The sequence below is a fragment of the Pseudorca crassidens genome, chromosome 6, assembly GCF_039906515.1.
Source record: "Pseudorca crassidens isolate mPseCra1 chromosome 6, mPseCra1.hap1, whole genome shotgun sequence".
Classification (NCBI taxonomy): Eukaryota; Metazoa; Chordata; class Mammalia; order Artiodactyla; family Delphinidae; genus Pseudorca; species Pseudorca crassidens.
The window spans coordinates 128,548,070-128,617,901 of NC_090301.1; positions in this window are offsets into that span (position 1 = coordinate 128,548,070).

Consider the following 69,832-nt stretch of genomic DNA (forward strand, 5'->3'; position numbering starts at 1 on the left):
CCCTAACAGAACGAAGACCTTAGCAAGACCTAGTAGGCAATGCCTCTTACGACGACTACCACTGCAAAGTGAGCAATTGTGCTCTTTGCTCAGTTTGGACCTCACCTCGACATCCTGCTTAACCTAGAGAGGGGGCAATTGTGAACTCCCGGAAAGAACGCTGAGCAGAGTGTTCACCTCAATGCAGGTGGCTTTTCGTAACCGAATCAAAGTTGCGCAGCACACGAGACTGGTTAGGACTGCCTTCGGTAGCGTTTGGCAAGCTGTGGCAACGTAGGTTTCCAAGGCAGAGGACAGCGTGTCGCCTTGGACTCTGCACGCCAGGAAATGTTAACAAGGGCCTACACGGATGCCTGTTTCTCAGCAGGTCGGGAGGAGACGTGTGGTCTTGCGTGCAGTTGCATGGCAAACAGTGCGGAGGCCAGAGTTCTGTGAGAGCCGACAGCTCTCCTCGCTCTCCATTTAAGCCCGAAGACGGTGGAGAACTCACGGAAACCGCGGCAGGCAAGACCTGTCCGGCGGCCATTTCGCCACTACACTGAGGCCAAGGGTCGCCTTGCGGTTTCCCAGGACGAACGTGGGCTGCAGTATTAGCTCTCCTCCAGAGTTGCAAGAGCCCTGCTTCTCAGGCTAAAATACTCGCTTCCTACCCGGGCGTAGGGGCAGAGGAGAGATGCTGGGCAATAGCAGGGTCTTGCAAGCAGCCCCTGAGAAACCGGGATCCAAGCTTCCAAAGGGAAACGCCTGCTTCTGTATGCAGGGTCACCTAGCCCTGTTAGCAGCAAACCTAAGTCCCTGCAGTACTGGCGCTGCAAAGGTTGACCATTGCCAAACAATGGGAACTTCGCTGAATAAATAGTTCTTTCAAGGCTTCTAAGTGTGGCTGGTTCCTTAACACAGGGAAGGCCTCAGCCAGGCGTAGTTGGCAATTCCTCTTACGACGACTACCAGTGTAACGTGAGGAATTGTGCTCTTTGCTCAGGTTGGTCCTCACTACGACTTCCTGCTTAACCTAGAGAGGCGGCAAGTGTGAGCTTCCGGAAAGAACGCTGAGCAGAGTGTTCACCTCAATGCAGGTGGCTTTTCCTCACTGAATGCAAGTGGCCCAGCACATGAGACGGGCTCGGACTGCCTTCGTGAGCGTTGGCATGCTGGGGCAACGTAGGTTTCCAAGGAAGAGGACAGCGTGTCGCCTTGGAGTCTACATGCCAAGAAGTGTTACGAAGGGCCTGCATGGCGGCCTGTTTCTCAGCAGGCCGGGAGGAGACGTGCGGTCTTGCGTTCAGCTGCATGGCAAAAGGTGCGGAGACCAGAGTTCTTTGAGAGCCGACAGCTCTCCTCGCTCTCCATTTAAGCCCGAAGACGGTGGAGAACTCACGGAAACCGCGGCAGGCAAGACCTGTCCGGCGGCCATTTCGCCACTACACTGAGGCCAAGGGTCGCCTTGCGGTTTCCCAGGACGAACGTGGGCTGCAGGATTAGCTCTCCTCCAGAGTTGCAAGAGCCCTGCTTCTCAGGCTAAAATACTCGCTTCCTACCCGGGCGTAGGGGCAGAGGAGAGATGCTGGGCAATAGCAGGGTCTTGCAAGCAGCCCCTGAGAAACCGGGATCCAAGCTTCCAAAGGAAAAAGCTTGCTTCTGTATGCAGGGTCACCTAGCCTAGTTAGCAGCAAACCTAAGTCCCTGCTGTATTGGCCCTGCGAAGGGAGACCGTCGCAAGACACTGGGAACTTCGCTGAATAAAGTTTCCTTTACAGGCGTCTAAGTGTGGCGACTTCCCTAACAGAACGAAGACCTTAGCAAGGCCTAGTAGGCAATGCCTCTTACGACGACTACCACTGCAAAGTGAGCAATTGTGCTCTTTGCTCAGTTTGGACCTCACCTCGACATCCTGCTTAACCTAGAGAGGGGGCAATTGTGAGCTCCCGGAAAGAACGCTGAGCAGAGTGTTCACCTCAATGCAGGTGGCTTTTCGTAACCGAATCAAAGTTGCGCAGCACACGAGACTGGTTAGGACTGCCTTCGGTAGCGTTTGGCAAGCTGTGGCAACGTAGGTTTCCAAGGCAGAGGACAGCGTGTCGCCTTGGACTCTGCACGCCAGGAAATGTTAACAAGGGCCTACACGGATGCCTGTTTCTCAGCAGGTCGGGAGGAGACGTGTGGTCTTGCGTGCAGTTGCATGGCAAACAGTGCGGAGGCCAGAGTTCTGTGAGAGCCGACAGCTCTCCTCGCTCTCCATTTAAGCCCGAAGACGGTGGAGAACTCACGGAAACCGCGGCAGGCAAGACCTGTCCGGCGGCCATTTCGCCACTACACTGAGGCCAAGGGTCGCCTTGCGGTTTCCCAGGACGAACGTGGGCTGCAGGATTAGCTCTCCTCCAGAGTTGCAAGAGCCCTGCTTCTCGGGCTAAAATACTCACTTCCTACCCGGGCGTAGGGGCAGAGGAGAGATGCTGGGCAATAGCAGGGTCTTGCAAGCAGCCCCTGAGAAACCGGGATCCAAGCTTCCAAAGGGAAACGCCTGCTTCTGTATGCAGGGTCACCTAGCCCTGTTAGCAGCAAACCTAAGTCCCTGCAGTACTGGCACTGCAAAGGTTGACCATCGCCAAACAATGGGAACTTCGCTGAATAAATTGTTCTTTCAAGGCCTCTAAGTGTGGCTGGTTCCTTAACACAGGGAAGGCCTCAGCCAGGCGTAGTTGGCAATTCCTCTTACGACGACTACCAGTGTAACGTGAGGAATTGTGCTCTTTGCTCAGGTTGGTCCTCACTACGACTTCCTGCTTAACCTAGAGAGGCGGCAAGTGTGAGCTTCCGGAAAGAACGCTGAGCAGAGTGTTCACCTCAATGCAGGTGGCTTTTCCTCACTGAATGCAAGTGGCCCAGCACATGAGACGGGCTCGGACTGCCTTCGTGAGCGTTGGCATGCTGGGGCAACGTAGGTTTCCAAGGAAGAGGACAGCGTGTCGCCTTGGAGTCTACATGCCAAGAAGTGTTACGAAGGGCCTGCATGGCGGCCTGTTTCTCAGCAGGCCGGGAGGAGACGTGCGGTCTTGCATTCAGCTGCATGGCAAAAGGTGCGGAGACCAGAGTTCTTTGAGAGCCGACAGCTCTCCTCGCTCTCCATTTAAGCCCGAAGACGGTGGAGAACTCACGGAAACCGCGGCAGGCAAGACCTGTCCGGCGGCCATTTCGCCACTACACTGAGGCCAAGGGTCGCCTTGCGGTTTCCCAGGACGAACGTGGGCTGCAGGATTAGCTCTCCTCCAGAGTTGCAAGAGCCCTGCTTCTCAGGCTAAAATACTCGCTTCCTACCCGGGCGTAGGGGCAGAGGAGAGATGCTGGGCAATAGCAGGGTCTTGCAAGCAGCCCCTGAGAAACCGGGATCCAAGCTTCCAAAGGAAAAAGCTTGCTTCTGTATGCAGGGTCACCTAGCCTAGTTAGCAGCAAACCTAAGTCCCTGCTGTATTGGCCCTGCGAAGGGAGACCGTCGCAAGACACTGGGAACTTCGCTGAATAAAGTTTCCTTTACAGGCGTCTAAGTGTGGCGACTTCCCTAACAGAACGAAGACCTTAGCAAGGCCTAGTAGGCAATGCCTCTTACGACGACTACCACTGCAAAGTGAGCAATTGTGCTCTTTGCTCAGTTTGGACCTCACCTTGACATCCTGCTTAACCTAGAGAGGGGGCAATTGTGAACTCCCGGAAAGAACGCTGAGCAGAGTGTTCACCTCAATGCAGGTGGCTTTTCGTAACCGAATCAAAGTTGGGCAGCACACGAGACTGGTTAGGACTGCCTTCGGTAGCGTTTGGCAAGCTGTGGCAATGTAGGTTTCCAAGGCAGAGGACAGCGTGTCGCCTTGGACTCTGCACGCCAGGAAATGTTAACAAGGGCCTACACGGATGCCTGTTTCTCAGCAGGTCGGGAGGAGACGTGTGGTCTTGCGTGCAGTTGCATGGCAAACAGTGCGGAGGCCAGAGTTCTGTGAGAGCCGACAGCTCTCCTCGCTCTCCATTTAAGCCCGAAGACGGTGGAGAACTCACGGAAACCGCAGCAGGCAAGACCTGTCCGGCGGCCATTTCGCCACTACACTGAGGCCAAGGGTCGCCTTGCGGTTTCCCAGGACGAACGTGGGCTTCAGGATTAGCTCTCCGCCAGAGTTGCAAGAGCCCTGCTTCTCAGGCTAAAATACTCGCTTCCTACCCGGGCGTAGGGGCAGAGGAGAGATGCTGGGCAATAGCAGGGTCTTGCAAGCAGCCCCTGAGAAACCGGGATCCAAGCTTCCAAAGGGAAACGCCTGCTTCTGTATGCAGGGTCACCTAGCCCTGTTAGCAGCAAACCTAAGTCCCTGCAGTACTGGCGCTGCAAAGGTTGACCATCGCCAAACAATGGGAACTTAGCTGAATAAATTGTTCTTTCAAGGCCTCTAAGTGTGGCTGTTTCCTTAACACAGGGAAGGCCTCAGCCAGGCGTAGTTGGCAATTCCTCTTACGACGACTACCAGTGTAACGTGAGGAATTGTGCTCTTTGCTCAGGTTGGTCCTCACTACGACTTCCTGCTTAACCTAGAGAGGCGGCAAGTGTGAGCTCCCGGAAAGAACGCTGAGCAGAGTGTTCACCTCAATGCAGGTGGCTTTTCCTCACTGAATGCAAGTGGCCCAGCACATGAGACGGGCTCGGACTGCCTTCGTGAGCGTTGGCATGCTGGGGCAACGTAGGTTTCCAAGGAAGAGGACAGCGTGTTGCCTTGGAGTCTACATGCCAAGAAGTGTTACGAAGGGCCTGCACGGCGGCCTGTTTCTCAGCAATCCGGGAGGAGACGTGCGGTCTTGCGTTCAGCTGCATGGCAAACAGTGCGGAGACCAGAGTTCTGTGAGAGCCGACAGCTCTCCTCGCTCTCCATTTAAGCCCGAAGACGGTGGAGAACTCACGGAAACCGCGGCAGGCAAGACCTGTCCGGCGGCCATTTCGCCACTACACTGAGGCCAAGGGTCGCCTTGCGGTTTCCCAGGACGAACGTGGGCTGCAGGATTAGCTCTCCTCCAGAGTTGCAAGAGACCTGCTTCTCAGGCTAAAATACTCGCTTCCTACCCGGGCGTAGGGGCAGAGGAGAGATGCTGGGCAATAGCAGGGTCTTGCAAGCAGCCCCTGAGAAACCGGGATCCAAGCTTCCAAAGGGAAAAGCCTGCTTCTGTATGCAGGGTCACCTAGCCTAGTTAGCAGCAAACCTAAGTCCCTGCTGTATTGGCCCTGCGAAGGGAGACCGTCGCAAGACACTGGGAACTTCGCTGAATAAAGTTTCCTTTACAGGCGTCTAAGTGTGGCGACTTCCCTAACAGAACGAAGACCTTAGCAAGGCCTAGTAGGCAATGCCTCTTACGACGACTACCACTGCAAAGTGAGCAATTGTGCTCTTTGCTCAGTTTGGACCTCACCTCGACATCCTGCTTAACCTAGAGAGGGGGCAATTGTGAACTCCCGGAAAGAACGCTGAGCAGAGTGTTCACCTCAATGCAGGTGGCTTTTCGTAACCGAATCAAAGTTGCGCAGCACACGAGACTGGTTAGGACTGCCTTCGGTAGCGTTTGGCAAGCTGTGGCAACGTAGGTTTCCAAGGCAGAGGACAGCGTGTCGCCTTGGACTCTGCACGCCAGGAAATGTTAACAAGGGCCTACACGGATGCCTGTTTCTCAGCAGGTCGGGAGGAGACGTGTGGTCTTGCGTGCAGTTGCATGGCAAACAGTGTGGAGGCCAGAGTTCTGTGAGAGCCGACAGCTCTCCTCGCTCTCCATTTAAGCCCGAAGACGGTGGAGAACTCACGGAAACCGCGGCAGGCAAGACCTGTCCGGCGGCCATTTCGCCACTACACTGAGGCCAAGGGTCGCCTTGCGGTTTCCCAGGACGAACGTGGGCTGCAGGATTAGCTCTCCTCCAGAGTTGCAAGAGCCCTGCTTCTCAGGCTAAAATACTCGCTTCCTACCCGGGCGTAGGGGCAGAGGAGAGATGCTGGGCAATAGCAGGGTCTTGCAAGCAGCCCCTGAGAAACCGGGATCCAAGCTTCCAAAGGGAAACGCCTGCTTCTGTATGCAGGGTCACCTAGCCCTGTTAGCAGCAAACCTAAGTCCCTGCAGTACTGGCGCTGCAAAGGTTGACCATCGCCAAACAATGGGAACTTCGCTGAATAAATTGTTCTTTCAAGGCCTCTAAGTGTGGCTGGTTCCTTAACACAGGGAAGGCCTCAGCCAGGCGTAGTTGGCAATTCCTCTTACGACGACTACCAGTGTAACGTGAGGAATTGTGCTCTTTGCTCAGGTTGGTCCTCACTACGACTTCCTGCTTAACCTAGAGAGGCGGCAAGTGTGAGCTCCCGGAAAGAACGCTGAGCAGAGTGTTCACCTCAATGCAGGTGGCTTTTCCTCACTGAATGCAAGTGGCCCAGCACATGAGACGGGCTCGGACTGCCTTCGTGAGCGTTGGCATGCTGGGGCAACGTAGGTTTCCAAGGAAGAGGACAGCGTGTCGCCTTGGAGTCTACATGCCAAGAAGTGTTACGAAGGGCCTGCACGGCGGCCTGTTTCTCAGCAGGCCGGGAGGAGACGTGCGGTCTTGCGTTCAGCTGCATGGCAAAAGGTGCGGAGACCAGAGTTCTGTGAGAGCCGACAGCTCTCCTCGCTCTCCATTTAAGCCCAAAGACGGTGGAGAACTCACGGAAACCGCGGCAGGCAAGACCTTCTCGGCGGCCATTTCGCCACTACACTGAGGCCAAGGGTCGCCTTGCGGTTTCCCAGGACGAACGTGGGCTGCAGGATTAGCTCTCCTCCAGAGTTGCAAGAGCCCTGCTTCTCAGGCTAAAATACTCGCTTCCTACCCGGGCGTAGGGGCAGAGGAGAGATGCTGGGCAATAGCAGGGTCTTGCAAGCAGCCCCTGAGAAACCGGGATCCAAGCTTCCAAAGGGAAAAGCCTGCTTCTGTATGCAGGGTCACCTAGCCTAGTTAGCAGCAAACCTAAGTCCCTGCTGTATTGGCCCTGCGAAGGGAGACCGTCGCAAGACACTGGGAACTTCGCTGAATAAAGTTTCCTTTACAGGCGTCTAAGTGTGGCGACTTCCCTAACAGAACGAAGACCTTAGCAAGGCCTAGTAGGCAATGCCTCTTACGACGACTACCACTGCAAAGTGAGCAATTGTGCTCTTTGCTCAGTTTGGACCTCACCTCGACATCCTGCTTAACCTAGAGAGGGGGCAATTGTGAGCTCCCGGAAAGAACGCTGAGCAGAGTGTTCACCTCAATGCAGGTGGCTTTTTGTAACCGAATCAAAGTTGCGCAGCACACGAGACTGGTTAGGACTGCCTTCGGTAGCGTTTGGCAAGCTGTGGCAACGTAGGTTTCCAAGGCAGAGGACAGCGTGTCGCCTTGGACTCTGCACGCCAGGAAATGTTAACAAGGGCCTACACGGATGCCTGTTTCTCAGCAGGTCGGGAGGAGACGTGTGGTCTTGCGTGCAGTTGCATGGCAAACAGTGCGGAGGCCAGAGTTCTGTGAGAGCCGACAGCTCTCCTCGCTCTCCATTTAAGCCCGAAGACGCTGGAGAACTCACGGAAACCGCGGCAGGCAAGACCTGTCCGGCGGCCATTTCGCCACTACACTGAGGCCAAGGGTCGCCTTGCGGTTTCCCAGGACGAACGTGGGCTGCAGGATTAGCTCTCCTCCAGAGTTGCAAGAGCCCTGCTTCTCAGGCTAAAATACTCGCTTCCTACCCGGGCGTAGGGGCAGAGGAGAGATGCTGGGCAATAGCAGGGTCTTGCAAGCAGCCCCTGAGAAACCGGGATCCAAGCTTCCAAAGGGAAACGCCTGCTTCTGTATGCAGGGTCACCTAGCCCTGTTAGCAGCAAACCTAAGTCCCTGCAGTACTGGCGCTGCAAAGGTTGACCATCGCCAAACAATGGGAACTTCGCTGAATAAATTGTTCTTTCAAGGCCTCTAAGTGTGGCTGGTTCCTTAACACAGGGAAGGCCTCAGCCAGGCGTAGTTGGCAATTCCTCTTACGACGACTACCAGTGTAACGTGAGGAATTGTGCTCTTTGCTCAGGTTGGTCCTCACTACGACTTCCTGCTTAACCTAGAGAGGAAGCAAGTGTGAGCTCCCGGAAAGAACGCTGAGCAGAGTGTTCACCTCAATGCAGGTGACTTTTCCTCACTGAATGCAAGTGGCCCAGCACATGAGACGGGCTCGGACTGCCTTCGTGAGCGTTGGCATGCTGGGGCAACGTAGGTTTCCAAGGAAGAGGACAGCGTGTCGCCTTGGAGTCTACATGCCAAGAAGTGTTACGAAGGGCCTGCACGGCGGCCTGTTTCTCAGCAGGCCGGGAGGAGACGTGTGGTCTTGCGTTCAGCTGCATGGCAAACAGTGCGGAGGCCAGAGTTCTGTGAGAGCCGACAGCTCTCCTCGCTCTCCATTTAAGCCCGAAGACGGTGGAGAACTCACGGAAACCGCGGCAGGCAAGACCTGTCCGGCGGCCATTTCGCCACTACACTGAGGCCAAGGGTCGCCTTGCGGTTTCCCAGGACGAACGTGGGCTGCAGGATTAGCTCTCCGCCAGAGTTGCAAGAGCCCTGCTTCTCAGGCTAAAATACTCGCTTCCTACCCGGGCGTAGGGGCAGAGGAGAGATGCTGGGCAATAGCAGGGTCTTGCAAGCAGCCCCTGAGAAACCGGGATCCAAGCTTCCAAAGGGAAACGCCTGCTTCTGTATGCAGGGTCACCTAGCCCTGTTAGCAGCAAACCTAAGTCCCTGCAGTACTGGCGCTGCAAAGGTTGACCATCGCCAAACAATGGGAACTTCGCTGAATAAACTGTTCTTTCAAGGCCTCTAAGTGTGGCTGGTTCCTTAACACAGGGAAGGCCTCAGCCAGGCGTAGTTGGCAATTCCTCTTACGACGACTACCAGTGTAACGTGAGGAATTGTGCTCTTTGCTCAGGTTGGTCCTCACTATGACTTCCAGCTTAACCTATAGAGGCGGCAAGTGTGAGCTCCCGGAAAGAACGCTGAGCAGAGTGTTCACCTCAATGCAGGTGGCTTTTCCTCACTGAATGCAAGTGGCCCAGCACATGAGACGGGCTCGGACTGCCTTCGTGAGCGTTGGCATGCTGGGGCAACGTAGGTTTCCAAGGAAGAGGACAGCGTGTCGCCTTGGAGTCTACATGCCAAGAAGTGTTACGAAGGGCCTGCACGGCGGCCTGTTTCTCAGCAGGCCGGGAGGAGACGTGCGGTCTTGCGTTCAGCTGCATGGCAAACAGTGCGGAGACCAGAGTTCTGTGAGAGCCGACAGCTCTCCTCACTCTCCATTTAAGCCCGAAGACGGTGGAGAACTCACGGAAACCGCGGCAGGCAAGACCTGTCCGGCGGCCATTTCGCCACTACACTGAGGCCAAGGGTCGCCTTGCGGTTTCCCAGGACGAACGTGGGCTGCAGGATTAGCTCTCCTCCAGAGTTGCAAGAGCCCTGCTTCTCAGGCTAAAATACTCGCTTCCTACCCGGGCGTAGGGGCAGAGGAGAGATGCTGGGCAATAGCAGGGTCTTGCAAGCAGCCCCTGAGAAACCGGGATCCAAGCTTCCAAAGGGAAAAGCTTGCTTCTGTATGCAGGGTCACCTAGCCTAGTTAGCAGCAAACCTAAGTCCCTGCTGTATTGGCCCTGCGAAGGGAGACCGTCGCAAGACACTGGGAACTTCGCTGAATAAAGTTTCCTTTACAGGCGTCTAAGTGTGGCGACTTCCCTAACAGAACGAAGACCTTAGCAAGGCCTAGTAGGCAATGCCTCTTACGACGACTACCACTGCAAAGTGAGCAATTGTGCTCTTTGCTCAGTTTGGACCTCACCTCGACATCCTGCTTAACCTAGAGAGGGGGCAATTGTGAACTCCCGGAAAGAACGCTGAGCAGAGTGTTCACCTCAATGCAGGTGGCTTTTCGTAACCGAATCAAAGTTGGGCAGCACACGAGACTGGTTAGGACTGCCTTCGGTAGCGTTTGGCAAGCTGTGGCAACGTAGGTTTCCAAGGCAGAGGACAGCGTGTCGCCTTGGACTCTGCACGCCAGGAAGTTAACAAGGGCCTACACGGATGCCTGTTTCTCAGCAGGTCGGGAGGAGACGTGTGGTCTTGCGTGCAGTTGCATGGCAAACAGTGCGGAGGCCAGAGTTCTGTGAGAGCCGACAGCTCTCCTCGCTCTCCATTTAAGCCCGAAGACGGTGGAGAACTCACGGAAACCGCAGCAGGCAAGACCTGTCCGGCGGCCATTTCGCCACTACACTGAGGCCAAGGGTCGCCTTGCGGTTTCCCAGGACGAACGTGGGCTGCAGGATTAGCTCTCCGCCAGAGTTGCAAGAGCCCTGCTTCTCAGGCTAAAATACTCGCTTCCTACCCGGGCGTAGGGGCAGAGGAGAGATGCTGGGCAATAGCAGGGTCTTGCAAGCAGCCCCTGAGAAACCGGGATCCAAGCTTCCAAAGGGAAACGCCTGCTTCTGTATGCAGGGTCACCTAGCCCTGTTAGCAGCAAACCTAAGTCCCTGCAGTACTGGCGCTGCAAAGGTTGACCATCGCCAAACAATGGGAACTTCGCTGAATAAATTGTTCTTTCAAGGCCTCTAAGTGTGGCTGTTTCCTTAACACAGGGAAGGCCTCAGCCAGGCGTAGTTGGCAATTCCTCTTACGACGACTACCAGTGTAACGTGAGGAATTGTGCTCTTTGCTCAGGTTGGTCCTCACTACGACTTCCTGCTTAACCTAGAGAGGCGGCAAGTGTGAGCTCCCGGAAAGAACGCTGAGCAGAGTGTTCACCTCAATGCAGGTGGCTTTTCCTCACTGAATGCAAGTGGCCCAGCACATGAGACGGGCTCGGACTGCCTTCGTGAGCGTTGGCATGCTGGGGCAACGTAGGTTTCCAAGGAAGAGGACAGCGTGTTGCCTTGGAGTCTACATGCCAAGAAGTGTTACGAAGGGCCTGCACGGCGGCCTGTTTCTCAGCAATCCGGGAGGAGACGTGCGGTCTTGCGTTCAGCTGCATGGCAAACAGTGCGGAGACCAGAGTTCTGTGAGAGCCGACAGCTCTCCTCGCTCTCCATTTAAGCCCGAAGACGGTGGAGAACTCACGGAAACCGCGGCAGGCAAGACCTGTCCGGCGGCCATTTCGCCACTACACTGAGGCCAAGGGTCGCCTTGCGGTTTCCCAGGACGAACGTGGGCTGCAGGATTAGCTCTCCTCCAGAGTTGCAAGAGACCTGCTTCTCAGGCTAAAATACTCGCTTCCTACCCGGGCGTAGGGGCAGAGGAGAGATGCTGGGCAATAGCAGGGTCTTGCAAGCAGCCCCTGAGAAACCGGGATCCAAGCTTCCAAAGGGAAAAGCCTGCTTCTGTATGCAGGGTCACCTAGCCTAGTTAGCAGCAAACCTAAGTCCCTGCTGTATTGGCCCTGCGAAGGGAGACCGTCGCAAGACACTGGGAACTTCGCTGAATAAAGTTTCCTTTACAGGCGTCTAAGTGTGGCGACTTCCCTAACAGAACGAAGACCTTAGCAAGGCCTAGTAGGCAATGCCTCTTACGACGACTACCACTGCAAAGTGAGCAATTGTGCTCTTTGCTCAGTTTGGACCTCACCTCGACATCCTGCTTAACCTAGAGAGGGGGCAATTGTGAACTCCCGGAAAGAACGCTGAGCAGAGTGTTCACCTCAATGCAGGTGGCTTTTCGTAACCGAATCAAAGTTGCGCAGCACACGAGACTGGTTAGGACTGCCTTCGGTAGCGTTTGGCAAGCTGTGGCAACGTAGGTTTCCAAGGCAGAGGACAGCGTGTCGCCTTGGACTCTGCACGCCAGGAAATGTTAACAAGGGCCTACACGGATGCCTGTTTCTCAGCAGGCCGGGAGGAGACGTGTGGTCTTGCGTTCAGCTGCATGGCAAACAGTGCGGAGACCAGAGTTCTGTGAGCCGACAGCTTTCCTCGCTCTCCATTTAAGCCCGAAGACGGTGGAGAACTCACGGAAACCGCGGCAGGCAAGACCTGTCCGGCGGCCATTTCGCCACTACACTGAGGCCAAGGGTCGCCTTGCGGTTTCCCAGGACGAACGTGGGCTGCAGGATTAGCTCTCCTCCAGAGTTGCAAGAGCCCTGCTTCTCAGGCTAAAATACTCGCTTCCTACCCGGGCGTAGGGGCAGAGGAGAGATGCTGGGCAATAGCAGGGTCTTGCAAGCAGCCCCTGAGAAACCGGGATCCAAGCTTCCAAAGGGAAACGCCTGCTTCTGTATGCAGGGTCACCTAGCCCTGTTAGCAGCAAACCTAAGTCCCTGCAGTACTGGCGCTGCAAAGGTTGACCATCGCCAAACAATGGGAACTTCGCTGAATAAATTGTTCTTTCAAGGCCTCTAAGTGTGGCTGGTTCCTTAACACAGGGAAGGCCTCAGCCAGGCGTAGTTGGCAATTCCTCTTACGACGACTACCAGTGTAACGTGAGGAATTGTGCTCTTTGCTCAGGTTGGTCCTCACTACGACTTCCTGCTTAACCTAGAGAGGCGGCAAGTGTGAGCTCCCGGAAAGAACGCTGAGCAGAGTGTTCACCTCAATGCAGGTGGCTTTTCCTCACTGAATGCAAGTGGCCCAGCACATGAGACGGGCTCGGACTGCCTTCGTGAGCGTTGGCATGCTGGGGCAACGTAGGTTTCCAAGGAAGAGGACAGCGTGTCGCCTTGGAGTCTACATGCCAAGAAGTGTTACGAAGGGCCTGCACGGCGGCCTGTTTCTCAGCAGGCCGGGAGGAGACGTGCGGTCTTGCGTTCAGCTGCATGGCAAAAGGTGCGGAGACCAGAGTTCTGTGAGAGCCGACAGCTCTCCTCGCTCTCCATTTAAGCCCAAAGACGGTGGAGAACTCACGGAAACCGCGGCAGGCAAGACCTTCTCGGCGGCCATTTCGCCACTACACTGAGGCCAAGGGTCGCCTTGCGGTTTCCCAGGACGAACGTGGGCTGCAGGATTAGCTCTCCTCCAGAGTTGCAAGAGCCCTGCTTCTCAGGCTAAAATACTCGCTTCCTACCCGGGCGTAGGGGCAGAGGAGAGATGCTGGGCAATAGCAGGGTCTTGCAAGCAGCCCCTGAGAAACCGGGATCCAAGCTTCCAAAGGGAAAAGCCTGCTTCTGTATGCAGGGTCACCTAGCCTAGTTAGCAGCAAACCTAAGTCCCTGCTGTATTGGCCCTGCGAAGGGAGACCGTCGCAAGACACTGGGAACTTCGCTGAATAAAGTTTCCTTTACAGGCGTCTAAGTGTGGCGACTTCCCTAACAGAACGAAGACCTTAGCAAGGCCTAGTAGGCAATGCCTCTTACGACGACTACCACTGCAAAGTGAGCAATTGTGCTCTTTGCTCAGTTTGGACCTCACCTCGACATCCTGCTTAACCTAGAGAGGGGGCAATTGTGAGCTCCCGGAAAGAACGCTGAGCAGAGTGTTCACCTCAATGCAGGTGGCTTTTTGTAACCGAATCAAAGTTGCGCAGCACACGAGACTGGTTAGGACTGCCTTCGGTAGCGTTTGGCAAGCTGTGGCAACGTAGGTTTCCAAGGCAGAGGACAGCGTGTCGCCTTGGACTCTGCACGCCAGGAAATGTTAACAAGGGCCTACACGGATGCCTGTTTCTCAGCAGGTCGGGAGGAGACGTGTGGTCTTGCGTGCAGTTGCATGGCAAACAGTGCGGAGGCCAGAGTTCTGTGAGAGCCGACAGCTCTCCTCGCTCTCCATTTAAGCCCGAAGACGCTGGAGAACTCACGGAAACCGCGGCAGGCAAGACCTGTCCGGCGGCCATTTCGCCACTACACTGAGGCCAAGGGTCGCCTTGCGGTTTCCCAGGACGAACGTGGGCTGCAGGATTACCTCTCCTCCAGAGTTGCAAGAGCCCTGCTTCTCAGGCTAAAATACTCGCTTCCTACCCGGGCGTAGGGGCAGAGGAGAGATGCTGGGCAATAGCAGGGTCTTGCAAGCAGCCCCTGAGAAACCGGGATCCAAGCTTCCAAAGGGAAACGCCTGCTTCTGTATGCAGGGTCACCTAGCCCTGTTAGCAGCAAACCTAAGTCCCTGCAGTACTGGCGCTGCAAAGGTTGACCATCGCCAAACAATGGGAACTTCGCTGAATAAATTGTTCTTTCAAGGCCTCTAAGTGTGGCTGGTTCCTTAACACAGGGAAGGCCTCAGCCAGGCGTAGTTGGCAATTCCTCTTACGACGACTACCAGTGTAACGTGAGGAATTGTGCTCTTTGCTCAGGTTGGTCCTCACTACGACTTCCTGCTTAACCTAGAGAGGAAGCAAGTGTGAGCTCCCGGAAAGAACGCTGAGCAGAGTGTTCACCTCAATGCAGGTGACTTTTCCTCACTGAATGCAAGTGGCCCAGCACATGAGACGGGCTCGGACTGCCTTCGTGAGCGTTGGCATGCTGGGGCAACGTAGGTTTCCAAGGAAGAGGACAGCGTGTCGCCTTGGAGTCTACATGCCAAGAAGTGTTACGAAGGGCCTGCACGGCGGCCTGTTTCTCAGCAGGCCGGGAGGAGACGTGTGGTCTTGCGTTCAGCTGCATGGCAAACAGTGCGGAGGCCAGAGTTCTGTGAGAGCCGACAGCTCTCCTCGCTCTCCATTTAAGCCCGAAGACGGTGGAGAACTCACGGAAACCGCGGCAGGCAAGACCTGTCCGGCGGCCATTTCGCCACTACACTGAGGCCAAGGGTCGCCTTGCGGTTTCCCAGGACGAACGTGGGCTGCAGGATTAGCTCTCCGCCAGAGTTGCAAGAGCCCTGCTTCTCAGGCTAAAATACTCGCTTCCTACCCGGGCGTAGGGGCAGAGGAGAGATGCTGGGCAATAGCAGGGTCTTGCAAGCAGCCCCTGAGAAACCGGGATCCAAGCTTCCAAAGGGAAACGCCTGCTTCTGTATGCAGGGTCACCTAGCCCTGTTAGCAGCAAACCTAAGTCCCTGCAGTACTGGCGCTGCAAAGGTTGACCATCGCCAAACAATGGGAACTTCGCTGAATAAACTGTTCTTTCAAGGCCTCTAAGTGTGGCTGGTTCCTTAACACAGGGAAGGCCTCAGCCAGGCGTAGTTGGCAATTCCTCTTACGACGACTACCAGTGTAACGTGAGGAATTGTGCTCTTTGCTCAGGTTGGTCCTCACTATGACTTCCAGCTTAACCTATAGAGGCGGCAAGTGTGAGCTCCCGGAAAGAACGCTGAGCAGAGTGTTCACCTCAATGCAGGTGGCTTTTCCTCACTGAATGCAAGTGGCCCAGCACATGAGACGGGCTCGGACTGCCTTCGTGAGCGTTGGCATGCTGGGGCAACGTAGGTTTCCAAGGAAGAGGACAGCGTGTCGCCTTGGAGTCTACATGCCAAGAAGTGTTACGAAGGGCCTGCACGGCGGCCTGTTTCTCAGCAGGCCGGGAGGAGACGTGCGGTCTTGCGTTCAGCTGCATGGCAAACAGTGCGGAGACCAGAGTTCTGTGAGAGCCGACAGCTCTCCTCACTCTCCATTTAAGCCCGAAGACGGTGGAGAACTCACGGAAACCGCGGCAGGCAAGACCTGTCCGGCGGCCATTTCGCCACTACACTGAGGCCAAGGGTCGCCTTGCGGTTTCCCAGGACGAACGTGGGCTGCAGGATTAGCTCTCCTCCAGAGTTGCAAGAGCCCTGCTTCTCAGGCTAAAATACTCGCTTCCTACCCGGGCGTAGGGGCAGAGGAGAGATGCTGGGCAATAGCAGGGTCTTGCAAGCAGCCCCTGAGAAACCGGGATCCAAGCTTCCAAAGGGAAAAGCTTGCTTCTGTATGCAGGGTCACCTAGCCTAGTTAGCAGCAAACCTAAGTCCCTGCTGTATTGGCCCTGCGAAGGGAGACCGTCGCAAGACACTGGGAACTTCGCTGAATAAAGTTTCCTTTACAGGCGTCTAAGTGTGGCGACTTCCCTAACAGAACGAAGACCTTAGCAAGGCCTAGTAGGCAATGCCTCTTACGACGACTACCACTGCAAAGTGAGCAATTGTGCTCTTTGCTCAGTTTGGACCTCACCTCGACATCCTGCTTAACCTAGAGAGGGGGCAATTGTGAACTCCCGGAAAGAACGCTGAGCAGAGTGTTCACCTCAATGCAGGTGGCTTTTCGTAACCGAATCAAAGTTGGGCAGCACACGAGACTGGTTAGGACTGCCTTCGGTAGCGTTTGGCAAGCTGTGGCAACGTAGGTTTCCAAGGCAGAGGACAGCGTGTCGCCTTGGACTCTGCACGCCAGGAAGTTAACAAGGGCCTACACGGATGCCTGTTTCTCAGCAGGTCGGGAGGAGACGTGTGGTCTTGCGTGCAGTTGCATGGCAAACAGTGCGGAGGCCAGAGTTCTGTGAGAGCCGACAGCTCTCCTCGCTCTCCATTTAAGCCCGAAGACGGTGGAGAACTCACGGAAACCGCAGCAGGCAAGACCTGTCCGGCGGCCATTTCGCCACTACACTGAGGCCAAGGGTCGCCTTGCGGTTTCCCAGGACGAACGTGGGCTGCAGGATTAGCTCTCCGCCAGAGTTGCAAGAGCCCTGCTTCTCAGGCTAAAATACTCGCTTCCTACCCGGGCGTAGGGGCAGAGGAGAGATGCTGGGCAATAGCAGGGTCTTGCAAGCAGCCCCTGAGAAACCGGGATCCAAGCTTCCAAAGGGAAACGCCTGCTTCTGTATGCAGGGTCACCTAGCCCTGTTAGCAGCAAACCTAAGTCCCTGCAGTACTGGCGCTGCAAAGGTTGACCATCGCCAAACAATGGGAACTTCGCTGAATAAATTGTTCTTTCAAGGCCTCTAAGTGTGGCTGTTTCCTTAACACAGGGAAGGCCTCAGCCAGGCGTAGTTGGCAATTCCTCTTACGACGACTACCAGTGTAACGTGAGGAATTGTGCTCTTTGCTCAGGTTGGTCCTCACTACGACTTCCTGCTTAACCTAGAGAGGCGGCAAGTGTGAGCTCCCGGAAAGAACGCTGAGCAGAGTGTTCACCTCAATGCAGGTGGCTTTTCCTCACTGAATGCAAGTGGCCCAGCACATGAGACGGGCTCGGACTGCCTTCGTGAGCGTTGGCATGCTGGGGCAACGTAGGTTTCCAAGGAAGAGGACAGCGTGTTGCCTTGGAGTCTACATGCCAAGAAGTGTTACGAAGGGCCTGCACGGCGGCCTGTTTCTCAGCAATCCGGGAGGAGACGTGCGGTCTTGCGTTCAGCTGCATGGTAAACAGTGCGGAGACCAGAGTTCTGTGAGAGCCGACAGCTCTCCTCGCTCTCCATTTAAGCCCGAAGACGGTGGAGAACTCACGGAAACCGCGGCAGGCAAGACCTGTCCGGCGGCCATTTCGCCACTACACTGAGGCCAAGGGTCGCCTTGCGGTTTCCCAGGACGAACGTGGGCTGCAGGATTAGCTCTCCTCCAGAGTTGCAAGAGCCCTGCTTCTCAGGCTAAAATACTCGCTTCCTACCCAGGCGTAGGGGCAGAGGAGAGATGCTGGGCAATAGCAGGGTCTTGCAAGCAGCCCCTGAGAAACCGGGATCCAAGCTTCCAAAGGGAAAAGCCTGCTTCTGTATGCAGGGTCACCTAGCCTAGTTAGCAGCAAACCTAAGTCCCTGCTGTATTGGCCCTGCGAAGGGAGACCGTCGCAAGACACTGGGAACTTCGCTGAATAAAGTTTCCTTTACAGGCGTCTAAGTGTGGCGACTTCCCTAACAGAACGAAGACCTTAGCAAGGCCTAGTAGGCAATGCCTCTTACGACGACTACCACTGCAAAGTGAGCAATTGTGCTCTTTGCTCAGTTTGGACCTCACCTCGACATCCTGCTTAACCTAGAGAGGGGGCAATTGTGAACTCCCGGAAAGAACGCTGAGCAGAGTGTTCACCTCAATGCAGGTGGCTTTTCGTAACCGAATCAAAGTTGCGCAGCACACGAGACTGGTTAGGACTGCCTTCGGTAGCGTTTGGCAAGCTGTGGCAACGTAGGTTTCCAAGGCAGAGGACAGCGTGTCGCCTTGGACTCTGCACGCCAGGAAATGTTAACAAGGGCCTACACGGATGCCTGTTTCTCAGCAGGTCGGGAGGAGACGTGTGGTCTTGCGTGCAGTTGCATGGCAAACAGTGTGGAGGCCAGAGTTCTGTGAGCCGACAGCTCTCCTCGCTCTCCATTTAAGCCCGAAGACGGTGGAGAACTCACGGAAACCGCGGCAGGCAAGACCTGTCCGGCGGCCATTTCGCCACTACACTGAGGCCAAGGGTCGCCTTGCGGTTTCCCAGGACGAACGTGGGCTGCAGGATTAGCTCTCCTCCAGAGTTGCAAGAGCCCTGTTTCTCAGGCTAAAATACTCGCTTCCTACCCGGGCGTAGGGGCAGAGGAGAGATGCTGGGCAATAGCAGGGTCTTGCAAGCAGCCCCTGAGAAACCGGGATCCAAGCTTCCAAAGGGAAACGCCTGCTTCTGTATGCAGGGTCACCTAGCCCTGTTAGCAGCAAACCTAAGTCCCTGCAGTACTGGCGCTGCAAAGGTTGACCATCGCCAAACAATGGGAACTTCGCTGAATAAATTGTTCTTTCAAGGCCTCTAAGTGTGGCTGGTTCCTTAACACAGGGAAGGCCTCAGCCAGGCGTAGTTGGCAATTCCTCTTACGACGACTACCAGTGTAACGTGAGGAATTGTGCTCTTTGCTCAGGTTGGTCCTCACTACGACTTCCTGCTTAACCTAGAGAGGCAGCAAGTGTGAGCTCCCGGAAAGAACGCTCAGCAGAGTGTTCAGCTCAATGCAGGTGACTTTTCCTCACTGAATGCAAGTGGCCCAGCACATGAGACGGGCTCGGACTGCCTTCGTGAGTGTTGGCATTCTGGGGCAACTTAGGTTTCCAAGGAAGAGGACAGCGTGTCGCCTTGGAGTCTACATGCCAAGAAGTGTTACGAAGGGCCTGCACGGCGGCCTGATTCTCAGCAGGCCGGGAGGAGACGTGCGGTCTTGCGTTCAGCTGCATGGCAAACAGTGCGGAGGCCAGAGTTCTGTGAGAGCCGACAGCTCTCCTCGCTCTCCATTTAAGCCCGAAGACGGTGGAGAACTCACGGAAACCGCGGCAGGCAAGACCTGTCCGGCGGCCATTTCGCCACTACACTGAGGCCAAGGGTCGCCTTGCGGTTTCCCAGGACGAACGTGGGATGCAGGATTAGCTCTCCTCCAGAGTTGCAAGAGCCCTGCTTCTCAGGCTAAAATACTCGCTTCCTACCCGGGCGTAGGGGCAGAGGAGAGATGCTGGGCAATAGCAGGGTCTTGCAAGCAGCCCCTGAGAAACCGGGATCCAAGCTTCCAAAGGGAAACACCTGCTTCTGTATGCAGGGTCACCTAGCCCTGTTAGCAGCAAACCTAAGTCCCTGCAGTACTGGCGCTGCAAAGGTTGACCATCGCCAAACAATGGGAACTTCGCTGAATAAATTGTTCTTTCAAGGCCTCTAAGTGTGGCTGGTTCCTTAACACAGGGAAGACCTCAGCCAGGCGTAGTTGGCAATTCCTCTTACGACGACTACCAGTGTAACGTGAGGAATTGTGCTCTTTGCTCAGGTTGGTCCTCACTACGACTTCCTGCTTAACCTAGAGAGGCGGCAAGTGTGAGCTCCCGGAAAGAACGCTGAGCAGAGTGTTCACCTCAATGCAGGTGGCTTTTCCTCACTGAATGCAAGTGGCCCAGCACATGAGACGGGCTCGGACTGCCTTCGTGAGCGTTGGCATGCTGGGGCAACGTAGGTTTCCAAGGAAGAGGACAGCGTGTCGCCTTGGAGTCTACATGCCAAGAAGTGTTACGAAGGGCCTGCACGGCGGCCTGTTTCTCAGCAGGCCGGGAGGAGACGTGCGGACTTGCGTTCAGCTGCATGGCAAACAGTGCGGAGGCCAGAGTTCTGTGAGAGCCGACAGCTCTCCTCGCTCTCCATTTAAGCCCGAAGACGGTGGAGAACTCACGGAAACTGCGGCAGGCAAGACCTGTCCGGCGGCCATTTCGCCACTACACTGAGGCCAAGGGTCGCCTTGCGGTTTCCCAGGACGAACGTGGGCTGCAGGATTAGCTCTCCTCCAGAGTTGCAAGAGCCCTGCTTCTCAGGCTAAAATACTCGCTTCCTACCCGGGCGTAGGGGCAGAGGAGAGATGCTGGGCAATAGCAGGGTCTTGCAAGCAGCCCCTGAGAAACCGGGATCCAACCTTCCAAAGGGAAAAGCCTGCTACTGTATGCAGGGTCACCTAGCCTAGTTAGCAGCAAACCTAAGTCCATGCTGTATTGGCCCTGCGAAGGGAGACCGTCGCAAGACACTGGGAACTTCGCTGAATAAAGTTTCCTTTACAGGCGTCTAAGTGTGGCGACTTCCCTAACAGAACGAAGACCTTAGCAAGGCCTAGTAGGCAATGCCTCTTACGACGACTACCACTGCAAAGTGAGCAATTGTGCTCTTTGCTCAGTTTGGACCTCACCTCGACATCCTGCTTAACCTAGAGAGGCGGCAAGTGTGAGCTCCCGGAAAGAACGCTGAGCAGAGTGTTCACCTCAATGCAGGTGGCTTTTCCTCACTGAATGCAAGTGGCCCAGCACATGAGACGGGCTCGGACTGCCTTCGTGAGCGTTGGCATGCTGGGGCAACGTAGGTTTCCAAGGAAGAGGACAGCGTGTCGCCTTGGAGTCTACATGCCAAGAAGTGTTACGAAGGGCCTGCACGGCGGCCTGTTTCTCAGCAGGCCGGGAGGAGACGTGCGGACTTGCGTTCAGCTGCATGGCAAACAGTGCGGAGGCCAGAGTTCTGTGAGAGCCGACAGCTCTCCTCGCTCTCCATTTAAGCCCGAAGACGGTGGAGAACTCACGGAAACCGCGGCAGGCAAGACCTGTCCGGCGGCCATTTCGCCACTACACTGAGGCCAAGGGTCGCCTTGCGGTTTCCCAGGACGAACGTGGGCTGCAGGATTAGCTCTCCTCCAGAGTTGCAAGAGCCCTGCTTCTCAGGCTAAAATACTCGCTTCCTACCCGGGCGTAGGGGCAGAGGAGAGATGCTGGGCAATAGCAGGGTCTTGCAAGCAGCCCCTGAGAAACCGGGATCCAACCTTCCAAAGGGAAAAGCCTGCTACTGTATGCAGGGTCACCTAGCCTAGTTAGCAGCAAACCTAAGTCCATGCTGTATTGGCCCTGCGAAGGGAGACCGTCGCAAGACACTGGGAACTTCGCTGAATAAAGTTTCCTTTACAGGCGTCTAAGTGTGGCGACTTCCCTAACAGAACGAAGACCTTAGCAAGGCCTAGTAGGCAATGCCTCTTACGACGACTACCACTGCAAAGTGAGCAATTGTGCTCTTTGCTCAGTTTGGACCTCACCTCGACATCCTGCTTAACCTAGAGAGGGGGCAATTGTGAGCTCCCGGAAAGAACGCTGAGCAGAGTGTTCACCTCAATGCAGGTGGCTTTTCGTAACCGAATCAAAGTTGCGCAGCACACGAGACTGGTTAGGACTGCCTTCGGTAGCGTTTGGCAAGCTGTGGCAACGTAGGTTTCCAAGGCAGAGGACAGCGTGTCGCCTTGGACTCTGCACGCCAGGAAATGTTAACAAGGGCCTACACGGATGCCTGTTTCTCAGCAGGTCGGGAGGAGACGTGTGGTCTTGCGTGCAGTTGCATGGCAAACAGTGCGGAGGCCAGAGTTCTGTGAGAGCCGACAGCTCTCCTCGCTCTCCATTTAAGCCCGAAGACGCTGGAGAACTCACGGAAACCGCGGCAGGCAAGACCTGTCCGGCGGCCATTTCGCCACTACACTGAGGCCAAGGGTCGCCTTGCGGTTTCCCAGGACGAACGTGGGCTGCAGGATTAGCTCTCCTCCAGAGTTGCAAGAGCCCTGCTTCTCAGGCTAAAATACTCGCTTCCTACCCGGGCGTAGGGGCAGAGGAGAGATGCTGGGCAATAGCAGGGTCTTGCAAGCAGCCCCTGAGAAACCGGGATCCAAGCTTCCAAAGGGAAACGCCTGCTTCTGTATGCAGGGTCACCTAGCCCTGTTAGCAGCAAACCTAAGTCCCTGCAGTACTGGCGCTGCAAAGGTTGACCATCGCCAAACAATGGGAACTTTGCTGAATAAACTGTTCTTTCAAGGACTCTAAGTGTGGCTGGTTCCTTAACACAGGGAAGGCCTCAGCCAGGCGTAGTTGGCAATTCCTCTTACGACGACTACCAGTGTAACGTGAGGAATTGTGCTCTTTGCTCAGGTTGGTCCTCACTACGACTTCCTGCTTAACCTAGAGAGGCAGCAAGTGTGAGCTCCCGGAAAGAACGCTGAGCAGATTGTTCACCTCAATGCAGGTGACATTTCCTCACTGAATGCAAGTGGCCCAGCACATGAGACGGGCTCGGACTGCCTTCGTGAGTGTTGGCATGCTGGGGCAACTTAGGTTTCCAAGGAAGAGGACAGCGTGTCGCCTTGGAGTCTACATGCCAAGAAGTGTTACGAAGGGCCTGCACGGCGGCCTGTTTCTCAGCAGGCCGGGAGGAGACGTGCGGTCTTGCGTTCAGCTGCATGGCAAACAGTGCGGAGGCCAGAGTTCTGTGAGAGCCGACAGCTCTCCTCACTCTCCATTTAAGCCCGAAGACGGTGGAGAACTCACGGAAACCGCGGCAGGCAAGACCTGTCCGGCGGCCATTTCGCCACTACACTGAGGCCAAGGGTCGCCTTGCGGTTTCCCAGGACGAACGTGGGCTGCAGGATTAGCTCTCCTCCAGAGTTGCAAGAGCCCTGCTTCTCAGGCTAAAATACTCGCTTCCTACCCGGGCGTAGGGGCAGAGGAGAGATGCTGGGCAATAGCAGGGTCTTGCAAGCAGCCCCTGAGAAACCGGGATCCAAGCTTCCAAAGGGAAACGCCTGCTTCTGTATGCAGGGTCACCTAGCCCTGTTAGCAGCAAACCTAAGTCCCTGCAGTACTGGCGCTGCAAAGGTTGACCATCGCCAAACAATGGGAACTTCGCTGAATAAATTGTTCTTTCAAGGCCTCTAAGTGTGGCTGGTTCCTTAACACAGGGAAGGCCTCAGCCAGGCGTAGTTGGCAATTCCTCTTACGACGACTACCAGTGTAACGTGAGGAATTGTGCTCTTTGCTCAGGTTGGTCCTCACTACGACTTCCTGCTTAACCTAGAGAGGCGGCAAGTGTGAGCTCCCGGAAAGAACGCTGAGCAGAGTGTTCACCTCAATGCAGGTGGCTTTTCCTCACTGAATGCAAGTGGCCCAGCACATGAGACGGGCTCGGACTGCCTTCGTGAGCGTTGGCATGCTGGGGCAACGTAGGTTTCCAAGGAAGAGGACAGCGTGTCGCCTTGGAGTCTACATGCCAAGAAGTGTTACGAAGGGCCTGCACGGCGGCCTGTTTCTCAGCAGGCCGGGAGGAGACGTGTGGTCTTGCGTTCAGCTGCATGGCAAACAGTGCGGAGACCAGAGTTCTGTGAGAGCCGACAGCTCTCCTCGCTCTCCATTTAAGCCCGAAGACGGTGGAGAACTCACGGAAACTGCGGCAGGCAAGAACTGTCCGGCGGCCATTTCGCCACTACACTGAGGCCAAGGGTCGCCTTGCGGTTTCCCAGGACGAACGTGGGCTGCAGGATTAGCTCTCCTCCAGAGTTGCAAGAGCCCTGCTTCTCAGGCTAAAATACTCGCTTCCTACCCGGGCGTAGGGACAGAGGAGAGATGCTGGGCAATAGCAGGGTCTTGCAAGCAGCCCCTGAGAAACCGGGATCCAACCTTCCAAAGGGAAAAGCCTGCTTCTGTATGCAGGGTCACCTAGCCTAGTTAGCAGCAAACCTAAGTCCCTGCTGTATTGGCCGTGCGAAGGGAGCCCGTCGCAAGACACTGGGAACTTCGCTGAATAAAGTTTCCTTTACAGGCGTCTAAGTGTGGCGACTTCCCTAACAGAACGAAGACCTTAGCAAGGCCTAGTAGGCAATGCCTCTTACGACGACTACCACTGCAAAGTGAGCAATTGTGCTCTTTGCTCAGTTTGGACTTCACCTCGACATCCTGCTTAACCTAGAGAGGGGGCAATTGTGAGCTCCCGGAAAGAACGCTGAGCAGAGTGTTCACCTCAATGCAGGTGGCTTTTCGTAACCGAATCAAAGTAGCGCAGCACACGAGACTGGTTAGGACTGCCTTCGGTAGCGTTTGGCAAGCTGTGGCAACGTAGGTTTCCAAGGCAGAGGACAGCGTGTCGCCTTGGACTCTGCACGCCAGGAAATGTTAACAAGGGCCTACACGGATGCCTGTTTCTCAGCAGGTCGGGAGGAGACGTGTGGTCTTGCGTGCAGTTGCATGGCAAACAGTGCGGAGGCCAGAGTTCTGTGAGAGCCGACAGCTCTCCTCGCTCTCCATTTAAGCCCGAAGACGGTGGAGAACTCACGGAAACCACGGCAGGCAAGACCTGTCCGGCGGCCATTTCGCCACTACACTGAGGCCAAGGGTCGCCTTGCGGTTTCCCAGGACGAACGTGGGCTGCAGGATTAGCTCTCCTCCAGAGTTGCAAGAGCCCTGCTTCTCAGGCTAAAATACTCGCTTCCTACCCGGGCGTAGGGGCAGAGGAGAGATGCTGGGCAATAGCAGGGTCTTGCAAGCAGCCCCTGAGAAACCGGGATCCAAGCTTCCAAAGGGAAACGCCTGCTTCTGTATGCAGGGTCACCTAGCCCTGTTAGCAGCAAACCTAAGTCCCTGCAGTACTGGCGCTGCAAAGGTTGACCATCGCCAAACAATGGGAACTTCGCTGAATAAATTGTTCTTTCAAGGCCTCTAAGTGTGGCTGGTTCCTTAACACAGGGAAGGCCTCAGCCAGGCGTAGTTGGCAATTCCTCTTACGACGACTACCAGTGTAACGTGAGGAATTGTGCTCTTTGCTCAGGTTGGTCCTCACTACGACTTCCTGCTTAACCTAGAGAGGCGGCAAGTGTGAGCTCCCGGAAAGAACGCTGAGCAGAGTGTTCACCTCAATGCAGGTGGCTTTTCCTCACTGAATGCAAGTGGTCCAGCACATGAGACGGGCTCGGACTGCCTTCGTGAGCGTTGGCATGCTGGGGCAATGTAGGTTTCCAAGGAAGAGGACAGCGTGTCGCCTTGGAGTCTACATGCCAAGAAGTGTTACGAAGGGCCTGCACGGCGGCCTGTTTCTCAGCAGGCCGGGAGGAGACGTGTGGTCTTGCGTTCAGCTGCATGGCAAACAGTGCGGAGGCCAGAGTTCTGTGAGAGCCGACAGCTCTCCTCGCTCTCCATTTAAGCCCGAAGACGGTGGAGAACTCACGGAAACCGCGGCAGGCAAGACCTGTCCGGAGGCCATTTCGCCACTACACTGAGGCCAAGGGTCGCCTTGCGGTTTCCCAGGACGAACGTGGGCTGCAGGATTAGCTCTCCTCCAGAGTTGCAAGAGCCCTGCTTCTCAGGCTAAAATACTCGCTTCCTACCCGGGCGTAGGGGCAGAGGAGAGATGCTGGGCAATAGCAGGGTCTTGCAAGCAGCCCCTGAGAAACCGGGATCCAAGCTTCCAAAGGGAAAAGCTTGCTTCTGTATGCAGGGTCAGCTAGCCTAGTTAGCAGCAAACCTAAGTCCCTGCTGTATTGGCCCTGCGATGGGAGACCGTCGCAAGACACTGGGAACTTCGCTGAATAAAGTTTCCTTTACAGGCGTCTAAGTGTGGCGACTTCCCTAACAGAACGAAGACCTTAGCAAGGCCTAGTAGGCAATGCCTCTTACGACGACTACCACTGCAAAGTGAGCAATTGTGCTCTTTGCTCAGTTTGGACCTCACCTCGACATCCTGCTTAACCTAGAGAGGGGGCAATTGTGAACTCCCGGAAAGAACGCTGAGCAGAGTGTTCACCTCAATGCAGGTGGCTTTTCGTAACCGAATCAAAGTTGCGCAGCACACGAGACTGGTTAGGACTGCCTTCGGTAGCGTTTGGCAAGCTGTGGCAACGTAGGTTTCCAAGGCAGAGGACAGCGTGTCGCTTTGGACTCTGTACGCCAGGAAATGTTAACAAGGGCCTACACGGATGCCTGTTTCTCAGCAGGTCGGGAGGAGACGTGTGGTCTTGTGTGTAGTTGCATGGCAAACAGTGTGGAGGCCAGAGTTCTGTGAGCCGACAGCTCTCCTCGCTCTCCATTTAAGCCCGAAGATGGTGGAGAACTCACGGAAACCGCGGCAGGCAAGACCTGTCCGGCGGCCATTTCGCCACTACACTGAGGCCAAGGGTCGCCTTGCGGTTTCCCAGGACGAACGTGGGCTGCAGGATTAGCTCTCCTCCAGAGTTGCAAGAGCCCTGCTTCTCAGGCTAAAATACTCGCTTCCTACACGGGCGTAGGGGCAGAGGAGAGATGCTGGGCAATAGCAGGGTCTTGCAAGCAGCCCCTGAGAAACCGGGATCCAAGCTTCCAAAGGGAAACGCCTGCTTCTGTATGCAGGGTCACCTAGCCCTGTTAGCAGCAAACCTAAGTCCCTGCAGTACTGGCGCTGCAAAGGTTGACCATCGCCAAACAATGGGAACTTCGCTGAATAAATTGTTCTTTCAAGGCCTCTAAGTGTGGCTGGTTCCTTAACACAGGGAAGGCCTCAGCCAGGCGTAGTTGGCAATTCCTCTTACGACGACTACCAGTGTAACGTGAGGAATTGTGCTCTTTGCTCAGGTTGGTCCTCACTACGACTTCCTGCTTAACCTAGAGAGGCGGCAAGTGTGAGCTCCCGGAAAGAACGCTGAGCAGAGTGTTCACCTCAATGCAGGTGGCTTTTCCTCACTGAATGCAAGTGGCCCAGCACATGAGACGGGCTCGGACTGCCTTCGTGAGCGTTGGCATGCTGGGGCAACGTAGGTTTCCAAGGAAGAGGACAGCGTGTCGCCTTGGAGTCTACATGCCAAGAAGTGTTACGAAGGGCCTGCATGGCGGCCTGTTTCTCAGCAGGCCGGGAGGAGAAGTGCGGTCTTGCGTTCAGGTGCATGGCGAACGGTGCGGAGGCCAGAGTTCTGTGAGAGCCGACAGCTCTCCTCGCTCTGCATTTAAGCCCGAAGATGGTGGAGAACTCACGGAAACCGCGGCAGGCAAGACCTGTCCGGCGGCCATTTCGCCACTACACTGAGGCCAAGGGTCGCCTTGCGGTTTGCCAGGACGAACGTGGGCTGCAGGATTAGCTCTCCTCCAGAGTTGCAAGAGCCCTGCTTCTCAGGCTAAAATACTCGCTTCCTACCCGGGCGTAGGGGCAGAGGAGAGATGCTGGGCAATAGCAGGGTCTTGCAAGCAGCCCCTGAGAAACCGGGATCCAAGCTTCCAGAGGGAAAAGCCTGCTTCTGTATGCAGGGTCACCTAGCCTAGTTAGCAGCAAACCTAAGTCCCTGCTGTATTGGCCCTGCGAAGGGAGACCGTCGCAAGACACTGGGAACTTCGCTGAATAAAGTTTCCTTTACAGGCGTCTAAGTGTGGCGACTTCCCTAACAGAACGAAGACCTTAGCAAGGCCTAGTAGGCAATGCCTCTTACGACGACTACCACTGCAAAGTGAGCAATTGTGCTCTTTGCTCAGTTTGGACCTCACCTCGACATCCTGCTTAACCTAGAGAGGGGGCAATTGTGAGCTCCCGGAAAGAACGCTGAGCAGAGTGTTCACCTCAATGCAGGTGGCTTTTCGTAACCGAATCAAAGTCGCGCAGCACACGAGACTGGTTAGGACTGCCTTCGGTAGCGTTTGGCAAGCTGTGGCAACGTAGGTTTCCAAGGCAGAGGACAGCGTGTCGCCTTGGACTCTGCACGCCAGGAAATGTTAACAAGGGCCTACACGGATGCCTGTTTCTCAGCAGGTCGGGAGGAGACGTGTGGTCTTGCGTGCAGTTGCATGGCAAACAGTGCGGAGGCCAGAGTTCTGTGAGAGCCGACAGCTCTCCTCGCTCTCCATTTAAGCCCGAAGACGGTGGAGAACTCACGGAAACCGCGGCAGGCAAGAACTGTCCGGCGGCCATTTCGCCACTACACTGAGGCCAAGGGTCGCCTTGCGGTTTCCCAGGACGAACGTGGGCTGCAGGATTAGCTCTCCTCCAGAGTTGCAAGAGCCCTGCTTCTCAGGCTAAAATACTCGCTTCCTACCCGGGCGTAGGGGCAGAGGAGAGATGCTGGGCAATAGCAGGGTCTTGCAAGCAGCCCCTGAGAAACCGGGATCCAAGCTTCCAAAGGGAAACGCCTGCTTCTGTATGCAGGGTCACCTAGCCCTGTTAGCAGCAAACCTAAGTCCCTGCAGTACTGGCGCTGCAAAGGTTGACCATCGCCAAACAATGGGAACATCGCTGAATAAATTGTTCTTTCAAGGCCTCTAAGTGTGGCTGGTTCCTTAACACAGGGAAGGCCTCAGCCAGGCGTAGTTGGCAATTCCTCTTACGACGACTACCAGTGTAACGTGAGGAATTGTGCTCTTTGCTCAGGTTGGTCCTCACTACGACTTCCTGCTTAACCTAGAGAGGCGGCAAGTGTGAGCTCCCAGAAAGAACGCTGAGCAGAGTGTTCACCTCAATGCAGGTGGCTTTTCCTCACTGAATGCAAGTGGCCCAGCACATGAGACGGGCTCGGACTGCCTTCGTGAGCGTTGGCATGCTGGGGCAACGTAGGTTTCCAAGGAAGAGGACAGCGTGTCGCCTTGGAGTCTACATGCCAAGAAGTGTTACGAAGGGCCTGCACGGCGGCCTGTTTCTCAGCAGGCCGGGAGGAGACGTGCGGTCTTGCGTTCAGCTGCATGGCAAACAGTGCGGAGACCAGAGTTCTGTGAGAGCCGACAGCTCTCCTCGCTCTCCATTTAAGCCCGAAGACGGTGGAGAACTCACGGAAACCGCGGCAGGCAAGACCTGTCCGGCGGCCATTTCGCCACTACACTGAGGCCAAGGGTCGCCTTGCGGTTTCCCAGGACGAACGTGGGCTGCAGGATTAGCTCTCCTCCAGAGTTGCAAGAGCCCTGCTTCTCAGGCTAAAATACTCGCTTCCTACCCGGGCGTAGGGGCAGAGGAGAGATGCTGGGCAATAGCAGGGTCTTGCAAGCAGCCCCTGAGAAACCGGGATCCAAGCTTCCAGAGGGAAAAGCCTGCTTCTGTATGCAGGGTCACCTAGCCTAGTTAGCAGCAAACCTAAGTCCCTGCTGTATTGGCCCTGCGAAGGGAGACCGTCGCAAGACACTGGGAACTTCGCTGAATAAAGTTTCCTTTACAGGCGTCTAAGTGTGGCGACTTCCCTAACAGAACGAAGACCTTAGCAAGGCCTAGTAGGCAATGCCTCTTACGACGACTACCACTGCAAAGTGAGCAATTGTGCTCTTTGCTCAGTTTGGACCTCACCTCGACATCCTGCTTAACCTAGAGAGGGGGCAATTGTGAGCTCCCGGAAAGAACGCTGAGCAGAGTGTTCACCTCAATGCAGGTGGCTTTTCGTAACCGAATCAAAGTTGCGCAGCACACGAGACTGGTTAGGACTGCCTTCGGTAGCGTTTGGCAAGCTGTGGCAACGTAGGTTTCCAAGGCAGAGGACAGCGTGTCGCCTTGGACTCTGCACGCCAGGAAATGTTAACAAGGGCCTACACGGATGCCTGTTTCTCAGCAGGTCGGGAGGAGACGTGTGGTCTTGCGTGCAGTTGCATGGCAAACAGTGCGGAGGCCAGAGTTCTGTGAGAGCCGACAGCTCTCCTCGTTCTCCATTTAAGCCCGAAGACGGTGGAGAACTCACGGAAACCGCGGCAGGCAAGACCTGTCCGGCGGCCATTTCGCCACTACACTGAGGCCAAGGGTCGCCTTGCGGTTTCCCAGGACGAACGTGGGCTGCAGGATTAGCTCTCCGCCAGAGTTGCAAGAGCCCTGCTTCTCAGGCTAAAATACTCGCTTCCTACCCGGGCGTAGGGGCAGAGGAGAGATGCTGGGCAATAGCAGGGTCTTGCAAGCAGCCCCTGAGAAACCGGGATCCAAGCTTCCAAAGGGAAACGCCTGCTTCTGTATGCAGGGTCACCTAGCCCTGTTAGCAGCAAACCTAAGTCCCTGCAGTACTGGCGCTGCAAAGGTTGACCATCGCCAAACAATGGGAACTTCGCTGAATAAATTGTTCTTTCAAGGCCTCTAAGTGTGGCTGGTTCCTTAACACAGGGAAGGCCTCAGCCAGGCGTAGTTGGCAATTCCTCTTACGACGACTACCAGTGTAACGTGAGGAATTGTGCTCTTTGCTCAGGTTGGTCCTCACTACGACTTCCTGCTTAACCTAGAGAGGCGGCAAGTGTGAGCTCCCGGAAAGAACGCTGAGCAGAGTGTTCACCTCAATGCAGGTGGCTTTTCCTCACTGAATGCAAGTGGCCCAGCACATGAGACGGGCTCGGACTGCCTTCGTGAGCGTTGGCATGCTGGGGCAACGTAGGTTTCCAAGGAAGAGGACAGCGTGTCGCCTTGGAGTCTACATGCCAAGAAGTGTTACGAAGGGCCTGCACGGCGGCCTGTTTCTCAGCAGGCCGGGAGGAGACGTGCGGTCTTGCATTCAGCTGCATGGCAAACAGTGCGGAGGCCAGAGTTCTGTGAGAGCCGACAGCTCTCCTCGCTCTCCATTTAAGCCCGAAGACGGTGGAGAACTCACGGAAACCGCGGCAGGCAAGACCTGTCCGGCGGCCATTTCGCCACTACACTGAGGCCAAGGGTCGCCTTGCGGTTTCCCAGGACGAACGTGGGCTGCAGGATTAGCTCTCCTCAAGAGTTGCAAGAGCCCTGCTTCTCAGGCTAAAATACTCGCTTCCTACCCGGGCGTAGGGGCAGAGGAGAGATGCTGGGCAATAGCAGGGTCTTGCAAGCAGCCCCTGAGAAACCGGGATCCAAGCTTCCAAAGGGAAAAGCTTGCTTCTGTATGCAGGGTCAGCTAGCCTAGTTAGCAGCAAACCTAAGTCCCTGCTGTATTGGCCCTGCGATGGGAGACCGTCGCAAGACACTGGGAACTTCGCTGAATAAAGTTTCCTTTACAGGCGTCTAAGTGTGGCGACTTCCCTAACAGAACGAAGACCTTAGCAAGGCCTAGTAGGCAATGCCTCTTACGACGACTACCACTGCAAAGTGAGCAATTGTGCTCTTTGCTCAGTTTGGACCTCACCTCGACATCCTGCTTAACCTAGAGAGGGGGCAATTGTGAACTCCCGGAAAGAACGCTGAGCAGAGTGTTCACCTCAATGCAGGTGGCTTTTCGTAACCGAATCAAAGTTGCGCAGCACACGAGACTGGTTAGGACTGCCTTCGGTAGCGTTTGGCAAGCTGTGGCAACGTAGGTTTCCAAGGCAGAGGACAGCGTGTCGCTTTGGACTCTGTACGCCAGGAAATGTTAACAAGGGCCTACACGGATGCCTGTTTCTCAGCAGGTCGGGAGGAGACGTGTGGTCTTGTGTGTAGTTGCATGGCAAACAGTGTGGAGGCCAGAGTTCTGTGAGCCGACAGCTCTCCTCGCTCTCCATTTAAGCCCGAAGATGGTGGAGAACTCACGGAAACCGCGGCAGGCAAGACCTGTCCGGCGGCCATTTCGCCACTACACTGAGGCCAAGGGTCGCCTTGCGGTTTCCCAGGACGAACGTGGGCTGCAGGATTAGCTCTCCTCCAGAGTTGCAAGAGCCCTGCTTCTCAGGCTAAAATACTCGCTTCCTACACGGGCGTAGGGGCAGAGGAGAGATGCTGGGCAATAGCAGGGTCTTGCAAGCAGCCCCTGAGAAACCGGGATCCAAGCTTCCAAAGGGAAACGCCTGCTTCTGTATGCAGGGTCACCTAGCCCTGTTAGCAGCAAACCTAAGTCCCTGCAGTACTGGCGCTGCAAAGGTTGACCATCGCCAAACAATGGGAACTTCGCTGAATAAATTGTTCTTTCAAGGCCTCTAAGTGTGGCTGGTTCCTTAACACAGGGAAGGCCTCAGCCAGGCGTAGTTGGCAATTCCTCTTACGACGACTACCAGTGTAACGTGAGGAATTGTGCTCTTTGCTCAGGTTGGTCCTCACTACGACTTCCTGCTTAACCTAGAGAGGCGGCAAGTGTGAGCTCCCGGAAAGAACGCTGAGCAGAGTGTTCACCTCAATGCAGGTGGCTTTTCCTCACTGAATGCAAGTGGCCCAGCACATGAGACGGGCTCGGACTGCCTTCGTGAGCGTTGGCATGCTGGGGCAACGTAGGTTTCCAAGGAAGAGGACAGCGTGTCGCCTTGGAGTCTACATGCCAAGAAGTGTTACGAAGGGCCTGCATGGCGGCCTGTTTCTCAGCAGGCCGGGAGGAGAAGTGCGGTCTTGCGTTCAGGTGCATGGCGAACGGTGCGGAGGCCAGAGTTCTGTGAGAGCCGACAGCTCTCCTCGCTCTGCATTTAAGCCCGAAGATGGTGGAGAACTCACGGAAACCGCGGCAGGCAAGACCTGTCCGGCGGCCATTTCGCCACTACACTGAGGCCAAGGGTCGCCTTGCGGTTTGCCAGGACGAACGTGGGCTGCAGGATTAGCTCTCCTCCAGAGTTGCAAGAGCCCTGCTTCTCAGGCTAAAATACTCGCTTCCTACCCGGGCGTAGGGGCAGAGGAGAGATGCTGGGCAATAGCAGGGTCTTGCAAGCAGCCCCTGAGAAACCGGGATCCAAGCTTCCAGAGGGAAAAGCCTGCTTCTGTATGCAGGGTCACCTAGCCTAGTTAGCAGCAAACCTAAGTCCCTGCTGTATTGGCCCTGCGAAGGGAGACCGTCGCAAGACACTGGGAACTTCGCTGAATAAAGTTTCCTTTACAGGCGTCTAAGTGTGGCGACTTCCCTAACAGAACGAAGACCTTAGCAAGGCCTAGTAGGCAATGCCTCTTACGACGACTACCACTGCAAAGTGAGCAATTGTGCTCTTTGCTCAGTTTGGACCTCACCTCGACATCCTGCTTAACCTAGAGAGGGGGCAATTGTGAGCTCCCGGAAAGAACGCTGAGCAGAGTGTTCACCTCAATGCAGGTGGCTTTTCGTAACCGAATCAAAGTCGCGCAGCACACGAGACTGGTTAGGACTGCCTTCGGTAGCGTTTGGCAAGCTGTGGCAACGTAGGTTTCCAAGGCAGAGGACAGCGTGTCGCCTTGGACTCTGCACGCCAGGAAATGTTAACAAGGGCCTACACGGATGCCTGTTTCTCAGCAGGTCGGGAGGAGACGTGTGGTCTTGCGTGCAGTTGCATGGCAAACAGTGCGGAGGCCAGAGTTCTGTGAGAGCCGACAGCTCTCCTCGCTCTCCATTTAAGCCCGAAGACGGTGGAGAACTCACGGAAACCGCGGCAGGCAAGAACTGTCCGGCGGCCATTTCGCCACTACACTGAGGCCAAGGGTCGCCTTGCGGTTTCCCAGGACGAACGTGGGCTGCAGGATTAGCTCTCCTCCAGAGTTGCAAGAGCCCTGCTTCTCAGGCTAAAATACTCGCTTCCTACCCGGGCGTAGGGGCAGAGGAGAGATGCTGGGCAATAGCAGGGTCTTGCAAGCAGCCCCTGAGAAACCGGGATCCAAGCTTCCAAAGGGAAACGCCTGCTTCTGTATGCAGGGTCACCTAGCCCTGTTAGCAGCAAACCTAAGTCCCTGCAGTACTGGCGCTGCAAAGGTTGACCATCGCCAAACAATGGGAACATCGCTGAATAAATTGTTCTTTCAAGGCCTCTAAGTGTGGCTGGTTCCTTAACACAGGGAAGGCCTCAGCCAGGCATAGTTGGCAATTCCTCTTACGACGACTACCAGTGTAACGTGAGGAATTGTGCTCTTTGCTCAGGTTGGTCCTCACTACGACTTCCTGCTTAACCTAGAGAGGCGGCAAGTGTGAGCTCCCAGAAAGAACGCTGAGCAGAGTGTTCACCTCAATGCAGGTGGCTTTTCCTCACTGAATGCAAGTGGCCCAGCACATGAGACGGGCTCGGACTGCCTTCGTGAGCGTTGGCATGCTGGGGCAACGTAGGTTTCCAAGGAAGAGGACAGCGTGTCGCCTTGGAGTCTACATGCCAAGAAGTGTTACGAAGGGCCTGCACGGCGGCCTGTTTCTCAGCAGGCCGGGAGGAGACGTGCGGTCTTGCGTTCAGCTGCATGGCAAACAGTGCGGAGACCAGAGTTCTGTGAGAGCCGACAGCTCTCCTCGCTCTCCATTTAAGCCCGAAGACGGTGGAGAACTCACGGAAACCGCGGCAGGCAAGACCTGTCCGGCGGCCATTTCGCCACTACACTGAGGCCAAGGGTCGCCTTGCGGTTTCCCAGGACGAACGTGGGCTGCAGGATTAGCTCTCCTCCAGAGTTGCAAGAGCCCTGCTTCTCAGGCTAAAATACTCGCTTCCTACCCGGGCGTAGGGGCAGAGGAGAGATGCTGGGCAATAGCAGGGTCTTGCAAGCAGCCCCTGAGAAACCGGGATCCAAGCTTCCAGAGGGAAAAGCCTGCTTCTGTATGCAGGGTCACCTAGCCTAGTTAGCAGCAAACCTAAGTCCCTGCTGTATTGGCCCTGCGAAGGGAGACCGTCGCAAGACACTGGGAACTTCGCTGAATAAAGTTTCCTTTACAGGCGTCTAAGTGTGGCGACTTCCCTAACAGAACGAAGACCTTAGCAAGGCCTAGTAGGCAATGCCTCTTACGACGACTACCACTGCAAAGTGAGCAATTGTGCTCTTTGCTCAGTTTGGACCTCACCTCGACATCCTGCTTAACCTAGAGAGGGGGCAATTGTGAGCTCCCGGAAAGAACGCTGAGCAGAGTGTTCACCTCAATGCAGGTGGCTTTTCGTAACCGAATCAAAGTTGCGCAGCACACGAGACTGGTTAGGACTGCCTTCGGTAGCGTTTGGCAAGCTGTGGCAACGTAGGTTTCCAAGGCAGAGGACAGCGTGTCGCCTTGGACTCTGCACGCCAGGAAATGTTAACAAGGGCCTACACGGATGCCTGTTTCTCAGCAGGTCGGGAGGAGACGTGTGGTCTTGCGTGCAGTTGCATGGCAAACAGTGCGGAGGCCAGAGTTCTGTGAGAGCCGACAGCTCTCCTCGTTCTCCATTTAAGCCCGAAGACGGTGGAGAACTCACGGAAACCGCGGCAGGCAAGACCTGTCCGGCGGCCATTTCGCCACTACACTGAGGCCAAGGGTCGCCTTGCGGTTTCCCAGGACGAACGTGGGCTGCAGGATTAGCTCTCCGCCAGAGTTGCAAGAGCCCTGCTTCTCAGGCTAAAATACTCGCTTCCTACCCGGGCGTAGGGGCAGAGGAGAGATGCTGGGCAATAGCAGGGTCTTGCAAGCAGCCCCTGAGAAACCGGGATCCAAGCTTCCAAAGGGAAACGCCTGCTTCTGTATGCAGGGTCACCTAGCCCTGTTAGCAGCAAACCTAAGTCCCTGCAGTACTGGCGCTGCAAAGGTTGACCATCGCCAAACAATGGGAACTTCGCTGAATAAATTGTTCTTTCAAGGCCTCTAAGTGTGGCTGGTTCCTTAACACAGGGAAGGCCTCAGCCAGGCGTAGTTGGCAATTCCTCTTACGACGACTACCAGTGTAACGTGAGGAATTGTGCTCTTTGCTCAGGTTGGTCCTCACTACGACTTCCTGCTTAACCTAGAGAGGCGGCAAGTGTGAGCTCCCGGAAAGAACGCTGAGCAGAGTGTTCACCTCAATGCAGGTGGCTTTTCCTCACTGAATGCAAGTGGCCCAGCACATGAGACGGGCTCGGACTGCCTTCGTGAGCGTTGGCATGCTGGGGCAACGTAGGTTTCCAAGGAAGAGGACAGCGTGTCGCCTTGGAGTCTACATGCCAAGAAGTGTTACGAAGGGCCTGCACGGCGGCCTGTTTCTCAGCAGGCCGGGAGGAGACGTGCGGTCTTGCATTCAGCTGCATGGCAAACAGTGCGGAGGCCAGAGTTCTGTGAGAGCCGACAGCTCTCCTCGCTCTCCATTTAAGCCCGAAGACGCTGGAGAACTCACGGAAACCGCGGCAGGCAAGACCTGTCCGGCGGCCATTTCGCCACTACACTGAGGCCAAGGGTCGCCTTGCGGTTTCCCAGGACGAACGTGGGCTGCAGGATTAGCTCTCCGCCAGAGTTGCAAGAGCCCTGCTTCTCAGGCTAAAATACTCGCTTCCTACCCGGGCGTAGGGGCAGAGGAGAGATGCTGGGCAATAGCAGGGTCTTGCAAGCAGCCCCTGAGAAACCGGGATCCAAGCTTCCAAAGGGAAACGCCTGCTTCTGTATGCAGGGTCACCTAGCCTAGTTAGCAGCAAACCTAAGTCCCTGCTGTATTGGCCCTGCGAAGGGAGACCGTCGCAAGACACTGGGAACTTCGCTGAATAAAGTTTCCTTTACAGGTGTCTAAGTGTGGCGACTTCCCTAACAGAACGAAGACCTTAGCAAGGCCTAGTAGGCAATGCCTCTTACGACGACTACCACTGCAAAGTGAGCAATTGTGCTCTTTGCTCAGTTTGGACCTCACCTCGACATCCTGCTTAACCTAGAGAGGGGGCAATTGTGAGCTCCCGGAAAGAATGCTGAGCAGAGTGTTCACCTCAATGCAGGTGGCTTTTCGTAACCGAATCAAAGTTGCGCAGCACACGAGACTGGTTATGACTGCCTTCGGTAGCGTTTGGCAAGCTGTGGCAACGTAGGTTTCCAAGGCAGAGGACAGCGTGTCGCCTTGGACTCTGCACGCCAGGAAATGTTAACAAGGGCCTACACGGATGCCTGTTTCTCAGCAGGTCGGGAGGAGACGTGTGGTCTTGCGTGCAGTTGCATGGCAAACAGTGCGGAGGCCAGAGTTCTGTGAGAGCCGACAGCTCTCCTCGCTCTCCATTTAAGCCCGAAGACGGTGGAGAACTCACGGAAACCGTGGCAGGCAAGACCTGTCCGGCGGCCATTTCGCCACTACACTGAGGCCAAGGGTCGCCTTGCGGTTTCCCAGGACGAACGTGGGCTGCAGGATTAGCTCTCCGCCAGAGTTGCAAGAGCCCTGCTTCTCAGGCTAAAATACTCGCTTCCTACCCGGGCGTAGGGGCAGAGGAGAGATGCTGGGCAATAGCAGGGTCTTGCAAGCAGCCCCTGAGAAACCGGGATCCAAGCTTCCAAAGGGAAACGCCTGCTTCTGTATGCAGGGTCACCTAGCCCTGTTAGCAGCAAACCTAAGTCCCTGCAGTACTGGCGCTGCAAAGGTTGACCATCGCCAAACAATGGGAACTTCGCTGAATAAATTGTTCTTTCAAGGCCTCTAAGTGTGGCTGGTTCCTTAACACAGGGAAGGCCTCAGCCAGGCGTAGTTGGCAATTCCTCTTACGACGACTACCAGTGTAACGTGAGGAATTGTGCTCTTTGCTCAGGTTGGTCCTCACTACGACTTCCTGCTTAACCTAGAGAGGCGGCAAGTGTGAGCTCCCGGAAAGAACGCTGAGCAGAGTGTTCACCTCAATGCAGGTGGCTTTTCCTCACTGAATGCAAGTGGCCCAGCACATGAGACGGGCTCGGACTGCCTTCGTGAGCGTTGGCATGCTGGGGCAACGTAGGTTTCCAAGGAAGAGGACAGCGTGTCGCCTTGGAGTCTACATGCCAAGAAGTGTTACGAAGGGCCTGCACGGCAGCCTGTTTCTCAGCAGGCCGGGAGGAGACGTGCAGTCTTGCGTTCAGCTGCATGGCAAACAGTGCGGAGGCCAGAGTTCTGTGAGAGCCGACAGCTCTCCTCGCTCTCCATTTAAGCCCGAAGACGGTGGAGAACTCACGGAAACCGCGGCAGGCAAGACCTGTCCGGCGGCCATTTCGCCACTACACTGAGGCCAAGGGTCGCCTTGCGGTTTCCCAGGACGAACGTGGGCTGCAGGATTAGCTCTCCGCCAGAGTTGCAAGAGCCCTGCTTCTCAGGCTAAAATACTCGCTTCCTACCCGGGCGTAGGGGCAGAGGAGAGATGCTGGGCAATAGCAGGGTCTTGCAAGCAGCCCCTGAGAAACCGGGATCCAAGCTTCCAAAGGGAAACGCCTGCTTCTGTATGCAGGGTCACCTAGCCTAGTTAGCAGCAAACCTAAGTCCCTGCTGTATTGGCCCTGCGAAGGGAGACCGTCGCAAGACACTGGGAACTTCGCTGAATAAAGTTTCCTTTACAGGCGTCTAAGTGTGGCGACTTCCCTAACAGAACGAAGACCTTAGCAAGGCCTAGTAGGCAATGCCTCTTACGACGACTACCACTGCAAAGTGAGCAATTGTGCTCTTTGCTCAGTTTGGACCTCACCTCGACATCCTGCTTAACCTAGAGAGGGGGCAATTGTGAGCTCCCGGAAAGAACGCTGAGCAGAGTGTTCACCTCAATGCAGGTGGCTTTTCGTAACCGAATCAAAGTTGCGCAGCACACGAGACTGGTTATGACTGCCTTCGGTAGCGTTTGGCAAGCTGTGGCAACGTAGGTTTCCAAGGCAGAGGACAGCGTGTCGCCTTGGACTCTGCACGCCAGGAAATGTTAACAAGGGCCTACACGGATGCCTGTTTCTCAGCAGGTCGGGAGGAGACGTGTGGTCTTGCGTGCAGTTGCATGGCAAACAGTGCGGAGGCCAGAGTTCTGTGAGAGCCGACAGCTCTCCTCGCTCTCCATTTAAGCCCGAAGACGGTGGAGAACTCACGGAAACCGTGGCAGGCAAGACCTGTCCGGCGGCCATTTCGCCACTACACTGAGGCCAAGGGTCGCCTTGCGGTTTCCCAGGACGAACGTGGGCTGCAGGATTAGCTCTCCGCCAGAGTTGCAAGAGCCCTGCTTCTCAGGCTAAAATACTCGCTTCCTACCCGGGCGTAGGGGCAGAGGAGAGATGCTGGGCAATAGCAGGGTCTTGCAAGCAGCCCCTGAGAAACCGGGATCCAAGCTTCCAAAGGGAAACGCCTGCTTCTGTATGCAGGGTCACCTAGCCTAGTTAGCAGCAAACCTAAGTCCCTGCTGTATTGGCCCTGCGAAGGGAGACCGTCGCAAGACACTGGGAACTTCGCTGAATAAAGTTTCCTTTACAGGCGTCTAAGTGTGGCGACTTCCCTAACAGAACGAAGACCTTAGCAAGGCCTAGTAGGCAATGCCTCTTACGACGACTACCACTGCAAAGTGAGCAATTGTGCTCTTTGCTCAGTTTGGACCTCACCTCGACATCCTGCTTAACCTAGAGAGGGGGCAATTGTGAGCTCCCGGAAAGAACGCTGAGCAGAGTGTTCACCTCAATGCAGGTGGCTTTTCGTAACCGAATCAAAGTTGCGCAGCACACGAGACTGGTTAGGACTGCCTTCGGTAGCGTTTGGCAAGCTGTGGCAACGTAGGTTTCCAAGGCAGAGGACAGCGTGTCGCCTTGGACTCTGCACGCCAGGAAATGTTAACAAGGGCCTACACGGATGCCTGTTTCTCAGCAGGTCGGGAGGAGACGTGTGGTCTTGCGTGCAGTTGCATGGCAAACAGTGCGGAGGCCAGAGTTCTGTGAGAGCCGACAGCTCTCCTCGCTCTCCATTTAAGCCCGAAGACGGTGGAGAACTCACGGAAACCGCGGCAGGCAAGACCTGTCCGGCGGCCATTTCGCCACTACACTGAGGCCAAGGGTCGCCTTGCGGTTTCCCAGGACGAACGTGGGCTGCAGGATTAGCTCTCCACCAGAGTTGCAAGAGCCCTGCTTCTCAGGCTAAAATACTCGCTTCCTACCCGGGCGTAGGGGCAGAGGACAGATGCTGGGCAATAGCAGGGTTTTGCAAGCAGCCCCTGAGAAATCGGGATCCAAGCTTCCAAAGGGAAATGCCTGCTTCTGTATGCAGGGTCACCTAGCCCTGTTAGCAGCAAACCTAAGTCCCTGCAGTACTGGCGCTGCAAAGGTTGACCATCGCCAAACAATGGGAACTTCGCTGAATAAATTGTTCTTTCAAGGCCTCTAAGTGTGGCTGGTTCCTTAACACAGGGAAGGCCTCAGCCAGGCGTAGTTGGTAATTCCTCTTACGACGACTACCACTGCAAAGTGAGCAATTGTGCTCTTTGCTCAGGTTGGTCCTCACTACGACTTCCTGCTTAACCTAGAGAGGCGGCAAGTGTGAGCTCCCGGAAAGAACGCTGAGCAGAGTGTTCACCTCAATGCAGGTGGCTTTTCCTCACTGAATGCAAGTGGCCCAGCACATGAGACGGGCTCGGACTGCCTTCGTGAGCGTTGGCATGCTGTGGCAACGTAGGTTTCCAAGGCAGAGGACAGCGTGTCGCCTTGGACTCTGCACGCCAGGAAATGTTAACAAGGGCCTGCACGGCGGCCTGTTTCTCAGCAGGCCGGGAGGAGACGTGTGGTCTTGCGTTCAGCTGCATGGCAAACAGTGCGGAGACCAGAGTTCTGTGAGCCGACAGATCTCCTCGCTCTCCATTTAAGCCCGAAGACGGTGGAGAACTCACGGAAACCGCGGCAGGCAAGACCTGTCCGGCGGCCATTTCGCCACTACACTGAGGCCAAGGGTCGCCTTGCGGTTTCCCAGGACGAACGTGGGCTGCAGGATTAGCTCTCCTCCAGAGTTGCAAGAGCCCTGCTTCTCAGGCTAAAATACTCGCTTCCTACCCGGGCGTAGGGGCAGAGGACAGATGCTGGGCAATAGCAGGGTCTTGCAAGCAGCCCCTGAGAAACCGGGATCCAAGCTTCCAAAGGGAAACGCCTGCTTCTGTATGCAGGGTCACCTAGCCCTGTTAGCAGCAAACCTAAGTCCCTGCAGTACTGGCGCTGCAAAGGTTGACTATCGCCAAACAATGGGAACTTCGCTGAATAAATTGTTCTTTCAAGGCCTCTAAGTGTGGCTGGTTCCTTAACACAGGGAAGGCCTCAGCCAGGCGTAGTTGGCAATTCCTCTTACGACGACTACCAGTGTAACGTGAGGAATTGTGCTCTTTGCTCAGGTTGGTCCTCACTACGACTTCCTGCTTAACCTAGAGAGGCGGCAAGTGTGAGCTCCCGGAAAGAACGCTGAGCAGAGTGTTCACCTCAATGCAGGTGGCTTTTCCTCACTGAATGCAAGTGGCCCAGCACATGAGACGGGCTCGGACTGCCTTCCTGAGCGTTGGCATGCTGGGGCAACGTAGGTTTCCAAGGAAGAGGACAGCGTGTCGCCTTGGAGTCTACATGCCAAGAAGTGTTACGAAGGGCCTGCACGGCGGCCTGTTTCTCAGCAGGCCGGGAGGAGACGTGCGGTCTTGCGTTCAGCTGCATGGCAAACAGTGCGGAGGCCAGAGTTCTGTGAGAGCCGACAGCTCTCCTCGCTCTCCATTTAAGCCCGAAGACGCTGGAGAACTCACGGAAACCGCGGCAGGCAAGACCTGTCCGGCGGCCATTTCGCCACTACACTGAGGCCAAGGGTCGCCTTGCGGTTTCCCAGGACGAACGTGGGCTGCAGGATTAGCTCTCCGCCAGAGTTGCAAGAGCCCTGCTTCTCAGGCTAAAATACTCGCTTCCTACCCGGGCGTAGGGGCAGAGGAGAGGTGCTGGGCAATAGCAGGGTCTTGCAAGCAGCCCCTGAGAAACCGGGATCCAAGCTTCCAAAGGGAAACGCCTGCTTCTGTATGCAGGGTCACCTAGCCCTGTTAGCAGCAAACCTAAGTCCCTGCAGTACTGGCGCTGCAAAGGTTGACCATCGCCAAACAATGGGAACTTCGCTGAATAAATTGTTCTTTCAAGGCCTCTAAGTGTGGCTGGTTCCTTAACACAGGGAAGGCCTCAGCCAGGCGTAGTTGGCAATTCCTCTTACGACGACTACCAGTGTAACGTGAGGAATTGTGCTCTTTGCTCAGGTTGGTCCTCACTACGACTTCCTGCTTAACCTAGAGAGGCGGCAAGTGTGAGCTCCCGGAAAGAACGCTGAGCAGAGTGTTCACCTCAATGCAGGTGGCTTTTCCTCACTGAATGCAAGTGGCCCAGCACATGAGACGGGCTCGGACTGCCTTCGTGAGCGTTGGCATGCTGGGGCAACGTAGGTTTCCAAGGAAGAGGACAGCGTGTCGCCTTGGAGTCTACATGCCAAGAAGTGTTACGAAGGGCCTGCACGGTGGCCTGTTTCTCAGCAGGCCGGGAGGAGACGTGCGGTCTTGCGTTCAGCTGCATGGCAAACAGTGCGGAGGCCAGAGTTCTGTGAGAGCCGACAGCTCTCCTCGCTCTCCATTTAAGCCCGAAGACGCTGGAGAACTCACGGAAACCGCGGCAGGCAAGACCTGTCCGGCGGCCATTTCGCCACTACACTGAGGCCAAGGGTCGCCTTGCGGTTTCCCAGGACGAACGTGGGCTGCAGGATTAGCTCTCCGCCATAGTTGCAAGAGCCCTGCTTCTCAGGCTAAAATACTCGCTTCCTACCCGGGCGTAGGGGCAGAGGAGAGATGCTGGGCAATAGCAGGGTCTTGCAAGCAGCCCCTGAGAAACCGGGATCCAAGCTTCCAAAGGGAAACGCCTGCTTCTGTATGCAGGGTCACCTAGCCTAGTTAGCAGCAAACCTAAGTCCCTGCTGTATTGGCCCTGCAAAGGGAGACCGTCGCAAGACACTGGGAACTTCGCTGAATAAAGTTTCCTTTACAGGCGTCTAAGTGTGGCGACTTCCCTAACAGAACGAAGACCTTAGCAAGGCCTAGTAGGCAATGCTTCTTACGACGACTACCACTGCAAAGTGAGCAATTGTGCTCTTTGCTCAGTTTGGACCTCACCTCGACATCCTGCTTAACCTAGAGAGGGGGCAATTGTGAGCTCCCGGAAAGAACGCTGAGCAGAGTGTTCACCTCAATGCAGGTGGCTTTTCGTAACCGAATCAAAGTTGCGCAGCACACGAGACTGGTTAGGACTGCCTTCGGTAGCGTTTGGCAAGCTGTGGCAACGTAGGTTTCCAAGGCAGAGGACAGCGTGTCGCCTTGGACTCTGCACGCCAGGAAATGTTAACAAGGGCCTTCACGGATGCCTGTTTCTCAGCAGGTCGGGAGGAGACGTGTGGTCTTGCGTGCAGTTGCATGGCAAACAGTGCGGAGGCCAGAGTTCTGTGAGAGCCGACAGCTCTCCTCGCTCTCCATTTAAGCCCGAAGACGGTGGAGAACTCACGGAAACCGCGGCAGGCAAGACCTGTCCGGCGGCCATTTCGCCACTACACTGAGGCCAAGGGTCGCCTTGCGGTTTCCCAGGACGAACGTGGGCTGCAGGATTAGCTCTCCGCCAGAGTTGCAAGAGCCCTGCTTCTCAGGCTAAAATACTCGCTTCCTACCCGGGCGTAGGGGCAGAGGAGAGATGCTGGGCAATAGCAGGGTCTTGCAAGTAGCCCCTGAGAAACCGGGATCCAAGCTTCCAAAGGGAAACGCCTGCTTCTGTATGCAGGGTCACCTAGCCCTGTTAGCAGCAAACCTAAGTCCCTGCAGTACTGGCGCTGCAAAGGTTGACCATCGCCAAACAATGGGAACTTCGCTGAATAAATTGTTCTTTCAAGGCCTCTAAGTGTGGCTGGTTCCTTAACACAGGGAAGGCCTCAGCCAGGCGTAGTTGGTAATTCCTCTTACGACGACTACCACTGCAAAGTGAGCAATTGTGCTCTTTGCTCAGGTTGGTCCTCACTACGACTTCCTGCTTAACCTAGAGAGGCGGCAAGTGTGAGCTCCCGGAAAGAACGCTGAGCAGAGTGTTCACCTCAATGCAGGTGGCTTTTCCTCACTGAATGCAAGTGGCCCAGCACATGAGACGGGCTCGGACTGCCTTCGTGAGCGTTGGCATGCTGTGGCAACGTAGGTTTGCAAGGCAGAGGACAGCGTGTCGCCTTGGACTCTGCACGCCAGGAAATGTTAACAAGGGCCTGCACGGCGGCCTGTTTCTCAGCAGGCCGGGAGGAGACGTGTGGTCTTGCGTTCAGCTGCATGGCAAACAGTGCGGAGACCAGAGTTCTGTGAGCCGACAGCTCTCCTCGCTCTCCATTTAAGCCCGAAGACGGTGGAGAACTCACGGAAACCGCGGCAGGCAAGACCTGTCCGGCGGCCATTTCGCCACTACACTGAGGCCAAGGGTCGCCTTGCGGTTTCCCAGGACGAACGTGGGCTGCAGGATTAGCTCTCCTCCAGAGTTGCAAGAGCCCTGCTTCTCAGGCTAAAATACTCGCTTCCTACCCGGGCGTAGGGGCAGAGGACAGATGCTGGGCAATAGCAGGGTCTTGCAAGCAGCCCCTGAGAAACCGGGATCCAAGCTTCCAAAGGGAAACGCCTGCTTCTGTATGCAGGGTCACCTAGCCCTGTTAGCAGCAAACCTAAGTCCCTGCAGTACTGGCGCTGCAAAGGTTGACTATCGCCAAACAATGGGAACTTCGCTGAATAAATTGTTCTTTCAAGGCCTCTAAGTGTGGCTGGTTCCTTAACACAGGGAAGGCCTCAGCCAGGCGTAGTTGGCAATTCCTCTTACGACGACTACCAGTGTAACGTGAGGAATTGTGCTCTTTGCTCAGGTTGGTCCTCACTACGACTTCCTGCTTAACCTAGAGAGGCGGCAAGTGTGAGCTCCCGGAAAGAACGCTGAGCAGAGTGTTCACCTCAATGCAGGTGGCTTTTCCTCACTGAATGCAAGTGGCCCAGCACATGAGACGGGCTCGGACTGCCTTCCTGAGCGTTGGCATGCTGGGGCAACGTAGGTTTCCAAGGAAGAGGACAGCGTGTCGCCTTGGAGTCTACATGCCAAGAAGTGTTACGAAGGGCCTGCACGGCGGCCTGTTTCTCAGCAGGCCGGGAGGAGACGTGCGGTCTTGCGTTCAGCTGCATGGCAAACAGTGCGGAGGCCAGAGTTCTGTGAGAGCCGACAGCTCTCCTCGCTCTCCATTTAAGCCCGAAGACGGTGGAGAACTCACGGAAACCGCGGCAGGCAAGACCTGTCCGGCGGCCATTTCGCCACTACACTGAGGCCAAGGGTCGCCTTGCGGTTTCCCAGGACGAACGTGGGCTGCAGGATTAGCTCTCCGCCAGAGTTGCAAGAGCCCTGCTTCTCAGGCTAAAATACTCGCTTCCTACCCGGGCGTAGGGGCAGAGGAGAGGTGCTGGGCAATAGCAGGGTCTTGCAAGCAGCCCCTGAGAAACCGGGATCCAAGCTTCCAAAGGGAAACGCCTGCTTCTGTATGCAGGGTCACCTAGCCCTGTTAGCAGCAAACCTAAGTCCCTGCAGTACTGGCGCTGCAAAGGTTGACCATCGCCAAACAATGGGAACTTCGCTGAATAAATTGTTCTTTCAAGGCCTCTAAGTGTGGCTGGTTCCTTAACACAGGGAAGGCCTCAGCCAGGCGTAGTTGGCAATTCCTCTTACGACGACTACCAGTGTAACGTGAGGAATTGTGCTCTTTGCTCAGGTTGGTCCTCACTACGACTTCCTGCTTAACCTAGAGAGGCGGCAAGTGTGAGCTCCCGGAAAGAACGCTGAGCAGAGTGTTCACCTCAATGCAGGTGGCTTTTCCTCACTGAATGCAAGTGGCCCAGCACATGAGACGGGCTCGGACTGCCTTCGTGAGCGTTGGCATGCTGGGGCAACGTAGGTTTCCAAGGAAGAGGACAGCGTGTCGCCTTGGAGTCTACATGCCAAGAAGTGTTACGAAGGGCCTGCACGGCGGCCTGTTTCTCAGCAGGCCGGGAGGAGACGTGCGGTCTTGCGTTCAGCTGCATGGCAAACAGTGCGGAGGCCAGAGTTCTGTGAGAGCCGACAGCTCTCCTCGCTCTCCATTTAAGCCCGAAGACGGTGGAGAACTCATGGAAACCGCGGCAGGCAAGACCTGTCCGGCGGCCATTTCGTCACTACACTGAGGCCAAGGGTCGCCTTGCGGTTTCCCAGGATGAACGTGGGATGCAGGATTAGCTCTCCGCCAGAGTTGCAAGAGCCCTGCTTCTCAGGCTAAAATACTCGCTTCCTACCCGGGCGTAGGGGCAGAGGAGAGATGCTGGGCAATAGCAGGGTCTTGCAAGCAGCCCCTGAGAAACCGGGATCCAAGCTTCCAAAGGGAAACGCCTGCTTCTGTATGCAGGGTCACCTAGCCCTGTTAGCAGCAAACCTAAGTCCCTGCAGTACTGGCGCTGCAAAGGTTGACCATTGCCAAACAATGGGAACTTCGCTGAATAAATTGTTCTTTCAAGGCCTCTAAGTGTGGCTGGTTCCTTAACACAGGGAAGGCCTCAGCCAGGCGTAGTTGGCAATTCCTCTTACGACGACTACCAGTGTAACGTGAGGAATTGTGCTCTTTGCTCAGGTTGGTCCTCACTACGACTTCCTGCTTAACCTAGAGAGGCGGCAAGTGTGAGCTCCCGGAAAGAACGCTGAGCAGAGTGTTCACCTCAATGCAGGTGGCTTTTCCTCACTGAATGCAAGTGGCCCAGCACATGAGACGGGCTCGGACTGCCTTCGTGAGCGTTGGCATGCTGGGGCAACGTAGGTTTCCAAGGAAGAGGACAGCGTGTCGCCTTGGAGTCTACATGCCAAGAAGTGTTACGAAGGGCCTGCACGGCGGCCTGTTTCTCAGCAGGCCGGGAGGAGACGTGCGGTCTTGCGTTCAGCTGCATGGCAAACAGTGCGGAGGCCAGAGTTCTGTGAGAGCCGACAGCTCTCCTCGCTCTCCATTTAAGCCCGAAGACGCTGGAGAACTCACGGAAACCGCGGCAGGCAAGACCTGTCCGGCGGCCATTTCGCCACTACACTGAGGCCAAGGGTCGCCTTGCGGTTTCCCAGGACGAACGTGGGCTGCAGGATTAGCTCTCCGCCAGAGTTGCAAGAGCCCTGCTTCTCAGGCTAAAATACTCGCTTCCTACCCGGGCGTAGGGGCAGAGGAGAGATGCTGGGCAATAGCAGGGTCTTGCAAGCAGCCCCTGAGAAACCGGGATCCAAGCTTCCAAAGGGAAACGCCTGCTTCTGTATGCAGGGTCACCTAGCCCTGTTAGCAGCAAACCTAAGTCCCTGCAGTACTGGCGCTGCAAAGGTTGACCATCGCCAAACAATGGGAACTTCGCTGAATAAATTGTTCTTTCAAGGCCTCTAAGTGTGGCTGGTTCCTTAACACAGGGAAGGCCTCAGCCAGGCGTAGTTGGCAATTCCTCTTACGACGACTACCAGTGTAACGTGAGGAATTGTGCTCTTTGCTCAGGTTGGTCCTCACTACGACTTCCTGCTTAACCTAGAGAGGCGGCAAGTGTGAGCTCCCGGAAAGAACGCTGAGCAGAGTGTTCACCTCAATGCAGGTGGCTTTTCCTCACTGAATGCAAGTGGCCCAGCACATGAGACGGGCTCGGACTGCCTTCGTGAGCGTTGGCATGCTGGGGCAACGTAGGTTTCCAAGGAAGAGGACAGCGTGTCGCCTTGGAGTCTACATGCCAAGAAGTGTTACGAAGGGCCTGCATGGCGGCCTGTTTCTCAGCAGGCCGGGAGGAGACGTGCGGTCTTGCGTTCAGGTGCATGGCGAACGGTGCGGAGGCCAGAGTTCTGTGAGAGCCGACAGCTCTCCTCGCTCTGCATTTAAGCCCGAAGACGGTGGAGAACTCACGGAAACCGCGGCAGGCAAGACCTGTCCGGCGGCCATTTCGCCACTACACTGAGGCCAAGGGTCGCCTTGCAGTTTGCCAGGACGAACGTGGGCTGCAGGATTAGCTCTCCTCCAGAGTTGCAAGAGCCCTGCTTCTCAGGCTAAAATACTCGCTTCCTACCCGGGCGTAGGGGCAGAGGAGAGATGCTGGGCAATAGCAGGGTCTTGCAAGCAGCCCCTGAGAAACCGGGATCCAAGCTTCCAGAGGGAAAAGCCTGCTTCTGTATGCAGGGTCACCTAGCCTAGTTAGCAGCAAACCTAAGTCCCTGCTGTATTGGCCCTGCGAAGGGAGACCGTCGCAAGACACTGGGAACTTCGCTGAATAAAGTTTCCTTTACAGGCGTCTAAGTGTGGCGACTTCCCTAACAGAACGAAGACCTTAGCAAGGCCTAGTAGGCAATGCCTCTTACGACGACTACCACTGCAAAGTGAGCAATTGTGCTCTTTGCTCAGTTTGGACCTCACCTCGACATCCTGCTTAACCTAGAGAGGGGGCAATTGTGAGCTCCCGGAAAGAATGCTGAGCAGAGTGTTCACCTCAATGCAGGTGGCTTTTCGTAACCGAATCAAAGTTGCGCAGCACACGAGACTGGTTAGGACTGCCTTCGGTAGCGTTTGGCAAGCTGTGGCAACGTAGGTTTCCAAGGCAGAGGACAGCGTGTCGCCTTGGACTCTGCACGCCAGGAAATGTTAACAAGGGCCTACACGGATGCCTGTTTCTCAGCAGGTCGGGAGGAGACGTGTGGTCTTGCGTGCAGTTGCATGGCAAACAGTGCGGAGGCCAGAGTTCTGTGAGAGCCGACAGCTCTCCTCACTCTCCATTTAAGCCCGAAGACGGTGGAGAACTCACGGAAACCGCGGCAGGCAAGAACTGTCCGGCGGCCATTTCGCCACTACACTGAGGCCAAGGGTCGCCTTGCGGTTTCCCAGGACGAACGTGGGCTGCAGGATTAGCTCTCCTCCAGAGTTGCAAGAGCCCTGCTTCTCAGGCTAAAATACTCGCTTCCTACCCGGGCGTAGGGGCAGAGGAGAGATGCTGGGTAATAGCAGGGTCTTGCAAGCAGCCCCTGAGAAACCGGGATCCAAGCTTCCAAAGGGAAACGCCTGCTTCTGTATGCAGGGTCACCTAGCCCTGTTAGCAGCAAACCTAAGTCCCTGCAGTACTGGCGCTGCAAAGGTTGACCATCGCCAAACAATGGGAACATCGCTGAATTAATTGTTCTTTCAAGGCCTCTAAGTGTGGCTGGTTCCTTAACACAGGGAAGGCCTCAGCCAGGCGTAGTTGGCAATTCCTCTTACGACGATAACCAGTGTAACGTGAGGAATTGTGCTCTTTGCTCAGGTTGGTCCTCACTACGACTTCCTGCTTAACCTAGAGAGGCGGCAAGTGTGAGCTCCCAGAAAGAACGCTGAGCAGAGTGTTCACCTCAATGCAGGTGGCTTTTCCTCACTGAATGCAAGTGGCCCAGCACATGAGACGGGCTCGGACTGCCTTCGTGAGCGTTGGCATGCTGGGGCAACGTAGGTTTCCAAGGAAGAGGACAGCGTGTCGCCTTGGAGTCTACATGCCAAGAAGTGTTACGAAGGGCCTGCACGGCGGCCTGTTTCTCAGCAGGCCGGGAGGAGACGTGCGGTCTTGCGTTCAGCTGCATGGCAAACAGTGCGGAGACCAGAGTTCTGTGAGAGCCGACAGCTCTCCTCGCTCTCCATTTAAGCCCGAAGACGGTGGAGAACTCACGGAAACCGCGGCAGGCAAGACCTGTCCGGCGGCCATTTCGCCACTACACTGAGGCCAAGGGTCGCCTTGCGGTTTCCCAGGACGAACGTGGGCTGCAGGATTAGCTCTCCTCCAGAGTTGCAAGAGCCCTGCTTCTCAGGCTAAAATACTCGCTTCCTACCCGGGCGTAGGGGCAGAGGAGAGATGCTGGGCAATAGCAGGGTCTTGCAAGCAGCCCCTGAGAAACCGGGATCCAAGCTTCCAGAGGGAAAAGCCTGCTTCTGTATGCAGGGTCACCTAGCCTAGTTAGCAGCAAACCTAAGTCCCTGCTGTATTGGCCCTGCGAAGGGAGACCGTCGCAAGACACTGGGAACTTCGCTGAATAAAGTTTCCTTTACAGGCGTCTAAGTGTGGCGACTTCCCTAACAGAACGAAGACCTTAGCAAGGCCTAGTAGGCAATGCCTCTTACGACGACTACCACTGCAAAGTGAGCAATTGTGCTCTTTGCTCAGTTTGGACCTCACCTCGACATCCTGCTTAACCTAGAGAGGGGGCAATTGTGAGCTCCCGGAAAGAACGCTGAGCAGAGTGTTCACCTCAATGCAGGTGGCTTTTCGTAACCGAATCAAAGTTGCGCAGCACACGAGACTGGTTAGGACTGCCTTCGGTAGCGTTTGGCAAGCTGTGGCAACGTAGGTTTCCAAGGCAGAGGACAGCGTGTTGCCTTGGACTCTGCACGCCAGGAAATGTTAACAAGGGCCTACACGGATGCCTGTTTCTCAGCAGGTCGGGAGGAGACGTGTGGTCTTGCGTGCAGTTGCATGGCAAACAGTGCGGAGGCCAGAGTTCTGTGAGAGCCGACAGCTCTCCTCGCTCTCCATTTAAGCCCGAAGACGCTGGAGAACTCACGGAAACCGCGGCAGGCAAGACCTGTCCGGCGGCCATTTCGCCACTACACTGAGGCCAAGGGTCGCCTTGCGGTTTCCCAGGACGAACGTGGGCTGCAGGATTAGCTCTCCGCCAGAGTTGCAAGAGCCCTGCTTCTCAGGCTAAAATACTCGCTTCCTACCCGGGCGTAGGGGCAGAGGAGAGATGCTGGGCAATAGCAGGGTCTTGCAAGCAGCCCCTGAGAAACCGGGATCCAAGCTTCCAAAGGGAAACGCCTGCTTCTGTATGCAGGGTCACCTAGCCCTGTTAGCAGCAAACCTAAGTCCCTGCAGTACTGGCGCTTCAAAGGTTGACCATCGCCAAACAATGGGAACTTCGCTGAATAAATTGTTCTTTCAAGGCCTCTAAGTGTGGCTGGTTCCTTAACACAGGGAAGGCCTCAGCCAGGCGTAGTTGGCAATTCCTCTTACGACGACTACCAGTGTAACATGAGGAATTGTGCTCTTTGCTCAGGTTGGTCCTCACTACGACTTCCTGCTTAACCTAGAGAGGCGGCAAGTGTGAGCTCCCGGAAAGAACGCTGAGCAGAGTGTTCACCTCAATGCAGGTGGCTTTTCCTCACTGAATGCAAGTGGCCCAGCACATGAGACGGGCTCGGACTGCCTTCGTGAGCGTTGGCATGCTGGGGCAACGTAGGTTTCCAAGGAAGAGGACAGCGTGTCGCCTTGGAGTCTACATGCCAAGAAGTGTTACGAAGGGCCTGCACGGCGGCCTGTTTCTCAGCAGGCCGGGAGGAGACGTGCGGTCTTGCGTTCAGCTGCATGGCAAACAGTGCGGAGGCCAGAGTTCTGTGAGAGCCGACAGCTCTCCTCGCTCTCCATTTAAGCCCGAAGACGCTGGAGAACTCACGGAAACCGCGGCAGGCAAGACCTGTCCGGCGGCCATTTCGCCACTACACTGAGGCCAAGGGTCGCCTTGCGGTTTCCCAGGACGAACGTGGGCTGCAGGATTAGCTCTCCGCCAGAGTTGCAAGAGCCCTGCTTCTCAGGCTAAAATACTCGCTTCCTACCCGGGCGTAGGGGCAGAGGAGAGATGCTGGGCAATAGCAGGGTCTTGCAAGCAGCCCCTGAGAAACCGGGATCCAAGCTTCCAAAGGGAAACGCCTGCTTCTGTATGCAGGGTCACCTAGCCTAGTTAGCAGCAAACCTAAGTCCCTGCTGTATTGGCCCTGCGAAGGGAGACCGTCGCAAGACACTGGGAACTTCGCTGAATAAAGTTTCCTTTACAGGCGTCTAAGTGTGGCGACTTCCCTAACAGAACGAAGACCTTAGCAAGGCCTAGTAGGCAATGCCTCTTACGACGACTACCACTGCAAAGTGAGCAATTGTGCTCTTTGCTCAGTTTGGACCTCACCTCGACATCCTGCTTAACCTAGAGAGGGGGCAATTGTGAGCTCCCAGAAAGAATGCTGAGCAGAGTGTTCACCTCAATGCAGGTGGCTTTTCGTAACCGAATCAAAGTTGCGCAGCACACGAGACTGGTTATGACTGCCTTCGGTAGCGTTTGGCAAGCTGTGGCAATGTAGGTTTCCAAGGCAGAGGACAGCGTGTCGCCTTGGACTCTGCATGCCAGGAAATGTTAACAAGGGCCTACACGGATGCCTGTTTCTCAGCAGGTCGGGAGGAGACGTGTGGTCTTGCGTGCAGTTGCATGGCAAACAGTGCGGAGGCCAGAGTTCTGTGAGAGCCGACAGCTCTCCTCGCTCTCCATTTAAGCCCGAAGACGGTGGAGAACTCACGGAAACCGTGGCAGGCAAGACCTGTCCGGCGGCCATTTCGCCACTACACTGAGGCCAAGGGTCGCCTTGCGGTTTCCCAGGACGAACGTGGGCTGCAGGATTAGCTCTCCGCCAGAGTTGCAAGAGCCCTGCTTCTCAGGCTAAAATACTCGCTTCCTACCCGGGCGTAGGGGCAGAGGAGAGATGCTGGGCAATAGCAGGGTCTTGCAAGCAGCCCCTGAGAAACCGGGATCCAAGCTTCCAAAGGGAAACGCCTGCTTCTGTATGCAGGGTCACCTAGCCCTGTTAGCAGCAAACCTAAGTCCCTGCAGTACTGGCGCTGCAAAGGTTGACCATCGCCAAACAATGGGAACTTCGCTGAATAAATTGTTCTTTCAAGGCCTCTAAGTGTGGCTGGTTCCTTAACACAGGGAAGGCCTCAGCCAGGCGTAGTTGGCAATTCCTCTTACGACGACTACCAGTGTAACGTGAGGAATTGTGCTCTTTGCTCAGGTTGGTCCTCACTACGACTTCCTGCTTAACCTAGAGAGGCGGCAAGTGTGAGCTCCCGGAAAGAACGCTGAGCAGAGTGTTCACCTCAATGCAGGTGGCTTTTCCTCACTGAATGCAAGTGGCCCAGCACATGAGACGGGCTCGGACTGCCTTCGTGAGCGTTGGCATGCTGGGGCAACGTAGGTTTCCAAGGAAGAGGACAGCGTGTCGCCTTGGAGTCTACATGCCAAGAAGTGTTACGAAGGGCCTGCACGGCAGCCTGTTTCTCAGCAGGCCGGGAGGAGACGTGCAGTCTTGCGTTCAGCTGCATGGCAAACAGTGCGGAGGCCAGAGTTCTGTGAGAGCCGACAGCTCTCCTCGCTCTCCATTTAAGCCCGAAGACGCTGGAGAACTCACGGAAACCGCGGCAGGCAAGACCTGTCCGGCGGCCATTTCGCCACTACACTGAGGCCAAGGGTCGCCTTGCGGTTTCCCAGGACGAACGTGGGCTGCAGGATTAGCTCTCCGCCAGAGTTGCAAGAGCCCTGCTTCTCAGGCTAAAATACTCGCTTCCTACCCGGGCGTAGGGGCAGAGGAGAGATGCTGGGCAATAGCAGGGTCTTGCAAGCAGCCCCTGAGAAACCGGGATCCAAGCTTCCAAAGGGAAACGCCTGCTTCTGTATGCAGGGTCACCTAGCCCTGTTAGCAGCAAACCTAAGTCCCTGCAGTACTGGCGCTGCAAAGGTTGACCATCGCCAAACAATGGGAACTTCGCTGAATAAATTGTTCTTTCAAGGCCTCTAAGTGTGGCTGGTTCCTTAACACAGAGAAGGCCTCAGCCAGGCGTAGTTGGCAATTCCTCTTACGACGACTACCAGTGTAACATGAGGAATTGTGCTCTTTGCTCAGGTTGGTCCTCACTACGACTTCCTGCTTAACCTAGAGAGGCGGCAAGTGTGAGCTCCCGGAAAGAACGCTGAGCAGAGTGTTCACCTCAATGCAGGTGGCTTTTCCTCACTGAATGCAAGTGGCCCAGCACATGAGACGGGCTCGGACTGCCTTCGTGAGCGTTGGCATGCTGGGGCAACGTAGGTTTCCAAGGAAGAGGACAGCGTGTCGCCTTGGAGTCTACATGCCAAGAAGTGTTACGAAGGGCCTGCACGGCGGCCTGTTTCTCAGCAGGCCGGGAGGAGACGTGCGGTCTTGCGTTCAGCTGCATGGCAAACAGTGCGGAGGCCAGAGTTCTGTGAGAGCCGACAGCTCTCCTCGCTCTCCATTTAAGCCCGAAGACGCTGGAGAACTCACGGAAACCGCGGCAGGCAAGACCTGTCCGGCGGCCATTTCGCCACTACACTGAGGCCAAGGGTCGCCTTGCGGTTTCCCAGGACGAACGTGGGCTGCAGGATTAGCTCTCCGCCAGAGTTGCAAGAGCCCTGCTTCTCAGGCTAAAATACTCGCTTCCTACCCGGGCGTAGGGGCAGAGGAGAGATGCTGGGCAATAGCAGGGTCTTGCAAGCAGCCCCTGAGAAACCGGGATCCAAGCTTCCAAAGGGAAACGCCTGCTTCTGTATGCAGGGTCACCTAGCCTAGTTAGCAGCAAACCTAAGTCCCTGCTGTATTGGCCCTGCGAAGGGAGACCGTCGCAAGACACTGGGAACTTCGCTGAATAAAGTTTCCTTTACAGGCGTCTAAGTGTGGCGACTTCCCTAACAGAACGAAGACCTTAGCAAGGCCTAGTAGGCAATGCCTCTTACGACGACTACCACTGCAAAGTGAGCAATTGTGCTCTTTGCTCAGTTTGGACCTCACCTCGACATCCTGCTTAACCTAGAGAGGGGGCAATTGTGAGCTCCCGGAAAGAATGCTGAGCAGAGTGTTCACCTCAATGCAGGTGGCTTTTCGTAACCGAATCAAAGTTGCGCAGCACACGAGACTGGTTATGACTGCCTTCGGTAGCGTTTGGCAAGCTGTGGCAACGTAGGTTTCCAAGGCAGAGGACAGCGTGTCGCCTTGGACTCTGCACGCCAGGAAATGTTAACAAGGGCCTACACGGATGCCTGTTTCTCAGCAGGTCGGGAGGAGACGTGTGGTCTTGCGTGCAGTTGCATGGCAAACAGTGCGGAGGCCAGAGTTCTGTGAGAGCCGACAGCTCTCCTCGCTCTCCATTTAAGCCCGAAGACGGTGGAGAACTCACGGAAACCGTGGCAGGCAAGACCTGTCCGGCGGCCATTTCGCCACTACACTGAGGCCAAGGGTCGCCTTGCGGTTTCCCAGGACGAACGTGGGCTGCAGGATTAGCTCTCCGCCAGAGTTGCAAGAGCCCTGCTTCTCAGGCTAAAATACTCGCTTCCTACCCGGGCGTAGGGGCAGAGGAGAGATGCTGGGCAATAGCAGGGTCTTGCAAGCAGCCCCTGAGAAACCGGGATCCAAGCTTCCAAAGGGAAACGCCTGCTTCTGTATGCAGGGTCACCTAGCCCTGTTAGCAGCAAACCTAAGTCCCTGCAGTACTGGCGCTGCAAAGGTTGACCATCGCCAAACAATGGGAACTTCGCTGAATAAATTGTTCTTTCAAGGCCTCTAAGTGTGGCTGGTTCCTTAACACAGGGAAGGCCTCAGCCAGGCGTAGTTGGCAATTCCTCTTACGACGACTACCAGTGTAACGTGAGGAATTGTGCTCTTTGCTCAGGTTGGTCCTCACTACGACTTCCTGCTTAACCTAGAGAGGCGGCAAGTGTGAGCTCCCGGAAAGAACGCTGAGCAGAGTGTTCACCTCAATGCAGGTGGCTTTTCCTCACTGAATGCAAGTGGCCCAGCACATGAGACGGGCTCGGACTGCCTTCGTGAGCGTTGGCATGCTGGGGCAACGTAGGTTTCCAAGGAAGAGGACAGCGTGTCGCCTTGGAGTCTACATGCCAAGAAGTGTTACGAAGGGCCTGCACGGCAGCCTGTTTCTCAGCAGGCCGGGAGGAGACGTGCAGTCTTGCGTTCAGCTGCATGGCAAACAGTGCGGAGGCCAGAGTTCTGTGAGAGCCGACAGCTCTCCTCGCTCTCCATTTAAGCCCGAAGACGGTGGAGAACTCACGGAAACCGCGGCAGGCAAGACCTGTCCGGCGGCCATTTCGCCACTACACTGAGGCCAAGGGTCGCCTTGCGGTTTCCCAGGACGAACGTGGGCTGCAGGATTAGCTCTCCGCCAGAGTTGCAAGAGCCCTGCTTCTCAGGCTAAAATACTCGCTTCCTACCCGGGCGTAGGGGCAGAGGAGAGATGCTGGGCAATAGCAGGGTCTTGCAAGCAGCCCCTGAGAAACCGGGATCCAAGCTTCCAAAGGGAAACGCCTGCTTCTGTATGCAGGGTCACCTAGCCTAGTTAGCAGCAAACCTAAGTCCCTGCTGTATTGGCCCTGCGAAGGGAGACCGTCGCAAGACACTGGGAACTTCGCTGAATAAAGTTTCCTTTACAGGCGTCTAAGTGTGGCGACTTCCCTAACAGAACGAAGACCTTAGCAAGGCCTAGTAGGCAATGCCTCTTACGACGACTACCACTGCAAAGTGAGCAATTGTGCTCTTTGCTCAGTTTGGACCTCACCTCGACATCCTGCTTAACCTAGAGAGGGGGCAATTGTGAGCTCCCGGAAAGAACGCTGAGCAGAGTGTTCACCTCAATGCAGGTGGCTTTTCGTAACCGAATCAAAGTTGCGCAGCACACGAGACTGGTTATGAATGCCTTCGGTAGCGTTTGGCAAGCTGTGGCAACGTAGGTTTCCAAGGCAGAGGACAGCGTGTCGCCTTGGACTCTGCACGCCAGGAAATGTTAACAAGGGCCTACACGGATGCCTGTTTCTCAGCAGGTCGGGAGGAGACGTGTGGTCTTGCGTGCAGTTGCATGGCAAACAGTGCGGAGGCCAGAGTTCTGTGAGAGCCGACAGCTCTCCTCGCTCTCCATTTAAGCCCGAAGACGGTGGAGAACTCACGGAAACCGTGGCAGGCAAGACCTGTCCGGCGGCCATTTCGCCACTACACTGAGGCCAAGGGTCGCCTTGCGGTTTCCCAGGACGAACGTGGGCTGCAGGATTAGCTCTCCGCCAGAGTTGCAAGAGCCCTGCTTCTCAGGCTAAAATACTCGCTTCCTACCCGGGTGTAGGGGCAGAGGAGAGATGCTGGGCAATAGCAGGGTCTTGCAAGCAGCCCCTGAGAAACCGGGATCCAAGCTTCCAAAGGGAAACGCCTGCTTCTGTATGCAGGGTCACCTAGCCTAGTTAGCAGCAAACCTAAGTCCCTGCTGTATTGGCCCTGCGAAGGGAGACCGTCGCAAGACACTGGGAACTTCGCTGAATAAAGTTTCCTTTACAGGCGTCTAAGTGTGGCGACTTCCCTAACAGAACGAAGACCTTAGCAAGGCCTAGTAGGCAATGCCTCTTACGACGACTACCACTGCAAAGTGAGCAATTGTGCTCTTTGCTCAGTTTGGACCTCACCTCGACATCCTTCTTAACCTAGAGAGGGGGCAATTGTGAGCTCCCGGAAAGAACGCTGAGCAGAGTGTTCACCTCAATGCAGGTGGCTTTTCGTAACCGAATCAAAGTTGCGCAGCACACGAGACTGGTTAGGACTGCCTTCGGTAGCGTTTGGCAAGCTGTGGCAACGTAGGTTTCCAAGGCAGAGGACAGCGTGTCGCCTTGGACTCTGCACGCCAGGAAATGTTAACAAGGGCCTACACGGATGCCTGTTTCTCAGCAGGTCGGGAGGAGACGTGTGGTCTTGCGTGCAGTTGCATGGCAAACAGTGCGGAGGCCAGAGTTCTGTGAGAGCCGACAGCTCTCCTCGCTCTCCATTTAAGCCCGAAGACGGTGGAGAACTCACGGAAACCGCGGCAGGCAAGACCTGTCCGGCGGCCATTTCGCCACTACACTGAGGCCAAGGGTCGCCTTGCGGTTTCCCAGGACGAACGTGGGCTGCAGGATTAGCTCTCCACCAGAGTTGCAAGAGCCCTGCTTCTCAGGCTAAAATACTCGCTTCCTACCCGGGCGTAGGGGCAGAGGACAGATGCTGGGCAATAGCAGGGTTTTGCAAGCAGCCCCTGAGAAATCGGGATCCAAGCTTCCAAAGGGAAATGCCTGCTTCTGTATGCAGGGTCACCTAGCCCTGTTAGCAGCAAACCTAAGTCCCTGCAGTACTGGCGCTGCAAAGGTTGACCATCGCCAAACAATGGGAACTTCGCTGAATAAATTGTTCTTTCAAGGCCTCTAAGTGTGGCTGGTTCCTTAACACAGGGAAGGCCTCAGCCAGGCGTAGTTGGTAATTCCTCTTACGACGACTACCACTGCAAAGTGAGCAATTGTGCTCTTTGCTCAGGTTGGTCCTCACTACGACTTCCTGCTTAACCTAGAGAGGCGGCAAGTGTGAGCTCCCGGAAAGAACGCTGAGCAGAGTGTTCACCTCAATGCAGGTGGCTTTTCCTCACTGAATGCAAGTGGCCCAGCACATGAGACGGGCTCGGACTGCCTTCGTGAGCGTTGGCATGCTGTGGCAACGTAGGTTTCCAAGGCAGAGGACAGCGTGTCGCCTTGGACTCTGCACGCCAGGAAATGTTAACAAGGGCCTGCACGGCGGCCTGTTTCTCAGCAGGCCGGGAGGAGACGTGTGGTCTTGCATTCAGCTGCATGGCAAACAGTGCGGAGACCAGAGTTCTGTGAGCCGACAGCTCTCCTCGCTCTCCATTTAAGCCCGAAGACGGTGGAGAACTCACGGAAACCGCGGCAGGCAAGACCTGTCCGGCGGCCATTTCGCCACTACACTGAGGCCAAGGGTCGCCTTGCGGTTTCCCAGGACGAACGTGGGCTGCAGGATTAGCTCTCCGCCAGAGTTGCAAGAGCCCTGCTTCTCAGGCTAAAATACTCGCTTCCTACCCGGGCGTAGGGGCAGAGGAGAGGTGCTGGGCAATAGCAGGGTCTTGCAAGCAGCCCCTGAGAAACCGGGATCCAAGCTTCCAAAGGGAAACGCCTGCTTCTGTATGCAGGGTCACCTAGCCCTGTTAGCAGCAAACCTAAGTCCCTGCAGTACTGGCGCTGCAAAGGTTGACCATCGCCAAACAATGGGAACTTCGCTGAATAAATTGTTCTTTCAAGGCCTCTAAGTGTGGCTGGTTCCTTAACACAGGGAAGGCCTCAGCCAGGCGTAGTTGGCAATTCCTCTTACGACGACTACCAGTGTAACGTGAGGAATTGTGCTCTTTGCTCAGGTTGGTCCTCACTACGACTTCCTGCTTAACCTAGAGAGGCGGCAAGTGTGAGCTCCCGGAAAGAACGCTGAGCAGAGTGTTCACCTCAATGCAGGTGGCTTTTCCTCACTGAATGCAAGTGGCCCAGCACATGAGACGGGCTCGGACTGCCTTCGTGAGCGTTGGCATGCTGGGGCAACGTAGGTTTCCAAGGAAGAGGACAGCGTGTCGCCTTGGAGTCTACATGCCAAGAAGTGTTACGAAGGGCCTGCACGGTGGCCTGTTTCTCAGCAGGCCGGGAGGAGACGTGCGGTCTTGCGTTCAGCTGCATGGCAAACAGTGCGGAGGCCAGAGTTCTGTGAGAGCCGACAGCTCTCCTCGCTCTCCATTTAAGCCCGAAGACGCTGGAGAACTCACGGAAACCGCGGCAGGCAAGACCTGTCCGGCGGCCATTTCGCCACTACACTGAGGCCAAGGGTCGCCTTGCGGTTTCCCAGGACGAACGTGGGCTGCAGGATTAGCTCTCCGCCATAGTTGCAAGAGCCCTGCTTCTCAGGCTAAAATACTCGCTTCCTACCCGGGCGTAGGGGCAGAGGAGAGATGCTGGGCAATAGCAGGGTCTTGCAAGCAGCCCCTGAGAAACCGGGATCCAAGCTTCCAAAGGGAAACGCCTGCTTCTGTATGCAGGGTCACCTAGCCTAGTTAGCAGCAAACCTAAGTCCCTGCTGTATTGGCCCTGCAAAGGGAGACCGTCGCAAGACACTGGGAACTTCGCTGAATAAAGTTTCCTTTACAGGCGTCTAAGTGTGGCGACTTCCCTAACAGAACGAAGACCTTAGCAAGGCCTAGTAGGCAATGCTTCTTACGACGACTACCACTGCAAAGTGAGCAATTGTGCTCTTTGCTCAGTTTGGACCTCACCTCGACATCCTGCTTAACCTAGAGAGGGGGCAATTGTGAGCTCCCGGAAAGAACGCTGAGCAGAGTGTTCACCTCAATGCAGGTGGCTTTTCGTAACCGAATCAAAGTTGCGCAGCACACGAGACTGGTTAGGACTGCCTTCGGTAGCGTTTGGCAAGCTGTGGCAACGTAGGTTTCCAAGGCAGAGGACAGCGTGTCGCCTTGGACTCTGCACGCCAGGAAATGTTAACAAGGGCCTTCACGGATGCCTGTTTCTCAGCAGGTCGGGAGGAGACGTGTGGTCTTGCGTGCAGTTGCATGGCAAACAGTGCGGAGGCCAGAGTTCTGTGAGAGCCGACAGCTCTCCTCGCTCTCCATTTAAGCCCGAAGACGGTGGAGAACTCACGGAAACCGCGGCAGGCAAGACCTGTCCGGCGGCCATTTCGCCACTACACTGAGGCCAAGGGTCGCCTTGCGGTTTCCCAGGACGAACGTGGGCTGCAGGATTAGCTCTCCGCCAGAGTTGCAAGAGCCCTGCTTCTCAGGCTAAAATACTCGCTTCCTACCCGGGCGTAGGGGCAGAGGAGAGATGCTGGGCAATAGCAGGGTCTTGCAAGTAGCCCCTGAGAAACCGGGATCCAAGCTTCCAAAGGGAAACGCCTGCTTCTGTATGCAGGGTCACCTAGCCCTGTTAGCAGCAAACCTAAGTCCCTGCAGTACTGGCGCTGCAAAGGTTGACCATCGCCAAACAATGGGAACTTCGCTGAATAAATTGTTCTTTCAAGGCCTCTAAGTGTGGCTGGTTCCTTAACACAGGGAAGGCCTCAGCCAGGCGTAGTTGGTAATTCCTCTTACGACGACTACCACTGCAAAGTGAGCAATTGTGCTCTTTGCTCAGGTTGGTCCTCACTACGACTTCCTGCTTAACCTAGAGAGGCGGCAAGTGTGAGCTCCCGGAAAGAACGCTGAGCAGAGTGTTCACCTCAATGCAGGTGGCTTTTCCTCACTGAATGCAAGTGGCCCAGCACATGAGACGGGCTAGGACTGCCTTCGTGAGCGTTGGCATGCTGTGGCAACGTAGGTTTCCAAGGCAGAGGACAGCGTGTCGCCTTGGACTCTGCACGCCAGGAAATGTTAACAAGGGCCTGCACGGCGGCCTGTTTCTCAGCAGGCCGGGAGGAGACGTGTGGTCTTGCGTTCAGCTGCATGGCAAACAGTGCGGAGACCAGAGTTCTGTGAGCCGACAGCTCTCCTCGCTCTCCATTTAAGCCCGAAGACGGTGGAGAACTCACGGAAACCGCGGCAGGCAAGACCTGTCCGGCGGCCATTTCGCCACTACACTGAGGCCAAGGGTCGCCTTGCGGTTTCCCAGGACGAACGTGGGCTGCAGGATTAGCTCTCCTCCAGAGTTGCAAGAGCCCTGCTTCTCAGGCTAAAATACTCGCTTCCTACCCGGGCGTAGGGGCAGAGGACAGATGCTGGGCAATAGCAGGGTCTTGCAAGCAGCCCCTGAGAAACCGGGATCCAAGCTTCCAAAGGGAAATGCCTGCTTCTGTATGCAGGGTCACCTAGCCCTGTTAGCAGCAAACCTAAGTCCCTGCAGTACTGGCGCTGCAAAGGTTGACTATCGCCAAACAATGGGAACTTCGCTGAATAAATTGTTCTTTCAAGGCCTCTAAGTGTGGCTGGTTCCTTAACACAGGGAAGGCCTCAGCCAGGCGTAGTTGGCAATTCCTCTTACGACGACTACCAGTGTAACGTGAGGAATTGTGCTCTTTGCTCAGGTTGGTCCTCACTACGACTTCCTGCTTAACCTAGAGAGGCGGCAAGTGTGAGCTCCCGGAAAGAACGCTGAGCAGAGTGTTCACCTCAATGCAGGTGGCTTTTCCTCACTGAATGCAAGTGGCCCAGCACATGAGACGGGCTCGGACTGCCTTCCTGAGCGTTGGCATGCTGGGGCAACGTAGGTTTCCAAGGAAGAGGACAGCGTGTCGCCTTGGAGTCTACATGCCAAGAAGTGTTACGAAGGGCCTGCACGGCGGCCTGTTTCTCAGCAGGCCGGGAGGAGACGTGCGGTCTTGCGTTCAGCTGCATGGCAAACAGTGCGGAGGCCAGAGTTCTGTGAGAGCCGACAGCTCTCCTCGCTCTCCATTTAAGCCCGAAGACGGTGGAGAACTCACGGAAACCGCGGCAGGCAAGACCTGTCCGGCGGCCATTTCGCCACTACACTGAGGCCAAGGGTCGCCTTGCGGTTTCCCAGGACGAACGTGGGCTGCAGGATTAGCTCTCCGCCAGAGTTGCAAGAGCCCTGCTTCTCAGGCTAAAATACTCGCTTCCTACCCGGGCGTAGGGGCAGAGGAGAGGTGCTGGGCAATAGCAGGGTCTTGCAAGCAGCCCCTGAGAAACCGGGATCCAAGCTTCCAAAGGGAAACGCCTGCTTCTGTATGCAGGGTCACCTAGCCCTGTTAGCAGCAAACCTAAGTCCCTGCAGTACTGGCGCTGCAAAGGTTGACCATCGCCAAACAATGGGAACTTCGCTGAATAAATTGTTCTTTCAAGGCCTCTAAGTGTGGCTGGTTCCTTAACACAGGGAAGGCCTCAGCCAGGCGTAGTTGGCAATTCCTCTTACGACGACTACCAGTGTAACGTGAGGAATTGTGCTCTTTGCTCAGGTTGGTCCTCACTACGACTTCCTGCTTAACCTAGAGAGGCGGCAAGTGTGAGCTCCCGGAAAGAACGCTGAGCAGAGTGTTGACCTCAATGCAGGTGGCTTTTCCTCACTGAATGCAAGTGGCCCAGCACATGAGACGGGCTCGGACTGCCTTCGTGAGCGTTGGCATGCTGGGGCAACGTAGGTTTCCAAGGAAGAGGACAGCGTGTCGCCTTGGAGTCTACATGCCAAGAAGTGTTACGAAGGGCCTGCACGGCGGCCTGTTTCTCAGCAGGCCGGGAGGAGACGTGCGGTCTTGCGTTCAGCTGCATGGCAAACAGTGCGGAGGCCAGAGTTCTGTGAGAGCCGACAGCTCTCCTCGCTCTCCATTTAAGCCCGAAGACGGTGGAGAACTCATGGAAACCGCGGCAGGCAAGACCTGTCCGGCGGCCATTTCGTCACTACACTGAGGCCAAGGGTCGCCTTGCGGTTTCCCAGGATGAACGTGGGATGCAGGATTAGCTCTCCACCAGAGTTGCAAGAGCCCTGCTTCTCAGGCTAAAATACTCGCTTCCTACCCGGGCGTAGGGGCAGAGGAGAGATGCTGGGCAATAGCAGGGTCTTGCAAGCAGCCCCTGAGAAACTGGGATCCAAGCTTCCAAAGGGAAACGCCTGCTTCTGTATGCAGGGTCACCTAGCCCTGTTAGCAGCAAACCTAAGTCCCTGCAGTACTGGCGCTGCAAAGGTTGACCATTGCCAAACAATGGGAACTTCGCTGAATAAATTGTTCTTTCAAGGCCTCTAAGTGTGGCTGGTTCCTTAACACAGGGAAGGCCTCAGCCAGGCGTAGTTGGCAATTCCTCTTACGACGACTACCAGTGTAACGTGAGGAATTGTGCTCTTTGCTCAGGTTGGTCCTCACTACGACTTCCTGCTTAACCTAGAGAGGCGGCAAGTGTGAGCTCCCGGAAAGAACGCTGAGCAGAGTGTTCACCTCAATGCAGGTGGCTTTTCCTCACTGAATGCAAGTGGCCCAGCACATGAGACGGGCTCGGACTGCCTTCGTGAGCGTTGGCATGCTGGGGCAACGTAGGTTTCCAAGGAAGAGGACAGCGTGTCGCCTTGGAGTCTACATGCCAAGAAGTGTTACGAAGGGCCTGCACGGCGGCCTGTTTCTCAGCAGGCCGGGAGGAGACGTGCGGTCTTGCGTTCAGCTGCATGGCAAACAGTGCGGAGGCCAGAGTTCTGTGAGAGCCGACAGCTCTCCTCGCTCTCCATTTAAGCCCGAAGACGCTGGAGAACTCACGGAAACCGCGGCAGGCAAGACCTGTCCGGCGGCCATTTCGCCACTACACTGAGGCCAAGGGTCGCCTTGCGGTTTCCCAGGACGAACGTGGGCTGCAGGATTAGCTCTCCGCCAGAGTTGCAAGAGCCCTGCTTCTCAGGCTAAAATACTCGCTTCCTACCCGGGCGTAGGGGCAGAGGAGAGATGCTGGGCAATAGCAGGGTCTTGCAAGCAGCCCCTGAGAAACCGGGATCCAAGCTTCCAAAGGGAAAAGCCTGCTTCTGTATGCAGGGTCACCTAGCCTAGTTAGCAGCAAACCTAAGTCCCTGCTGTATTGGCCCTGTGAAGGGAGACCGTCGCAAGACACTGGGAACTTCGCTGAATAAAGTTTCCTTTACAGGCGTCTAAGTGTGGCGACTTCCCTAACAGAACGAAGACCTTAGCAAGGCCTAGTAGGCAATGCCTCTTACGACGACTACCACTGCAAAGTGAGCAATTGTGCTCTTTGCTCAGTTTGGACATCACCTCGACATCCTGCTTAACCTAGAGAGGGGGCAATTGTGAGCTCCCGGAAAGAACGCTGAGCAGAGTGTTCACCTCAATGCAGGTGGCTTTTCGTAACCGAATCAAAGTTGCGCAGCACACGAGACTGGTTAGGACTGCCTTCGGTAGCGTTTGGTAAGCTGTGGCAACGTAGGTTTCCAAGGCAGAGGACAGCGTGTCGCCTTGGACTCTGCACGCCAGGAAATGTTAACAAGGGCCTACACGGATGCCTGTTTCTCAGCAGGTCGGGAGGAGACGTGTGGTCTTGCGTGCAGTTGCATGGCAAACAGTGCGGAGGCCAGAGTTCTGTGAGAGCCGACAGCTCTCCTCGCTCTCCATTTAAGCCCGAAGACGGTGGAGAACTCACGGAAACCGCGGCAGGCAAGACCTGTCCGGCGGCCATTTCGCCACTACACTGAGGCCAAGGGTCGCCTTGCGGTTTCCCAGGACGAACGTGGGCTGCAGGATTAGCTCTCCGCCAGAGTTGCAAGAGCCCTGCTTCTCAGGCTAAAATACTCGCTTCCTACCCGGGCGTAGGGGCAGAGGAGAGATGCTGGGCAATAGCAGGGTCTTGCAAGCAGCCCCTGAGAAACCGGGATCCAAGCTTCCAAAGGGAAACGCCTGCTTCTGTATGCAGGGTCACCTAGCCCTGTTAGCAGCAAACCTAAGTCCCTGCAGTACTGGCGCTGCAAAGGTTGACCATCGCCAAACAATGGGAACTTCGCTGAGTAAATTGTTCTTTCAAGGCCTCTAAGTGTGGCTGGTTCCTTAACACAGGGAAGGCCTCAGCCAGGCGTAGTTGGCAATTCCTCTTACGACGACTACCAGTGTAACGTGAGGAATTGTGCTCTTTGCTCAGGTTGGTCCTCACTACGACTTCCTGCTTAACCTAGAGAGGCGGCAAGTGTGAGCTCCCGGAAAGAACGCTGAGCAGAGTGTTCACCTCAATGCAGGTGGCTTTTCCTCACTGAATGCAAGTGGCCCAGCACATGAGACGGGCTCGGACTGCCTTCGTGAGCGTTGGCATGCTGGGGCAACGTAGGTTTCCAAGGAAGAGGACAGCGTGTCGCCTTGGAGTCTACATGCCAAGAAGTGTTACGAAGGGCCTGCACGGCGGCCTGTTTCTCAGCAGGCCAGGAGGAGACGTGCGGTCTTGCGTTCAGCTGCATGGCAAACAGTGCGGAGGCCAGAGTTCTGTGAGAGCCGACAGCTCTCCTCGCTCTCCATTTAAGCCCGAAGACGGTGGAGAACTCACGGAAACCGCGGCAGGCAAGACCTGTCCGGCGGCCATTTCGCCACTACACTGAGGCCAAGGGTCGCCTTGCGGTTTCCCAGGACGAACGTGGGCTGCAGGATTAGCTCTCCGCCAGAGTTGCAAGAGCCCTGCTTCTCAGGCTAAAATACTCGCTTCCTACCCGGGCGTAGGGGCAGAGGAGAGATGCTGGGCAATAGCAGGGTCTTGCAAGCAGCCCCTGAGAAACCGGGATCCAAGCTTCCAAAGGGAAACGCCTGCTTCTGTATGCAGGGTCACCTAGCCTAGTTAGCAGCAAACCTAAGTCCCTGCTGTATTGGCTCTGCGAAGGGAGACCGTCGCAAGACACTGGGAACTTCGCTGAATAAAGTTTCCTTTACAGGCGTCTAAGTGTGGCGACTTCCCTAACAGAACGAAGACCTTAGCAAGGCCTAGTAGGCAATGCCTCTTACGACGACTACCACTGCAAAGTGAGCAATTGTGCTCTTTGCTCAGTTTGGACCTCACCTCGACATCCTGCTTAACCTAGAGAGGGGGCAATTGTGAGCTCCCGGAAAGAACGCTGAGCAGAGTATTCACCTCAATGCAGGTGGCTTTTCGTAACCGAATCAAAGTTGCGCAGCACACGAGACTGGTTAGGACTGCCTTTGGTAGCGTTTGGCAAGCTGTGGCAACGTAGGTTTCAAGGCAGAGGACAGCGTGTCGCCTTGGACTCTGCACGCCTGGAAATGTTAACAAGGGCCTACACGGATGCCTGTTTCTCAGCAGGTCGGGAGGAGACGTGTGGTCTTGCGTGCAGTTGCATGGCAAACAGTGCGGAGGCCAGAGTTCTGTGAGAGCCGACAGCTCTCCTCGCTCTCCATTTAAGCCCGAAGACGGTGGAGAACTCACGGAAACCGCGGCAGGCAAGACCTGTCCGGCGGCCATTTCGCCACTACACTGAGGCCAAGGGTCGCCTTGCGGTTTCCCAGGACGAACGTGGGCTGCAGGATTAGCTCTCCGCCAGAGTTGCAAGAGCCCTGCTTCTCAGGCTAAAATACTCGCTTCCTACCCGGGCGTAGGGGCAGAGGACAGATGCTGGGCAATAGCAGGGTTTTGCAAGCAGCCCCTGAGAAACCGGGATCCAAGCTTCCAAAGGGAAACGCCTGCTTCTGTATGCAGGGTCACCTAGCCCTGTTAGCAGCAAACCTAAGTCCCTGCAGTACTGGCGCTGCAAAGGTTGACCATCGCCAAACAATGGGAACTTCGCTGAATAAATTGTTCTTTCAAGGCCTCTAAGTGTGGCTGGTTCCTTAACACAGGGAAGGCCTCAGCCAGGCGTAGTTGGCAATTCCTCTTACGACGACTACCAGTGTAACGTGAGGAATTGTGCTCTTTGCTCAAGTTGGTCCTCACTATGACTTCCTGCTTAACCTAGAGAGGCGGCAAGTGTGAGCTCCCGGAAAGAACGCTGAGCAGAGTGTTCACCTCAATGCAGGTGGCTTTTCCTCACTGAATGAAAGTGGCCCAGCACATGAGACGGGCTCAGAGTGCCTTCGTGAGCGTTGGCATGCTGGGGCAACGTAGGTTTCCAAGGAAGAGGACAGCGTGTCGCCTTGGAGTCTACATGCCAAGAAGTGTTACGAAGGGCCTGCACGGCGGCCTGTTTCTCAGCAGGCCGGGAGGAGACGTGTGGTCTTGCGTTCAGCTGCATGGCAAACAGTGCGGAGGCCAGAGTTCTGTGAGAGCCGACAGCTCTCCTCGCTCTCCATTTAAGCCCGAAGACGGTGGAGAACTCACGGAAACCGCGGCAGGCAAGACCTGTCCGGTGGCCATTTCGCCACTACACTGAGGCCAAGGGTCACCTTGCGGTTTCCCAGGACGAACGTGGGCTGCAGGATTAGCTCTCCGCCAGAGTTGCAAGAGCCCTGCTTCTCAGGCTAAAATACTCGCTTCCTACCCGGGCGTAGGGGCAGAGGAGAGATGCTGGGCAATAGCAGGGTCTTGCAAGCAGCCCCTGAGAAACCGGGATCCAAGCTTCCAAAGGGAAACGCCTGCTTCTGTATGCAGGGTCACCTAGCCTAGTTAGCAGCAAACCTAAGTCCCTGCTGTATTGGCCCTGTGAAGGGAGACCGTCGCAAGACACTGGGAACTTCGCTGAATAAAGTTTCCTTTACAGGCGTCTAAGTGTGGCGACTTCCCTAACAGAACGAAGACCTTAGCAAGGCCTAGTAGGCAATGCCTCTTACGACGACTACCACTGCAAGGTGAGCAATTGTGCTCTTTGCTCAGTTTGGACCTCACCTCGACATCCTGCTTAACCTAGAGAGGGGGCAATTGTGAGCTCCCGGAAAGAACGCTGAGCAGAGTGTTCACCTCAATGCAGGTGGCTTTTCGTAACCGAATCAAAGTTGCGCAGCACACGAGACTGGTTAGGACTGCCTTCGGTAGTGTTTGGCAAGCTGTGGCAACGTAGGTTTCCAAGGCAGAGGACAGCGTGTCGCCTTGGACTCTGCACGCCAGGAAATGTTAACAAGGGCCTACACGGATGCCTGTTTCTCAGCAGGTCGGGAAGAGACGTGTGGTCTTGCGTGCAGTTGCATGACAAACAGTGCGGAGGCCAGAGTTCTGTGAGAGCCGACAGCTCTCCTCGCTCTCCATTTAAGCCCGAAGACGGTGGAGAACTCACGGAAACCGCGGCAGGCAAGACCTGTCCGGCGGCCATTTCGCCACTACACTGAGGCCAAGGATCGCCTTGCGGTTTCCCAGGACGAACGTGGGCTGCAGGATTAGCTCTCCGCCAGAGTTGCAAGAGCCCTGCTTCTCAGGCTAAAATACTCGCTTCCTACCCGGGCGTAGGGGCAGAGGAGAGATGCTGGGCAATAGCAGGGTCTTGCAAGCAGCCCCTGAGAAACCGGGATCCAAGCTTCCAAAGGGAAACGCCTGCTTCTGTATGCAGGGTCACCTAGCCCTGTTAGCAGCAAACCTAAGTCCCTGCAGTACTGGCGCTGCAAAGGTTGACCATCGGCAAACAATGGGAACTTCGCTGAATAAATTGTTCTTTCAAGGCCTCTAAGTGTGGCTGGTTCCTTAACACAGGGAAGGCCTCAGCCAGGCGTAGTTGGCAATTCCTCTTACGACGACTACCAGTGTAACGTGAGGAATTGTGCTCTTTGCTCAGGTTGGTCCTCACTACGACTTCCTGCTTAACCTAGAGAGGCGGCAAGTGTGAGCTCCCGGAAAGAACGCTGAGCAGAGTGTTCACCTCAATGCAGGTGGCTTTTCCTCACTGAATGCAAGTGGCCCAGCACATGAGACGGGCTCGGACTGCCTTCGTGAGCGTTGGCATGCTGGGGCAACGTAGGTTTCCAAGGAAGAGGACAGCGTGTCGCCTTGGAGTCTACATGCCAAGAAGTGTTACGAAGGGCCTGCACGGTGGCCTGTTTCTCAGCAGGCCGGGAGGAGACGTGTGGTCTTGCGTTCAGCTGCATGGCAAACAGTGCGGAGACCAGAGTTCTGTGAGAGCCGACAGCTCTCCTCGCTCTCCATTTAAGCCCGAAGACGGTGGAGAACTCATGGAAACCGCGGCAGGCAAGACCTGTCCGGCGGCCATTTCGCCACTACACTGAGGCCAAGGGTCGCCTTGCGGTTTCCCAGGACGAACGTGGGCTGCAGGATTAGCTCTCCGCCAGAGTTGCAAGAGCCCTGCTTCTCAGCCTAAAATACTCGCTTCCTACCCGGGCGTAGGGGCAGAGGAGAGATGCTGGGCAATAGCAGGGTCTTGCAAGCAGCCCCTGAGAAACCGGGATCCAAGCTTCCAAAGGGAAACGCCTGCTTCTGTATGCAGGGTCACCTAGCCTAGTTAGCAGCAAACCTAAGTCCCTGCTGTATTGGCCCTGCGAAGGGAGACCGTCGCAAGACACTGGGAACTTCGCTGAATAAAGTTTCCTTTACAGGCGTCTAAGTGTGGCGACTTCCCTAACAGAACGAAGACCTTAGCAAGGCCTAGTAGGCAATGCCTCTTACGACGACTACCACTGCAAAGTGAGCAATTGTGCTCTTTGCTCAGTTTGGACCTCACCTCGACATCCTGCTTAACCTAGAGAGGGGGCAATTGTGAGCTCCCGGAAAGAACGCTGAGCAGAGTGTTCACCTCAATGCAGGTGGCTTTTCGTAACCGAATCAAAGTTGCGCAGCACACGAGACTGGTTAGGACTGCCTTCGGTAGCGTTTGGCAAGCTGTGGCAACGTAGGTTTCCAAGGCAGAGGACAGCGTGTCGCCTTGGACTCTGCAGGCCAGGAAATGTTAACAAGGGCCTACACGGATGCCTGTTTCTCAGCAGGTCGGGAGGAGACGTGTGGTCTTGCGTGCAGTTGCATGGCAAACAGTGCGGAGGCCAGAGTTCTGTGAGAGCCGACAGCTCTCCTCGCTCTCCATTTAAGCCCGAAGACGGTGGAGAACTCACGGAAACCGCGGCAGGCAAGACCTGTCCGGTGACCATTTCACCACTACACTGAGGCCAAGGGTCGCCT